This window comes from Chenopodium quinoa, unplaced genomic scaffold (assembly GCF_001683475.1).
Source record: "Chenopodium quinoa cultivar QQ74 unplaced genomic scaffold, ASM168347v1, whole genome shotgun sequence".
Lineage (NCBI taxonomy): Eukaryota > Viridiplantae > Streptophyta > Magnoliopsida > Caryophyllales > Amaranthaceae > Chenopodium > Chenopodium quinoa.
The window spans coordinates 427,185-488,280 of record NW_018742598.1 but is presented as its reverse complement, the minus strand read 5'-3'; the positions used below and the strand labels follow the sequence as shown (position 1 = coordinate 488,280).

General features: G+C 33.6%; 4 protein-coding genes and 3 long non-coding RNA genes across 11 annotated transcripts in view; 1 reads left to right on the top strand and 6 right to left on the bottom strand.

Annotated features, from left to right (window-relative positions):
* Positions 1-2,829: 2,829 nt before the first annotated feature.
* On the bottom strand, positions 2,830-8,516 carry LOC110721170. Of its 3 annotated transcripts, none has more exons than XM_021900301.1 (7): positions 7,713-8,516; positions 5,705-5,946; positions 5,375-5,587; positions 5,200-5,292; positions 4,975-5,079; positions 4,438-4,895; positions 2,830-3,057 (listed from the first exon to the last, which is right to left on the bottom strand). In XM_021900301.1, exons 1-3 carry the CDS (start codon positions 8,356-8,358, stop codon positions 5,504-5,506), a joined length of 972 nt encoding a protein of 323 aa, XP_021755993.1. In that variant the 5' UTR covers positions 8,359-8,516; the 3' UTR covers positions 2,830-3,057; positions 4,438-4,895; positions 4,975-5,079; positions 5,200-5,292; positions 5,375-5,503. The 3 variants fall into 3 exon arrangements, with proteins under 3 accessions (XP_021755993.1, XP_021755994.1, XP_021755992.1); XM_021900302.1 differs by having other exon boundaries at positions 4,438-4,861; XM_021900300.1 differs by having other exon boundaries at positions 4,438-5,079.
* A 1,136-nt stretch (positions 8,517-9,652) lies between these two features.
* LOC110721157 lies at positions 9,653-10,172 on the bottom strand. The gene is made up of 2 exons (XM_021900287.1): positions 10,147-10,172; positions 9,653-9,986 (listed from the first exon to the last, which is right to left on the bottom strand). The coding sequence occupies exons 1-2, from the start codon at positions 10,161-10,163 to the stop codon at positions 9,683-9,685; spliced, it is 321 nt and encodes a 106-aa protein (XP_021755979.1). The 5' UTR covers positions 10,164-10,172; the 3' UTR covers positions 9,653-9,682.
* A 4,262-nt stretch (positions 10,173-14,434) lies between these two features.
* Positions 14,435-16,908, bottom strand: LOC110721169. 2 transcript variants are annotated; one of them, XR_002511403.1, is made up of 2 exons: positions 16,480-16,908; positions 14,435-15,139 (listed from the first exon to the last, which is right to left on the bottom strand). It is a non-coding gene; the product is annotated as an uncharacterized LOC110721169 (long non-coding RNA). The 2 variants fall into 2 exon arrangements; XR_002511402.1 differs by having other exon boundaries at positions 16,646-16,876.
* Positions 16,909-22,857: 5,949 nt separating this feature from the next.
* On the bottom strand, positions 22,858-23,271 carry LOC110721145. Its single transcript, XM_021900277.1, has one exon. It carries the CDS (start codon positions 23,269-23,271, stop codon positions 22,858-22,860), a length of 414 nt encoding a protein of 137 aa, XP_021755969.1.
* Positions 23,272-24,550: 1,279 nt separating this feature from the next.
* On the bottom strand, positions 24,551-26,256 carry LOC110721156. Its single transcript, XR_002511396.1, has 2 exons — positions 25,351-26,256; positions 24,551-24,746 (listed from the first exon to the last, which is right to left on the bottom strand). It is a non-coding gene; the product is annotated as an uncharacterized LOC110721156 (long non-coding RNA).
* Positions 26,257-43,857: 17,601 nt separating this feature from the next.
* LOC110721155 lies at positions 43,858-45,881 on the bottom strand. The gene is made up of 3 exons (XR_002511395.1): positions 45,326-45,881; positions 45,108-45,246; positions 43,858-44,270 (listed from the first exon to the last, which is right to left on the bottom strand). It is a non-coding gene; the product is annotated as an uncharacterized LOC110721155 (long non-coding RNA).
* An 8,907-nt stretch (positions 45,882-54,788) lies between these two features.
* The window catches only part of LOC110721168 (protein RRP6-like 2), a 16,571-nt gene continuing 10,263 nt past the window's right edge, over positions 54,789-61,096 (top strand). The window contains exons 1-2 of one of the 2 annotated variants that reach the window (XM_021900299.1): positions 54,789-55,875; positions 59,632-59,787. In XM_021900299.1, coding sequence (XP_021755991.1) covers positions 55,186-55,875; positions 59,632-59,787 — 846 coding nt within the window. In that variant the 5' untranslated portion in view covers positions 54,789-55,185. The remainder of the gene's footprint in view (positions 55,876-59,631; positions 59,788-61,096) is intronic. The other variant, XM_021900298.1, reaches the window with a different exon arrangement.

The window sequence follows — 61,096 nt, the reverse complement described above, 5'->3', positions numbered from 1 at the left end:
CAAACAAGAAGATCAGCACGTTTCTTCTGAAATTAGCGAAGCCGACCACTAAAGTCGAACCCTCGGCGTCAACAGCGGCGGCCTTCGTTGCTGAGGAATGCTCCGGCGGCGTCGGTGGATTCCTTGGCTGCGCCGGCTTCCGTTGAAGGAGGTGTGATTTTGGTGGAAGGCGTGGATGGGATTTTGGTGAGAAGACGAAAATGAAAGAGGAAAGTGAAATCGGGAAATTATACCTGCTAGAAAACCGCTACTTGAAGTAGCGGTTTATTAAACAAAAACCGCTACTTGAAGTAGCGGTTTATTAAAAAGAAACCGCTACTTGAAGTAGCGGTTTATTAGTAAAAACCGCTACTTCAGGTAGCGGTTTTGCTGTAGACCGGATTTAAAATTTCTTCCCCCTGAACCGGTGACGTGGACGGTACTTTGGGAATTCTTAAAACTTTGGCTGCAATTTGGGAATTGCGGTTCTTCTTGACCTTAATTTGGGAAAGAGCTCGTTTATTAGTTTAGGTCAATTTAATTTTTTTTTCCTTCAACAAATGACAAGGATCTATTTAGTTATCATTTCTTTAAATTTAATTTTTTTTACGTTGTTTATCTCTATTTTTCATATTGAACTTCAGAACCCTCATTCTGGATATAGATTTGTAGTTCTTGCAACGTCCCTTGCTTATACATTGTTTGCAAATAAAATTTGATATTATTTTAGTAACAAACACATTTATTTTGTAACAAACCACATATTTTTAGTAACTATTTGTGTCTCATACAATGTCTGCAAAGTTTTATATTATTTTAGTACCAAACTAACAAGCCACATGTTTTAGTACCTATTGTTTAGTATAATCAAGAAGGGAAGAACCCATTATTCATGCTATTTATTTATATTAAAAAAACATACAAACATATCACATTGTACAAATTATAGTGTTTAAACTTATTAGTGTAAAAAATAAATTGTAATTAGAAATTGTATTTCTTACCAAAGTTGCAACTTATGTTTACATCTTATTTGATTATTCATAAGGAAAAATTAACAAGAATAATCCAAACTATTGACTTTCATCCCATTTTAATCTCAACTAAGTTTTAAATCAAAATAATCCTAACTATTAGAGGTCCTTCTCAAATTAGTCCCTCTTACCTGCTACCTTGATATTAGTTGAAGTTTTTTTTTTGAGAAATAATTTAATTAATTTATTTATTTATAATCACCCATTATTCACATATAGCGCCACTTCCATAGCCACAACCACCATTATCCACTATATCTCTCTTCCTTCAAACCACCATAGACCCACCACCTCCTCACTGCCACACCGCCACCACGGAACCACCTCCGTCTTCACGGCCACACCACCACCGGTCATCAACCCACCTCCTCTCCCCTCCCAATTGTGGCACCCCCACTAATATTATCTAATTAATTTGTTCGGATTTGACATTTTTTTTTAATTTTAGAAATATTCACCACAGAAGAAAAATAATCCACCTTCAATCGGCTCAATCCACTAATTAATTGGACATGTTTCGTTACTACACATTTCCTCCACCACCTGACCCCACATACATCCCATTCGCACCCCGTTCCGCGGTGATTGGTCGGTGTGGTTTTTACAGGGCCGAAAAAGGTTGATGGTCATAAGGTCATTGACTCATTGTTGTTGGTGGTGATGGTGGTTGATGGCTGGGGTGGCAGAAAAGGGTGGTTTCGGTGGGTGGGCTTGGCTGGAAAGATACTTTTGGTTGTTTTAATGGATGGAGTTTGCTGGGTAGGTGAGGATGGTGGTGGGAGTTTGGGGTTGAAAGCAAATGTTTTTTTTTTTATTTTTTTTATTTTTTATTTATAAAGAAAATAATAATGTAAATAATCTAATCAATAATATGTTGACATGTTGCTCATTTAACCTGATTAATAGGTTAACAAAAGTCTGAAACTAATTTGAGAAGGGACCCCTCATAATTTGGATTATTTTGATTTAAATCATAGTTGGGATTAAAATGAGAAGGAGGTCAATAGTTTGGATTATTTTTGTTAATTTTTTCTATTCGTAATCATGTTACTAGAAATATGGTTTATATATTTACTCAAAACTACAACACATACATGGTTACGTTAATTGAAAGTAATTGTATTTCTTACCTAAGTTCCTAATTTTATAGCATAGCTTATCTTTAAACTTTTTTTTTTTTTGAATGGAATAAGGAGGTGGTGATTTCATTAAATAATAATAGTCATTCGACACTTACTATTATCCCTTTACTACTACAAAAAGCGTGTTTTTAGACGCTTTTTAGGTCTTTTTTCGACGATAAAAAGCGTCGAAAAAAAATTTCTCGACGCTGCTAAAAAGCGTCGAGAATCCGTGAGTCGAGAATTTTGAGGGACATAGAAAAGCATCGAGAATTTCGACGCTTTTTTGTGTCTAAACTAATATACGAAGTGTCATAAAATACTAATTTCGCGCATTTTCCCAACTTTGTGTAGTTTTTAGCGACGCTTTTACATGTCCACATACTCAAATTTAGCGACGCTTTTTGTTGTCTTGCGTTTATTTGTGTCAGCCTATGGTATGGAGGGAAACTTTTGAAATGTGAAAATATGCAAAATATGTAGACATTAAAAAGCGTCTAGAAATTTTTTTAAGCTTTTTTTTTCCTTTTATTAAATTATTACCATCATACATACATTATAGTTATTTAAATTTATCATAAATTAAATTAATAACATTAAAATTAGAGTAAACAAATATTCTATATAACTAGATCAGATTACAAAAAAAAAACAAAAAAAAACAATAATTATTCAACAATAATAAGAGTACATAGTTAATTAAATTACCAAATTTATAAACGAAAACATCAACACAATTAATTTTTTTTTAAAAAGAGGTCGCATATTATAGTAGCTTGTCCCTAAATAAATACATCGCTAATATAACTAAGACTAAAAACCAAAATAGATAGATGATGGCGTTATAGACGATGTAGTCGCTTGTTTTGATGCTCAAGTGTTCCGGCCTATTCTCTTGTTGCACCTACATTGTCTTTTCCAATCTTAAAAAAAAAAATACAAAATATAAATTAGTACATTACACAATATAAGCTTATTCACACACACATACACACACAAGCTTATAATTCCATCTTTCCATTACTAGCAACCACCACATACGAAGATAAATCAGCAATCGAATGAGGAGCACAACCAAATACCAGGGTACCACCAACGGGCTATCCATGATTATCCACTACAATGCCCGCATTATCAATTAGTAGAAGCACCTTCTTATCTTTTGACAACAATTTGAGACAAGGAATAGTGGCCGTGTTAGGTAGAACAACATGAATTGTAAAAACCAGAATTACCAGATGGGTTTTTGTATCTAGTTGATCTGTAATCAAATACCAGAATTGCCAAATACCAGTGTACCACCAACTCAGCAATTAATCTGCATGGATCTGCAATTGTTATAGCCTGTGAAAATATCAAATCAACATTCCCTGTAATACAGGACATCAAACTATAAGCATTATCAGTCCCTAAAATCAATCATTAAGCCAAGCCATACTCTTCACACCATCAATACACGACATTTCCTTCAAAACACGAACAACCCATGTTTCCCATCCGACCTCTCGATCATGCTTACTACTGCCTGAATTCAGCTTAATGAACACCACTTTCTTCTCCATTGGCACCACAAAAAGGTAGGCACCATCATTATCCACTCCCATAGAACTGAATACCTTAACCCTCGCCCCATTCGATCTAACCCCGCCACCTAACTTTTTCATAAGCCTCCCACCTACACTACTACTAACTCCCTGTTCATTAATCCAATTAGAATTTCCAGATTTAGTACTACAAACCCTTCTAGCAACAACATTAACACCCTTCAGAATCCCTAACTTTTTCACAGGCTGTAACAATTGTAGATCAATTGGATACAAAAACCCATCAGATAGAACCAAAATTCTACCAATTTGATTAAAAACATGAATTGAATTAATACCATAATGGCTGATACTAACATATCAAATATAATTTGTGTGCATTCAGATGCATTTGAAGCATAATAATCCTATAAGATTATTAACAACTTAAAATAGCCATTTCATTCACCAATTGTAAATAAGCTTTAAGCATACAAGAACTCAAGAGTGAACTTGATTGCATGAAAGACCAAACACACATTGAAATCAGATTAGTCTGCTAAGCAACAACTTAAGTATAAATGTATCAAATCTGATTTTCAGATCTGAAATTCAGTTCTGAACTTCAGATCTGAAATTTAGCTCTGAATTCAGTTCTGAAATTTAGATCTGAATTCAGTTCTTAAATTCAGCTCTAATTCAGTTCTTAAATTCAGCTCTGAATTCAGGTCCACAATAATGTTTTCAACCATAGAGCAAAGCAAGCAAATGTGAGATTACCTGATGCTTTGCCTTTTCTAAGAACTCAGATGCTTTGTTTAAAAGATTCGGAGATGCATTCCCTTGACGAACTGCACCTACAATCTGAGAAAATTTTCCAACAAGCGCTTTAAGAAGAAGATTGTTGTGTCCGACCCGGTCTTTCAGCTTTTCATTTTCTTGGGATAGTGTATCATTTTTTTATGCAAAGCATTCACTTCTTCTTTAACACTATCCATCACAATATTCCTCTTTTGAACTTTTCCATACCCTTCCTTCCTTAACACACCACGTACTCCGAAAATGTCCCCCTTTTTAACCCCTAATTCGTAACCCACAGGACGATCGGGAATCTCATTACCATACATAGTTTGCTGAAATGCTTCATCTTCGAGCTCTTGTTCAGACATCTTAGGATGCATCATCCTCAGCTCTTCAACCTTAGCTTTATCATCATCATATACCAACATTTAGGAGTACTGTAAGACCACAAATAACACAAAATCACACCGCAAAATCTACACAAAATGATACCAGAAATATGTCACAAAACCATACCACAAAATCTTCAGTGACTATGTCAGAAAGAAATCTTTCGTCTTTACCCGTATGGGTTTTAATCCACAGCGCTAACAAGCTCATTTTTTGTCCATGTTCATATCCCTATAAATAATAAGGCAAAACAAGCATTAAATATGTGTACAATAGTATATAACGCATATAACCTAGCTTTGCTCTTACTAACATCCTAAGTAAATATAAAATGACATATATATTCCATACATAATCAGCTTGTTGGTTTGCAAAACTTTTAGAGCCAGATGTATGAATCTGATTTTGAGAAGCTCGTGCCTTTTTACTGCATGCTGACATAGTCTGCAATCACATTTTCAGATTTTTTAGTTAGAGATTAATTACAGCTTAATAGAGTAAACAATAAGGTAAATATTGTCCTTACTTTCCCGTAATGCGAATCCCAATATTTTACCAACTTAACCAAGTTACTACTAGTAATTCCATGTGGCACATTATTACAAATATCATCCAATTTCTTCTCCAATGGCTTGTAATAAATCAGTTTCAGAGATTATTTGAACTGCCTCCAACATTTATTGGCACGCTTCAAAGCTTGGTTGTCATATTCCGCACCAGGAGGAATCACAAAACGGTCCTTAAGTAAAAATAATTAGTTAAAAATATAAATAAGTAATCAATTAGAAGTAAGAGATCGGCTAAGTATGTGTGTTTAGGCAATGCCAGGGGATGTCTTAGGGATGAATATACTTACTCTTATGTCTTTAATTATTTTCCCTTTAAAATGCTTGTCGATTGCATGCCAATCTTTTTCCCCAACTGGACAATGTGACTCCATCTTCGCAATCATACTAATGAATTTAACCAAAATATGTCCACCCTTCCTAATTGGCTGGCATAAATCATTGAATTCGACATAGTACTGGACGCCGTTATTACTCCATACGTCAATTGGCAGAATAATACCACTTACTAATGTAGTATTACCCTTGGCATCTAAATAAAATAACAAAATTAAGTTAAAAGAAATAATCAGTTTAAGTGGATTAGCAAGCAAATTAAGTGGCAAGCAACAAGTAATATTATCAGTTATACCTCAAACCAAATAGAAAAAGACTATTGAACATTCTGGAAATTTCAGAGCTAGTAATTTGTAAGGCAACCCTTCCAAACATCTTAAAATTTCATACTGCTCTAATTCTACCAGATGGAATTTGGCTGAAATTTTTAACAGAAGTAGTACAGGATCTATGTAGCATTTACCTGATTTTTATACCGTAAATAAGCATGTGTTATTAGTGTTGTTTGTCAAGGAATAATGAGTATTTTAGAATGTAATACATAGAAAAGAATACAAGGATGATGATTCTCAATTAGCATGTATGGTAAACTGAGCTCCTGCCATTGTTTAAATATCAATTATGTAAGCCTTTTATTTGCATAATTTCTGCTTTTATTCCTTATGTTATGAATCAATGAAGCAATGTATGCATTGATGCATTTTTTGTCTCTCTCAAAATACAACTACCTCTGATCTGTTACTTGAAATTTATATTCAAACAAAACCTATGTTATTGTTATCATTTTGGTAGGACTTTTTTTTTCTTGAACTAGCATAATGTGTTCGGTTCCAACTGGTTATGCTAGATATATTGATTCAGAAAAAAACCTCCCCAATCCTCCGGACCAACAAAAGACAGCATGAAATTAGCACTAGCCGTTTAAAGGTAAACACTTATTGCAAGCATAAGTTCAACATAAGTTATGAAGACAGTCAAGCCAAAATCCAATAAGTGCATAAGTTTAACATATTTCTGACTGCTCTTACTCTCATTTACATAACACAATTGCATACATGTTACTGTGGTTTTTAAAAAAATCTACAGATTCTACACCATACCCTTGCCTTTACAACAGTCTCCACAGGACTATAACCCTTTTTATTTATAGTGCCTAGCTATTGGTGACATAAATTATCCATTTGCTTTGTGCTTTCAAGTAAGCTTAATACATTTACATTGGTATTTTGATAAACAGATGTTCAAGATAGTTGGAAAGTCATTGAAATTGTTGTATAAACAATAATTGAATTATCATATTTCATTACATCATGATTTCATTGTTCATGTTTTAGCTTTGACAACTATCCTGGATTGATATAACGCTCTCTGCTGGGCTTTTTTTTTTAATATATACCATTTGCTTTTACTTAAAAGGAAAGAAAGTAATGTGAAGTTTATTTGTTTATGATGGGGGGAGTACATGCCATTTGTTGTTTGCTAAGACTCTAAGAGTGCTGAATACATCTCTACAATTGCATTTTGTTTTCTTCTGTTGAGAATCTGGCATGAATGAAACACATTTGAGCTACATTGTATCTACCCGTTCTTTTGTATTCTAATTTACAATATTTCATTGACTAAACAGTAAGATCTCTTCCTTATTGAGGATCTGGGGCTTTTGTATATACCATGGAATATGCCTAGATGCTTTGAATTGTTTCATAAAACCTTTGTTAACCTCCCCCCAACAACAACAAGTAGCAGCAAACTTTAATAGAAAATTATACCAGAAATCAGTCAATGTGTATTTGTAATTATGTAACTGTTATGCACTTGCAAAGCTAATGTGTATTTGTATGTACTCATCTACTCTACCAAAGCTATTCACAAACACCCCCACAATAACAAGCAGCAGCAACAGGGCAGAAACACACCACAACAACAACAAGCAGCAGCAGACAACTTTAATAAAATATTTACCTATGGTTAGAACCTCCTCCTTGTCGTCAAAATCTATGTCTGCAGGCCAATTTGGAAGTGCTTTTGGTCGTAAAGACTTAGATTGTTTCGGGATCTTTTCTGATTCTTTTCCACTGTTTTGTCGTTCTTGATTATTTTGTGGAGCTGTTGCTGAAGTTTTAACAGCACCAATCTCAAGGTTCTGAATTCCTCGTCTCACAACATGCTCGAGAGGTTTATGAGAGGTAGAAAGGGAGTTCGATGATGAGTCTGGTCTAATTGATTGTGGAATGTTAGGGGGGATATTAGGTGAGACTTTTGATGAAACTTTTGCTGGATATTTTTTCTGATAACCTGATGTAGTTGCTTCTTTGACTGAACTCGATGTTGAACCAGGAGGGTTTTTCCAAATGGATCCTAAACTATTAGGTGGTTGTTGGTCAGATTTTATAGTGGTAATGGGTGGAGAAAAAGGTCCCCATTTGTCATCTTTAAGTACCTCAGTCTGTGGTGACTTAATAGCTTGTTTATTGGTGGGTTGTGAAACAACTTCAGTAGCAGATGACTCACGTGCAATATTTGTAATTGGTGACTGTGCTAACAGTGGATCATGCGACTTAGCTGTGGCAGCAAGTATTTCCCTTGCTCTCTTGCTTCGATAAGTCATCTTTTACCTGATAAAACCATAAGATAAGCTACATTAGTCTGTCAAAACTGATATAAACACAAGACAATATATGTACATCTAAACTATACATCTGTGAATACACACACATCAGTTAACCAAAGAAATTGCATGCCAAGTTAGAAAACAGCAGATTCACACAAAACTATGCATAATGTATGCTGGTTGTAAATTTAGGGCATTAGAGACAGCTGTTCTGAAAACTTGAAACGGAGTTGGTAATTCAGGTTTAAAACAATCCATAAAGCACAAAAGAAGCAATCATCTTCAGCCAAAAGTTCCAAGTAGTCACTGCAATCAAGTTTTCTAGCACTTCTAGGCTTCTAGTACACACCATAATCCATATGTTTAATATAAAGCACCAGAAAGTATAAATAAAATGCATGAAGACAGGTAATCACATCAAGAAAGATTAACAAAAGAAAAAGAAAAACAAGAAGCAAAAGAATTTTGATACCCTTGAATTTGGTAAAATATTGAAAGAAAAAGAAAAAGAAAAAGAAAAACAAGAAGCAGAAGAAAATTAGGTAAACACATCTACAAAATAACCCAACACTGTAGCCCATGAAAATTAGGTAAACATACCTAGGCTTAGTTTTCACAACATGACACCACCCTTTTTGTATCTCATCCTCAATATAAAAAACTTGTACTTTTGCTTGAGATGAGAAAACAAATGGATCATCACGCAAAAATCGACCAGTGTGCATCAACTTTGAGAAATTGATACGAACACTTCCATTCGGATTTGTTTTGATACCCCTACGGATATCGACCCAATCACAACGAAACAATACAACCTTATAAGAACCATAATAATCTAATTCCAAAATTTCTTTGAGTTTTCCATAATATTCGTAACCCTCTGCTTCCACCATGATTCCTGAATTCTGAGTTACTTGAAATCGCTCACGATCCACAATATCAAATTTGTAACCATTGATAATAACACTTTTCATCCTTTTCCCGCGGTTACTCAAGCCACCGGCTAAGGCTTTTCTTAACTTTCCATCTATCGTGCTATCATCTAAATTATGGACCTATAATTTGAGAATAATAAAGTTAGAATTAGAAAGTTGTATAATATGAAAATAAAAAGACCCTAAATGTAAAAGCATATGACCTGGATTTGCAACCAATCTGCAAATTCATCAATTATCCACTGATTTTCAATAGATTCATCAGCTTGACTTCCTCCAACATCATTCTCTTACCTCTTTAGTTTTAGGAACTCACTATCGAGATTGTAAATTTTATGTTAGTAACAAGTATATATTGGACGCTTTAACCAAACACATAATGCTACTTACTTGAGCACCGGGGTTAGTTCATCAGAATGAAGTAAAACATACCGATGAGCTTGCTTTAAACTTCTATCATCCAAACGGACATTTTCTTTCTTTCCAACAACACGACCACCAGAGTTATACAAATAGTTGTTAATGTTTGATACCCCGTCCTCATTCCTTCTAGATCTATTGGACATAGTCTCAACACTTTCTAAATATCTCGAACAAAATGCAATTGTCTCCCACAAAAGGTAACCTTCCGCTATAGATCCTTCCGGTTGCGCTTTATTGCTTACATGAGATTTCAAAAAGGCCAAGTACCTTGAATTACAGTAACGATTTTGTATGTGAATGTGAAAGAATAGGAAAAATTATTATATAAAAATTAAATAATACAAATAATAATAATAGTAATAATAATAATAATAATAATAATAATAATAATAATAGTAGTAGTAGTAGTAATAATAATAATAAGCACCTTTCAACAGGATACATCCATCTATAATGAACCGGTCTGCCTAGTCTGACCTCTTCCACTAAAAGAATTAGTAGATTAACCATGATTGTAAAAAATGTTGCTAAAAATTCTTTTTCAAACTTGCAAAGAGTCAACACGAGCTTTGATTGAATGGTATCTAATTCTCTTGTATCTATAGAAGTTGAACATATCTTTTTAAAAAAGTCAGACAACTCCTCAAGCAAGTCAATAACTCTTGTGGCATTCGACGCCCTTAAAGCAACCGGGGGGATATCTTGCATGAGAATATGATGGTCGTGACTTTTCATATTAATAAGTTTCCGTTGATTTAGATTCACACATCTTTGCAAATTAGATCCATATCCATCAGGAACTTTCATCTTTTTTAAGACTTTCAAAAATCGTTCTTTCTCCTCGTTAGACATGGTGTATGCATCCGACGGGATGTAACCTTGAGGGTTGATCCATAGATGAGGTTTTATATTCAAATTCTTTAGGGCTTCTCTGCCACTCTCATCATCCCTACTATTATCCATATCTAAAAGAGTTCCTAATAATATATCGGACACATTCTTTTCAATGTGCATAACATCTAAATTTTGTCTAAGAGGATTATGCTCCCAATACTCTAATTCAAAAAATGTACTTTTCTTTTTCCAAAGAACATCATCACCATCGGGATCGCAATCATTATCAAGTTTATTGGCATCTTTTTTCCCTCTTTTTTTAGGAACTTTTTTTGTCTTCCCATATACATACTTTACCCCTTCTTGTTGCTTCAAAACTTCGGTCCTGCTGGTACTAATCGGAGCAATACCATATTCTTCTTTCCCATCAAACAAATTAGCTTGTGAACGATATGGGTGTTCAATAGGCAACCATTTTTGATACCCAGGGTAGATAATTTTGCCACCAAATCTATCTGAATAAGTAGAATGAGTGCAAGAAGGACAAGCTTTGTAGCCTTTCGTACTCCAACCTGACAGCATAGCATAAGCCGGAAAGTCATTAATAGTAAAGTGTAGGGCTGCTCGCAGTTTGAAGTTGCTTCCACTATAAGAATCAAAAGCTCAACACCTTCCCACAATAATTTCAATTCATGGATTAGTGGTTGCAAGTACACATCAATATCCATACCGGGACCAAATTTACCAAGAATAATTATAGAAAGAATAAAGGATGATGGTTTCATGCAAAGCCATGGTGGTAAATTATAAGGAATGAGGACCACCGGCCATGTACTATAATTTGTGTTCATAAGATGATATGGATTAAAACCATCACTTGCTAGGCCTAATCTAACACTGCGAGGATCAGCGGCAAACTCTGTATATTTTTCATCAAATTTTTTCCAGGCCTCGTCATCAGCAGGGTGTCGTAGAATCTTATCATCCTTACGATTAAAGTGTCATATCATGTCCTCTGCAGTTTTAGATGACATGTAAAGCCTATTTAATCTAGGGATAAGGGAAAGTACCGCATTACTTTAGCTGCCTCGCCTTTCTTACATGCTTCTTTTCCTTTTTCATTTACATCACCCTGCTTTCCTTTCACATTTTTCCACCTTGATGTCTGGCATATATGACACTCACTTTTATTTTCAAATTCGCCACAATATAACATGCAATCATTTGGACATTGTAGGCGTCGCTCGAAGTGCGCCTACGTAAAAGCATGTGTGAATATGCTTGGCACTCATAGGAAGTGGGAATTGACATATACGATTAGGGACAAGGAAAGTAGGGAGCCGCCAACAAGTTTTTAAGGAACTTGTAAACCGTTCACGGATCATAAAAGGCAACCACGATAAAGGGACAACGATAGGCAACAACGATTGACCCGTGAAGGTTACACCCCATTCATAATCCATGAGATTACTAACTCCATATGGTTCGGAACCACGAAAGGAGGATCGGGGATGATGGTACGAAGTGATTCTTGGAGTCACATTCGCCCGTATTGGCCTCTACTCGATTCTTATAGTGAAAAGTGATTCCTGCGATCTCAAAGGCATACAAACAAAATATTCAATTTGCTCCAACTATTATTAGGCTAAATTGGTTGAATATTAATGCAACACATTATTCTAAAATATTGTGACCACTTGATTTAATAACAAGATTAAAAAGGATCCTAAACCGGTTGTCCAAATTATCTTATTACGCGTGATTTTCAATTACATATTCCATTTAAACATGCAATATGGTGATCATAATAACAATAGAATAAACATTAATATTGGAAGCAATTTAGCCATAATTCCAACAATATAAAATCATTAGAAAAATAATAGAAATAAAAGGAACATAATTCTTACTTTGATTCTGTTTGTTTGCAACTACAAAATAATAAACGAGTTAGTAACTTCAAGGAAATAATAATAAAACAACAATCAAATCAAATTAAATAAAGTAGAGTTGATTTGGGGTCAAACTCTCAAACAGTTCTACCTTTCACGCCTTGGCTTAAGGAAAGAACCACGAGTAAAGTATGGACTCCTTGGAGTACTTGAAGAAGGAATTTTGAAATAAAAAGGGTAGGCTAGTGTTTAGGCTAAAGCATAGAAGAGAGAAAAATAATCTAGAGAATTAATTGATGCCCCGTACATCAGAAATGAGGGGGTATTTATAGAGAAAATGTGCTGAGGGAGCACACGAAACCCTAAAATGATAAAAACCCTAAAAAAGTATCCCGCGACACGACAAACTGTACCGTGACACGGGAAATCCCACCGTCAGACGGTAAACATTCCCGTGATACGATGCATTTTTAGCGTGACGCGGGAAATTTTTAGTAAACGGGGAAGAAAACGCGTTAAGGGTTTACGCGGAAAAGACACGGAAATTCCTGTGTCACGGGAAATCCCACCGTCAGACGGGAATGATTCTTGTGACACGGTGGGTACCTGCCGTGGCGCGGGAATTCCCAACCCGCTTTTCCGTCTAAATACATTTTTAACCCTAATTTCGTTCAGCATTTTTAAGTGTCGATTGATAATTTCGAGCCTTTTTTCTGATTTATTATTATTTGGGCTAAAATAAGAAAATATTAAATAAAATAAATAAAAGGTTTAGGCCAAAAATAAATAATAAAACAATAAATAAAAAAAAGTTTGGGCTAAAATTAAATAATAATCTGGGCTGAAATTAAAACTATGTTTTTACCAAACATCAAGACTAATTCATGGACTGTTCAAAAATATGAATTTAATCAAATACGATTTTTTAAGCACTCTCGGGATTAAATACTGAACCCGACTAATATTGGCGGTGAAAGGTTGTTCATCGTCGGGTTTGGTTTTGGGGAGACATTTTTAGGTGTCTACAGACATGCATGGATTTTCTCATATCCTAACCCTAATCATTTATTATCTTCATGCCTTCATAATAGGACGATGGAAACTCCTTAATTATGGGAAATGCGTCAATTAGAAGTTCAAGTAATTTATTAAATGACTCTGCAGACCAATGGAACATACACTTTAGGTGAAACAAATGCAATAGAAATGAAAGTTTCGAAAAAGTAGTACACCCCTCATACAGGCCTTTTTTAGAAGCTTCCATGAGATTTTTATACTTTGCTTGTTCTTCATTTGAGAAAGTTGATTGATACTCATCATCTACCTCGCGATAAATGGTAAGCCCCTCATCCATGACATATGAATTGTCATCTTCAATACTTTGTTCATTAAATGATGGATCTTAAGTTTTGTCGATTTGTCGTGTATTAACTCTAAAAGCTGCTCTTAGTAATCCGTCCATATCATCTCGACCTACTGCATTTACTTGATCATCACTTAGATCATAGGTCTTACTCCCTTCATATTTACAATGAAATACCCAATTTTTATAGTTTTTATAAAAACCATAAAATAAAATATGGCCTCTAACTTCTTCTACAAAATTCGTTTTATTTAACTTGCACTTATTACATGGGCATTTAGTTTCCCATGTATTTGGTAAAAGAGTCTCATTAGCAAGTTTCAAGAAGTTCATGCAACCTTTAAAATAACCAGGATACCTCTTGATAAATCAATCCAACTAGTATCCATGTCTACAAAGAAGTATATAATTAATTGCTAATTAAAAACAATGACATTAAAAAAAATAATAAAAAATCATGTTACAAGGATCCTTAAACCAATATATAATAGGGACATCACTTTCACTAAGTAAATAGACATCCATCAAACTTATAATATCAAGAAGTTTATCCACTTAAAAATAATGTAAGTAATTCAAGCCTACAAACTTGTTGAGGGGTGAAAGAAGAAAATTAGAAAGAAACATGAAACAACAAATAAAAAGTTATACAAAATTAGAAGATAGTTTACATGAAACATCCAATTAGGGAAATCTAATCAAGCCTACACAATTGAAATAAGTATATGACATACACTAATCAAGCCAACAATCTTCAAAACAAGAAAGTCATATCAAAACATAGTCGAAAAATCCCAAACTAAAACCCTAGAAAACGCCATAAAAAACTTAAAAAAAAAACAACAACAACAACAACAAGGAAATCTGAAATTTCAAGGCCCTCGCATTTCGTGCTAAATTGGATCAGCTGACGGTCCTTGAGGTTAACTAGCTCCCGTACGGAGTTGATCCTGCACGACACGTGCCACCCACTGTATTTATTGGCTGCATCCAGTACCGTAGCATCATTGAGCCATACATGCTTGATCGAGTGGTTCGACAACTTGGATTCGTCCAGGACATTCCAAGGACCATTATCTGAGAAGGCCAAGAGACCGACGAACTTGAAGATGTATCAAGTAGACTTTCTGACCGAGATGACATCTGTGATGTGGACTCGGTTTGTCCCTGGTTCGTCTTTCAGTGTTGTTTTAGGTTCCCTCACCAGACTTGGTGGTCGAGCTTCTACGATCGCTCCTGGTTACATGCAGTACCTCTTTTGAGTAGCCTGAAAGTCCTACAAGCTGAGAGTCACGCACTTTTCGGTACAGCTCTGCAGGAACTATTGGTTTCTGGGCAAATGAAATTGCTGGATTAGAATGTTAGATCATACATACAGGCTCCTCATGATAATCCACCCCACATATAAAGACTCAAACTTCTTGGTCCAAAATAAGAGCTAAAATATGGGCAATGAAAGAGAACTAGGCCAGGGGAGGCAGTACCGCAGTAGTGAGCGATTTATAACAGTGTCACAAATTTCATGCATTATCATTTATCAAGCTCTAAATTATACTCTGTAAATGTATTTCAACTTAAATTGATCTTCACACCTTCTAATTATCACAACCTTCATTATCAACTCAACCTAATTCTTCAGCAATATACATATCATCTTAACCAACAAAAAAACTTATACATTCTTAACAATAAGACTTGATTCATCAGATCTTGTTTTACATTTGTTTTTCAGATTTCTCTGCATATCGCATTGTGTTTCTAAACCTGGGTACGTTATTGCTTACACTGGCTTCCACATTCAGTGAGTCTTTGATATTTTACTATAGCAGTGCTATGGCTGTTGGGATCATCTTGTGGTACTACTTGTTCTTTTCCAGGTAATTATTGATTTTCTTGTATGTAACCTATAGTTTGTAAAACTTCTTTCTGATTTCCGGTGTGTGTTTTACAGAAAGTTCTTGTGGCATATTAAAAAAATAGATATTGGTTCCAATAAATTCAATACAAGACTATAATAAAAGTAAATAAAGTTTAAAAGACATAAAATGGGATTTTAAGGAACTAGAACACCATAGCCAGCTTAAAAGGCAGACATAAAGCACATAATCTCATGTTCGGTCTAAGACTCTAAGACAAAGAAAATATTGCCACTGATGATCTCTTGTGTGAAGCAAATAAAAACAACCCCAAATAAAGATATGATGCAAATCCAAATTTCTTACAAGCTGTACTCTTCAAAATACATCGGCCGTGAGTATTGGGGTTGTTATCTAATGATTTATAAGGGAATGAGTATTGCTTCTAAGAGCAAAGCATGTGAAGACAAAATGCAATCATCAGCCACCAAATTACCATAGAAAATTCATATAAAAAACACATAAAATTCAAAAACAAGAAAATTCATATCAAAAACCCATAAAATTCATATCAAAACCCCATAAAATTCAAAGCCTATAAAATTCATATCAAAAACCAGAAAATTCAAAGCCCGTAAAATTCATATCAAAAACCCATAAAATTCCAAACTAAAACCAACGCCATAAAAATCATAACAAAAACCAAAAAACTACTTTTAAAAAAAATGAAAACCTTGGACTTGAAAACAGAATTCACGAAAAAAAAAAACAATATAAAAATAAATTAAAATATCTAATTAAGGGCAAAAAATTACCTCGCAATAAGAGATCGATTCTTGTTCTACACCAACTCAAAATTAAAGACTTGCAAAGAATAATTCCCAATTTTAACGAAATTTAGAGAATTGTGAGATATTAGGTACCAAAAATGATAGATATATACCGAGCAACAATATTGTATAGCAAATTGTAAGTTGATACCTGAAATTTATGAAAGTGACGATCCAAAAACCCCCAAATACCTTGAAGTTTAGCAAGCAAAACCCAAAAATTAACCAAAGAGGAATGATGTTTTTTTTTGTCGCTGATGTTGGAGTCCAGGTTTAGAGGAGATCGAGCAGAATAGTGGATGGGCAGTTTAATTGGGAATTTGGGGGATTTGGGAGCCTGATTCGAGTGAGGGTGAAAATACAACCCGCTAAGTTTTTCATTAATTAAAAATTTCAAAATTGTGGGCATCCATACTCACGTGCATAGCACGTGATTTTTCCGACACTTTTAAGTTTCGAGTCAATCTTCGACTAGAAAAAGCGTCGAGAAAAGACGGTACCAAAATACATATGGGGACGCCACACCAACAGCGTCGAACCAAAAGCGTCCAAAAAGTACGCTTTTTGTAGTAGTTAAGAGATCTAAATTCTCAATACAAGAATTAAACACCCCTAAACTAATGGCATCGCTTCTGAACTGCTCCTGGATAATTTAGATGTCTTTGCATCGTTTTTAACGGAGCTCCATTGATGTATAGTCGCAAAAGTGATAAAACTTGATTGGTCATCATGATTTGCAAATTTGCTAGACGAATCTTCTAAATCTGCACCCCTATACCAGACTTGCAATTCCATAAATTTGCAAGACAAATCTTCCAAATTTGTATCCTTGCACACACTAAAAACAAACAAACAAACAATACTAAACCTTATATGAAGGGACTGACTAAACCCTACATGGAGGGGCTGACTATAATCATCATACTGATGGTGATCTTTATTGACTAAAGACATTAAAATAAAGAAGAAATTGGGGCTTACCATCGATAAAAATCAACGGTAGCCCTTAAATTTTAATATGGTATCTAGGTTTGAAGAGATAGAGAACAAAGAAAATTTTAGATTTTTTTTTATGTTTAAACTTATTTGATTATTCATAGTGTTGTTACTAAAAAATGGTTTATATCTTTTTTAAAACCAATAACATATACACGGCTACAAATTAAGATACTAAATAAATGAACCAAATTGGAAAAGGGAAAAATTTATTTAATAATGTGGGAATATATGTCCTTCTGATAGACATAAAGTTGCAATTTTTATTATGCACCAATAATGTGGGTATATATTTGATCATACTATATATCTAGTATTGAGAAATGATTATTACGTACATGTGATCTTGTTCGATTATTTTTCTTTTTTTAATGTGAAAGTGGTTTGCTAATTAGGGTTTGTTCCGATTTACTAAAAATAACTAAACTAAACTAAACTGATTAGGGCTGAACATAAATGAACTTGAACTGAAAAGAGATCAAAAGAATTGTTTATGAAAGAAGGAAATTAGGAATTGAACTTATTAGAGATGAACTAAATAAAACTGAACTGGGCTGATTAGAATTGAACTGAAATTAAGCTGAACAAAATAGGCTATTACTTGACTCAATTCACTTATTCAACTTCATATCTTATCTCTACTTTTTAGAAAGTATGATAAAAACACTTATGAAGTGTGATAACATTTATATCCTCAAAATTTTAGTTCACCTATAAGCCCCTCTTCATATGATGTTAATTGCATCTCAACTTTTCCCTTGTGTGATTTAATGATTAAACTCTTATTAATAGAGTATAACCTCTAACATGTTTATTTACGTATTTGCCGTTAATTGCATCTCTCTTTTTTTTTAGAACTATTAAGAACAGTGCGGACATTTATACCCCTAAAAAATCAGTTTAGATATTTTTCCCTCATCAATGTTTTCAACAATTGGAAGCTCTCTGAACATGGCTAGCTAATTACATGTAAACGGTTACTAATTAATACACTAATAAAATGAACAAAGATGAATAATAATAATAATAATAATAATAATAATAATAATATAAGGACTATATATAAGATATGTTGTATATCAACATAAGGACTATATACAAATGAAGACTTTTTAGTTAAATCTTTTATATAGAATGAAATACAAGCCAACGATTATCTTTTATAATGAACTCATCATATTGTGATGCTAGTAAGGATTTGAATAGAAATAATACATTTATTATAATTTTATACTCGGTAACATAGAAAGTTCCTTTGACAAGTAAACACTTTTTAAGAGTTGAAGATGATCGTCCAACAAAATTTACAGTGTTTATTTCATTATTTTGCTCATGTATGACATCTTACATTAAATAATTATTTCAATTGAAAAACTTATCATTGCTAAATAATCCATATTGTTTACAACTAATTTCATGAATAAGCATCACCCGTTACTAGAAAAACAAGTTATATATTCTACATTTTTCCTCTAACATATACGAAGTATATGGTTACTAATTAATGTACTAACATATTGAACAAATTAAGAAAAATAATTATTTACTTGATTACCTTTACTTTTTCACCATTTGCATTAATGTTGTCTTTCTCACATTATCTAATTCTCAAAAGACTTGATAGGTGGGCCTTTAATTTTTTCCTCAAAACATGAATTTATTTTAAACAAATACGTACAATTATACAAGGTCAACGCTGCTCTAATACTTTATAAATTCCTTTTTTGTAACCTTTGGAACTTATAAGTAACAAAAAAAAAAAAAAAAAAATTACACAAGATCACTGTAAAGGTAACAATAAAAAAAATAAAATAAAAGGGAGAAACATCGCTTTTATATAATCACGTATGTAACACCCCTAAATTACTCTCTAATATTTAACAATAACAATCCAACTTTAGGGAGTAACATGGGAGTATTACTGCCACGTGATTACGTAAGGCTTAACAAAGTTTTGCAGCGGAAAACAGTACTTATCTTTCATTAATAATAATAGTAATAGTAATAGTCTGATACACTTTCAAAGTAGCTACACCACTAAAACTATGTTTACTAAATTAAACTAGGTGATCACTACCCATCATTCCCAATGCAGCATATAATTCACGTTGTCCGATCACCATCACCTATCTACTTATCAAAATTATAAGTAGGGCCAAGCCAAAACAAAACAAATACGTATTAGCCAAAATGCTAAGTACATACAAATGCTAGATATGTAAATCGGTTTAAATAATTAAACATGCTTTCGAAGAGATTTAACTTTAATAAATCATAATTTATCCAAACCATTAATGAATAGAAATTCATGTATAAAATCTTGTCAAAAGAACCAATTTCTTAAATAACCAACTTTTCAAAGATAATTCCGGATAGGGTAGATCAATCCATATTTTCATAAATCATTTTCACATCTAAGTGTGCACACCCCCCAAGCTAGTAACTCCTTTACATAGTGCTATCAAGGGGAAAGACTAGGTCATACAAAGTCCATAGTCTTCAACTTACTCCGCATAGTGGGAGTTAAAAATCCAAGGAGTAAATCCTGTTAAATAAACTTTCCAATATCCCATACTCGGGATAATTTAAACAATAAAACTTCCTTTTTTAAACATCTTGAGTATTACTACAAGTTTATAATCAACCATATGGAATATTTAAACATTTGAGATCAAACACTTAAAACATTTTTTACCGAAATATATTTCACAATCATTTAAACATGGTTCGAAATCACTTAACATGTAAATCATGTTGTATATAAAAGTCACTTTTTATAAGATTTAGCCACGTGTACGTACCTTGGTCCTTGCACACAAGTACGGAACTCCTAATTTCGAACCCGAAATTCCTCCTATAACAAATAGTTCTAATCAAATATTTTTCAACTCATAGACACGAGGACTATAATACCGACTTCAATAGTTGTACATGAACATTTGATTAATTTAACCCGTTTATAATTTAATAGTTATTTTTATAAATCAATCTTAGGGGTGGCAAACGGATCAGGTCGGGTCGGGTTCGTGTTCGGGTCACCTAGTTTTGAGTCAGGTGACCCCCAACCCGAACCTGATCCATTTAAGTTTTCGGGTTGAAAATCCCAACCCGAACCTGATATTTTCAGGTTCGGGTCAACCCGAAAATGACCTAATTCGACTTGTTTTTTTTTTCTGTTCGAATTTTTTTAACATATTATACACAACATTCCTTGAATTCTTCTGGATCTATCAATCATAAAACCCAGAAAAATATTCAAACAAAAAACCCAGAAAACAATACAAACAAATCGCAAATAAAAACAAAAAAAACCAGAAAAAATATGTAAAAAATCAGAATAACTAGATTGATGAAGAATAGGCGATTATCAGGAACAAAATGTATATACTTACATTATAATTTCATCAAAAAAAATTATAATCAGAAATTTGAGAAAAATAAAACTAGATCTACAATCTAACCTAAATTTAAACTAGATCTAAAGTATAAAAAACCCCAACAATAGACGGTGACAGTGATGGTGGTCGGTCGGGCTTGCTGTGACAGTGACGGTGGCTAGCTTACTCACGTGACATTGTTGACTTGCTCGCGTGAAGAGAGAGAAATAGGAGATTTTAAGGATTATTCGAATATAAAGAACAAAATTCACAAAAATCAGAGAAGAGAAGTTCAAATTCGGATTTTCTGGATGAATTGAAGCATTCTAGAGGAAGATAGAGAAGGAGAAGAGAACGAATGAGAATAGATAAGGAGAAGAGAATGGATGAAGAGGGATATAGAAGGAGGAGAATGAGTGAAGAGAGATAAGGAGAAGAAGGAAAGAGAAAATGTAGGTGACGGCTTGTGAGAGTGAAAATGAGTTAGGGTTTATGCTTAAAGATTTGGGCTTGGGTTGGTAGTAGTCTTCTTTTTTTTTTTCTTTTTTTTTTTTTTTTTTTTTAAATTTTCGGGTTGAAATTTTCAACCTTAACCTAACCCATTTAATTTCGGGTCGGGTTCGTGTCAACCCATTTAAGTTTTCGGGTCAAAAATCTCAACCCAAACCCGCTATTTTCATGTCGGGTTCGGGTCGGGTTTTCGGGTCGGGTCAGTTTTTGCCACCCCTAATCAATCTTTAATAATCTATCAAGGTAATAATGATAATAATTAATTGTAGTGGTTAGTATTTAGTAGTAGTAGTAGTAGTAGATAACTAGATATCACAAGTAGTAGTAGTAGTATTAGTATTGGTAGTAGTAGTAGTAGTAGTAGTAGAAGTAGTAGATAACTAGATATCACAAGTAGTAGTAACCAATAGTATTGCAATACTAATAGTTCAAAATCCAAATGAAAGTCTTACTCGATCTTAGTTAATTTATCAAGGAACAAACAAAGGCCAACTTGGTTTCTTGATTGATGTAGGAGTACGGAAGGCATAACAAGGGAGGAAGGAGGAGGTGGTGTGTGCAGTAGCCTGCAAGGCGGGTGGGGGTGGTGGTACGGCACGACTCGGGTGGACGAATAGGTGGGGAAAGAATTTGGAGGTTCTTTACTGATTTTGGATAAAATTAGCATAAAACTTGTACTATTTATAAGCAATTTGGATTGGAAATTCTGGTTGAAATTCATTCTTAGTGAATGATTATGATGAGGCCACATATGGTAGGAGGAGGATTGAGGTAACTGTAATGGTGTTTCACCTTATTTTTGACACTTGGAGGAAGGAATGTGGTAAAAGGCTGTTAATAATGGAGGGGAGGTTTAAATGGTGAAGTTGTGGAGGAGGAGCTTCCATGAAGGTGCTATGGTGAATGAAAGAAATGATACTTACGTATCATAAGGAGAAAGATTAGAAGGTAGATTGAAGAAGTATGCTAGGTTGACATATGCTTTTGTGTAGTACGTTTTTTGTAATACTAGTACACTAAAAATATGAATTAGACTTGAGTATATTAAAAATTAATTTGATACTTTGTCGTTTGAATCGGGTACAAGGTATAAGCGGTTGAAAATCTGATTTTGATATGACAAATTTTAACTTGACTCGTATAATTAAAACCTTTATAAAGTATAATTTATAAAATTATCTTCGTAAAAAAAATATTTTTGTATAATAATAAAATATTTCGAAAAAATCCATAGTTAATAATAAGTGAGTGGCTTAAAAAAATACGGGGTATTACAGTCTACCCCCCTTAAAAGAAGTTTCGTCCTCGAAACTTGAGTGAAAATTGGTTAAATAATCCAAGTTAGTATAAATTGACTCATGCACAACTTATAATGACTCTATGACTCAGGCACAACACATAACAACTCAAATTGACTCAAAACTAACCAAAAAGGGAAAAAGCACGAAACTCTATCGCATTCTACCCCCGTTAAAAGGAGTTACTCCCCCGTAACTCGACTACTGACCTTAGAAAACAACTCTGGATATCTTTTCCTCATATCTGCTTCGGCTTCCCAAGTATCTTCCTCGGTTTTATGGTTTGACCATAAAACCTTAACTATCTTAACATCCTTGTTCCTAGTGCTTCTCACTTTACTATTCAAAATCTTCACAGGTCTTTCCTCATAAGTCAAGTTCTCGTCCATCCCGATGGTTTCAGGCTGTAAAACACGGGAAACATCTGGTATGTATTTCCGAATTTGGCTCACATGGAACACATTGTGAACTCTTTCTAGCTCATTAGGCAAATCCAACTTGTATGCCACTTTTCCCACCTTTTGGATGATCTCGTACGGTCCAATGTACTTCGGGCTTAACTTTCCTCTTTTCTCGAACCTCATCACTCCCTTCATCGGAGATATTTTCATAAAACTTTCTCACCTACTTCGTATTCCTCATCCCTCTTCTTCAAATCTGCATAACTCTTTTGACGATCTTGTGCGGATTTAATTTTCTCTTGAATCATCTTTACTTGTTTCACCGTCTCTTCGATCATCTCTGGCCCGAGTGTAACTGTCTCACTTATGTCATTCCAACATATCGGGCTTCTACACTTTCGCCCATATAAAGCCTCGAATGGCGCCATCCCAATGCTTTCATGATAACTATTGTTGTAGGAAAACTCTATTAAGTCCAAATGATCTTGCCACGAACCTTGGTACTCCATAACATATGATCTCAGCATATCCTCCAAAGTTTGTATTATTCTCTCTGTTTGACCATCGGTTGTTGGGTGCAATGCAGTGCTCATCAACAACTTAGTCCCCATAGCCTTTTGTAAACTCTTCCAGAAGTTGGATAAGAACCTTGAGTGTCTATCCGAGATGATGTCCTTCGGTACACCATGGTATTTCACCACAAATTTCACATACGCTCTTCCTAATTGATCCATCGACCATGTACTCCTCATGGGTATAAACGTTGCACACTTTGTTAGTCGATCCACTATGACCCAAATCGTATCATTTCCTGCTCGAGTCTTTGGAAAAGCTCCTACAAAATCCATAGAGATCGAATCCCACTTCCTACTAGGCACCTCCAAGGATTGAACTGTTCCTTGGGGTCTCTTGTGCTCGATCTTGACCTTTTGACAAGCAAACATCTAGCCACAAATTCCGCCACTTCCCTTTTCATATTCGGCCACCAGAATGTCTTTTTCATGTCCTTATACAACTTATCCCCTCCGGGATGCATTGAATAAGGAGAGCTATGAGCTTCCTCCATGAACCTTTGCTTCAAATCACCTCGATTATGTGGAACATACCATCTCCCTTTAACCTCATGCTTCCATCATCGTCTATTGCAAAGTCCAATCACTACGTGAAAAAACGAATTTGGCACCGGTTCAAACCCGGCCTAAGGCACCGGTGCCAATCTGGGGGGTGCCAAAAACCCAATTTTTAGCACCGGTGCCATAGGGTCAAATAGGCACCGGTTAACCAGTGCCATAACTTCTCTTTTTTTTTGGGAATTAAAGTCAATTGGCACCGGTTAACCGGTGCCAATTCATGTATTTTTTTTTTAATTTTTTTTAGTTTGCTTTATCCACATACACACATAATATTTTATCCACTTAAATGAAATGAATATTGATCAAAATTGATCATTAAATAAGAAATATAATCAGAAACATATAACAAGCTTGAATACGAAATATATTGATGATTAAATTGTTATTTTACAATACAAAAAAATTAAATAAATTACAACATCAAAATCCAGAAAAAAAAAAAATTATAACATTGAAGAAAAAAAAATTACACATCGAAGAAAAAAAAAATTACAACATTGAAATCAAAATTCCAAAAGCAACACCTTGATTCTTCACCTGCATCAATTAAAACACAGACATTAATAAACTCACTATAAACTAAAATTACGAAAATTAAGATTCAAACCCAGAAAAAATTGAAATTCAGACCCAGAAAAAAAAAATTAAGATTCAAACCTAGAAAAAAAATTAAGATTCAAACCCAGCAAAAAAATTGAAATCGCAAAAAAATTAAATCGAAAAATACCCAGAAATAAAAAAAATACCCAGAAATGGAAATAAATTGAAATCGAAAAAAATTTGAAATCGAAAAAACCCAGATAAAAAATAAAATTAAAAAACCTAGATATCGAAAAACAAAAAAACAAAATATATTAAAATCGAATAAACAAAAACAAAAATCGAAAAAAAATTCAAAATCAAACATAAGAAAAAAAATATTACAAAAATCGAAAAATAAAATATCAAAATCGAAAACAAAATATATTAAAATCGAATAAACAAAAATCGAAAAAAAAAAAATCAAAATTGAAAACGGAAAAAAAAATAACACAGAAATCGAAAAACAAAAAATCAAAATCGAAAACAAAATGTATTACAATCAAAATCGAAAACAAAATGTATTAAAATCAAAATCGAAAAAAATAAATCAAAATCAAACCGGTTCGTGGTGTTGCATGTGCTCGTGGTGTTCTCCGTGGTGATGTTCGTGGTGGTCTCCGTGGTGGTCTTCGTGGTTGGCTTGAAGGAGAAGGAGAAGTAGACGTGGTAGCGAAAGGGAAGGAGGAGGAGATGAGAAAGACTGGTGATGAGCGAAAGAGGAGGAGAGAGAAAGAGAAGGAGATCAGAGAAGAGGAGGGAGAAGCGGCGAAATGAGTGTTAGGGTTTGGGGGGGTTTATATATGAGAGGGTTTTTTTTTATTATAATAATGTTAAACCGTTTTTTTTTTATTAAGGAGTGGTTCAATTGGCACCGGTTCAAACCGGTGCCCTTTTAGTTTTTGGCACCGGTTTGGTCTGAACCGGTGCCTTTTATATTTGTGTAAAATGGCGCCCAAATTTGGGCTGGTTCAGGGCACCGGTTTGGCCTGAACCGGTGCCTTTATGGGGGTGCCTTATTGTATTTTTCTACTAGTGAATATTTTCCTTCCTCGATCTTTTCTTTAATCTTGTTGAACTTCTCGTCCCCAAGTTGACTTTCTCGAATCTCATCATAAATCGACGGTTTACTCAACAGGGCAGCCAAAATTTTCTTTTCCTCTCCTTGTTCCAATACCTCCAAATTCATCTTTTGGAACTCCACACATAATTGATATGGTAGGATCATCGCATTAATTGCATGACTTGACTTCCTACTCAATGCATCAGCTACAACATTGGTTTTCCCTTCATGATACTGAATCTCCAAGTCGTAATCCTTAATCAACTCCAACCATCGCCGTTGTCTCATGTTCAACTCCTTTTGAGTGAATATGTACTTCAAACTCTTGTGATCGGTGAAAATCCTACATGTCACACCGTACAAATAGTGTCTCCAAATCTTCAATGCAAATACAATTGTGGCCAACTCCAATTCATGGGTCGGATAATTCACCTCATAAGGCTTCAACTGTCTCGAGGCATAAGCAATCACCTTTTGACTTTGCATCAACACACAACCTAACCCAAACTTTGACGCATCACTATACACCTCATATTGCTCATCACTTCCATCAGGCAGGGCTAACACAGGTGCCGTAGTCAACTTTTCTTTTAATGTCTGAAAAGCCTTCTCACACTCCGGAGTCCACTCGTACTTACATTCTTTACTCATTAAGCTCATCATAGGCCTTGCAATTTTGAGAAATCCTTAACAAATCTCCTATAGTAACCTGCTAACCCAAGAAAACTCCGAACATCTGACACACTCCTTGGGGTCGGCCATTCACTTACAGCCTTTACCTTTGCTGGGTCCACCGATACTCCTTCCTTAGAAATCACATGATCTAGGAAAGCTACCTCCTCCAGCCAAAACTCACACTTTGTGAGTTTGGCATATAATTGATGTTCCCTTAAGGTTGACAATACCGCCCTCGAATGATCCTCATGCTCATCTCGATCCTTCGAATACACCAAAATATCATCGATAAACACTATAACAAACTTAAATAAGTATGGCCTAAAAATTCGGTGCATTAAATCCATAAAAACAGCAGGTGCATTTGTTAACCCAAATGGCATTACAGTGAATTCATAATGACCATAACGAGTCCTAAAAGCACTTTTTGCAATGTCGACTCTACTATCCTCAACTGGTGATACCCTGATCTCAAATCGATCTTCGAAAATATTCCCGCCCCTTTCAACTGGTCGAACAAATCATCAATCCTAGGCAACAGGTACTTGTTCTTGACCGTCACGTTGTTCAACTCTCGGTAATCTATACATAGCCTTAAGCTTCCATCCTTCTTATTTACGAGCAACACCAGTGCACCCTATGGTGATGAACTCGGTCGAATGTATCCTTTCTCCAAGAAGTCGTCTAACTGAGTCTTCAACTCTTTCATCTCAGTCGAGGCCATCCTATATGGATCCTTTGAAATAGGTCCTGTCCCGGGCACTAAGTCTATAGTAAACTCAACATCCCTCACAGGTGGCATCCCTGGAATTTCTTCGGGGAAAACGTCAAGAAATTCATTTACTACTGGAATATTTTTCCCATCATCTCTACCTCCTTCTTCTATCCTTTGGACACTCTACAAATACAATGGATGTCCCTTTGCTACACACTTCTTAAGTTGCAAAGCGGATACGATCTTTAACCCTGATTTCTTCCCTTCCCTTCGATAAGTTACTCTACCCTTGCCCGGGCCACATAACGTGACCTTTTAAGCCTTGCAATCAATTTGGGCCTTATACTTGCCTAACCAGTCCATCCCTAAAATAACATCGAGGTCTTGTAAGTCAAGCTCGATAAAGTCTGATGGAAACTCTACATTTGAAATGACAAGAGGTACACCCTGACGCATCTTAGTGAAACTCACCACTTCCCCTAATGAGATAGCAATATCTAAGGAAACAGACACCGGACTCTCTAACTTGAGTCTATCTACTAAACTTCTAGAAATAAAAGAGTGAGACGCCCCTGAATCAAACAAGACTTTAATAGACATAGAACAAATAAAGAAATTTCCAATTACCACATCAGAAGCAGTTGCAGCCTCACAGATGTTCAACACGAACACACGACCCTTGGGAGCGGCTCCACTATTTTTGGGTGTCGGCTTAGGAATGAATCCACTGGGCTAAGCTGGCTTGGGTTGGTTCTTCTCATCTTTTGGTTTACCCGACTTCTCATCAGAGGCCTTCTTGTAACACTCATACTCACGGTGACCTAGCTTTTGACAGTAGCGGAAAGTCACTAGGTTTCCATCATAATCCCTTCTTGGATGGTTTTTCGCACATCTTTTGCAAAAATAGGTTCTCTTGGGTTTGTCTCCATTCCCTCGGTTCCCATTTCCTCTTTCAAAACTACCCCTGTTGTCCCTTTTCCCATTGAAATTCCCACTCGGGTTCCCTTCAACCTTGGGTTTCTTCTCACTCCCATTGAAAATCCCACTAGGCTTCCTCTTTTCCCCAGAAAAGTTTCCCTCTAGCTCTCTCCCCTTGATCCCATAAAGGTGCACTGCTCTCCCATAAACCTCATCTAAAGTTTCAAAGGTCACTCCTCCTAGTTTTCCTTGAAGGGTCAAAGTCAAATCTTGCTCAAACCTCTATGCCTTAAGTGCTTCAGTTTGTACTACCTCCGGTGCAAATCTCATCAACTCAATAAACTTGCTATAATACTCATTAATCGTCATGTTCCCCATCCTAAGGTTCGTAAACTCCATGCACTTCTGTTTCCTCAAATAGGAAGGGTAAAACTTCTCTCTTAAAGCTTCCTTAAATTCAGCCTACTCAAAATTAGGAATACTCAACAAGTCATTCCTACTTTGACTCCACCACAAATCGGCTTCCTCTCTAAGGTAATAAACAACATTATTGACTTTTAATTCCTTTAGACAATTAATAGCATAAAAAAGTTTATTAAATTCTCTCACCCAATTTTCTAAGCTTGTTGGGTCGACTTTGCCAAGGTAAGTGGGTGGTATGGCCGCAACTACTCTTTTAAAAACTTCCCCAAAAGCATCAAGGTCATTATGGGCTTTTCCCTGGTTTGAGACAATACCAGCTATGTTTTCGGTTATTTTGGTTAGCCTTTTGATGACAGAGCTGACTTTGGAACTACTCCCTTTCTTAATTCGTTGCCTTAGAGACATGAATTTGAATAATGTGGTAATTAGACACATGAATTTACAAACAAATTGTTCATCTATCCAACAAAGACTCAATCAGCAATGTGATAACTTTACTGTTCACAAAATATCTTGAGTACGTACTTAACGTTCATCAAATTAACTAGGAAGTTTAAATTGCCATTTTAGAGGTAACTCTATGTAATCATCTCAAAATAAATCATCACAAGATTTATCATAATTTGCATAAAATTATAACATACAAATCAACAAACACTTCACCATATAAGTCATCACATAAGAGTGCAATTCAACTTCCAATCCATTTCCAATTTTGGAATAAATGTCGAATAATAATTCGTGAACCTTCACTAATATACCGTGGAATATGAAAATTCCCAAAAGACTACCAATCTTAATGCAATTCAAAATTTAATTCGAATCTTTATATTCTAAGACATAGTTTGGTCGTTTGCTTAGTCCATATGCACATAATTCACGTAAAGTTCGAAATCACTTTTTGAATACGTTTCAAATTCTTCAATTTCGAAAATATTATATATAGTTATAAGTAGAATAATTGATTCATAATGTGGATTAATTGGACCATTGAGATCCCAGGTAGGAGAGGTCAGGGTCAACGTTGCCCTGAGCCCAAGTCCTACTTAGCCAGAGCTCACTGCCAATCCAATAATCCCCACGATTAATCTTTCTTCATATTAAAATAGAAGGTAGTTTTTACTTAAATATATACTTAATATATATAATTTCAGAAAAACAAATGCGAAACTCTATCCTATATGCCCTTCTTAGGTCTACCCATCAGTTTTATATACCAATTTTTATCTTTTTAAGACCCGAAAACTGATACCACTTTGTAACACCCCCAAATTACTCTCGAATATTTAACAATAATAATCCAACTTTAGGGAGTAACATGGGAGTATTACCGTCACGCGATTACGTAAGGCTTAACAGAGTTTTGCAGCGGAAAACAGTACTTATCTTTCATTAATAATAATAGTAATAATAATAGTTTGATACACTTTCAAAGTAGCTACACCACTAAAACTATGTTTACTAAATTAAACTAGGTGATCACCGCCCATCATTCCCAATGCAGCATATAGTTCACGTTGTTCGATCGCCATCACCTATCTACTTATAAAAATGATAAGTAGGGCCAAGCCAAAACAAAACAAATACGTATTAGCCAAAATGCTAAGTACATACAAATGCTAGACATGTAAATCGAATTAATTAATTAAACATGCTTTCAAAGAGATTTAACTTTAATAAATCATAATTTATCCAAACCATTCATGAATAGAAATTCATCTATAAAAGCTTGTCAAAAGAACCAATTTCTTAAATAACCAACTTTCCAAAGATAATTCCGGATAGGGTGGATCAATCCATATTTTCATAAATCATTTTCCCACGTAAGTGTGCACACCCCCCAAGCTAGTAACTCCTTTACATAGTGCTATCAAGGGGAAAGACTAGGTCATACAAAGTCCATAGTCTTCAACTTACTCCGCATAGTGGGAGTTAAAAATGCAAGGAGTAAATCCTGTTAAATAAACTTTCCAATATCCCATACTCGGGATAATTTAAACAATAAAACTTCCTTTTTAAAACATGTTGAGTATTAGTAGAAGTTTATAATCAACCATATGGAATATTTAAACATTTGAAATCAAACACTTAAAACATTTTTCATCGAAATATATTTCACAATCATTTAAACATGGTTCGAAATCACTTAGCATGTAAATCACGTTGTATATAAAAGTCACTTTTTAAAAGAATTAGCCATGTGTACGTACCTTGATCCTTGCACACAAGTACGGAACTCCTAATTTCGAACCCGAAATTCCTCCTATAACAAACCAATAGTTCTAATCAAATATTTTTCAACTCATAGACACGAGGACTAAAATACCAACTTCAATAGTTGTACATGAACAATTGATTAATTTAACCCGTTTATAATTTAATAGTTACTTTTATAAATCAATCTTTAATAATCTATCAAGGTAATAATGATAATAATTAATTGTAGTGGTTAGTAGTAGTAGTAGATAATTAGATATCACAAGTAGTAGTAGTAGTAGTAGTAGTAGTAGTAGTAGTAGTAGTAGTAGTAGTAGTAGTAGTAGTAGTAGTAGTAGTAGTGATAGTAGATTACTAGATATCACAAGTAGTAGTAACCAATAGTATTGTAATACTAATAGTTCAAAATCCAAATGAAAGTCTTACTCTTTGTTAATTTATCAAGGAACAAACAAAGGCCAACTTGGTTTCTTGATTGATGTAGGAGTACAGAAGGAATAGAAAGGAGGAAGGAGGAGGTGGTGCGTGCAGCAGCCCGCAAAGCGGGTGGGGGTGGCAGTGCGGCACGACTCGGGTGGAGGAATAGGTGGGGAAATAATTTGGAGTTTCTTTACTTATTTTGGATGAAATTAAGCATAAAACTTCTACTATTTATAAGCAATTTGGATTGGAATTCATTCTTAGTGAATAATTATGATGAGGCCACATATGGTAGGAGGAGGATTGAGGTAATTGTAATGGTGTTTCACCTTATTTTTGACACTTGGAGGAAGGAATGTTGTAAAAGGTGTGTAATAATGGAGGAGGAGCTTCCATGAAGGTGCTATGGTGAATGAAAGAAATGATACTTACGTATCATAAGGAGAAAGATGAGAAGGTAGCATTGAAGAAGGATGCTAGGTTGACATATGCTTTTGTGTAGTACTTTTTTGTAATACTAGTACACTAAAAATATGAATTAGACTTGAGTATATTAAAAATTAATCTGATACTTTGTCGTTTGAATCGGGTACAAGGTATAAGCGGTTGAAAATCTGATTTGGATACGACAAATTTTAACTTGACCCGTATAATTAAAACCTTTATAAAGTATAATTTATAAAATTATCTTCGTAAAAAAAAAAATTGCATAATAATAAAATATTTCGAAAAAATCCATAGTTAATAATAAGTGAGTGGCTTAAAGAACTACGGGGTATTACAACGTAAATCGGATTCAATATGTGCTTACCAAATATACTTTCTTATGTTACTAAAAATCATAGTATGAATTGTTGTGTCGTTTTCAGATTTGTGCGTACTAAGTATAGTTTCCTAAGTTACTAAAAAAAATTCTACTAACATTGTTTGAATATTTTGGGGGTTTTTCCACCATTGTCGACGACCTAACACCATTTTCAACCACTGCTGTTGTCGGCCTTCAAATCTCCTAATTATTTATTAATCAATATGCCCTTGGTTACTTGTGTGCCTTTAACAATTATAGTATTCCAACAAAAAATCCAAATCCATTTGAAATCGATAGGAAGAGAAGACCCATTTCACTACTTCAATTCGATTGAAAATGGGTATATTTTGCGAACATATATACCCGTTTACGACTTGAAGACGATTAATGAAGGAAGAATAAGTCAATTAAACCGCAAAATATTTAACACAATATATTCTGCAAATAATATATACACGTTTACATAATTAACTAGAATATATCCTATTTGAACACCCCCAAATCGAAATTTCATAAACTTAATTAACTCTAAATTTCTCAATATTCTCAAGTAAACAATGATTATTTTGTTTAATTAAATCGAATAATCCTTGCGGTGGATGTAAATTTAAGCTTCTGCAACTGTAATGCAGCAACTTTAAGGTTTTTTGTTCATCTTCCATCGGGACTCCATCGCCGTCCATTTCGGCCTTTCCCTTCTACCCTGTTCATCGAGTGTTGCATAATTTTATTGTGTCAAAATTTGAATGAAATATCAAAACAAGTGGATTTAAGGCCCCTTTAAAAGAACAAATGAAATTATGCCATGTCTTAATGTATGTGGGAGCCACATACATTCAATGTATGTGTAGCTTTTTCCCATTTTACACCCAAAGCAACAAAATAAATTGGGTTACACAGATCATTTAAAAAAAAGGTTAAATGGGTCATTTCATGTTGACCCAAAAATTAAGCAAATCAAGTCGGGTCATACTTTTCAACCCGAAAAACTAAATGGATCAGGTTAGGGTTGGGGTTTGCTAACCCAAAACCAAAATGACCCGAACACGAAAATGACTTGACTTGATCTGTTTGTCAGCCCTAATTGGAACCATGGAGTATAATATGTGGTATCCAGGGCAATGTAGGTTTTGTTGCGAAGTGGTGGTGATGGTGGAAGTAAGGTGGTTAAATTTATAGATGGTGAACTTTAGAGATTCAATTTAGGAGATGGAGAAAGAGTAGAAGATTGAGGGAACAAGCTAACTTGATGACTTTACCATAGTCAAGTAAAACAAAGAGAAACGAAATTTAATAATAATTTCATCATTATTGTCTTGTTTAAGAAACTTTACAAGGTTCTTTCTTATTTTTTTATTTATACTGATTGAATAAAAATTGGTTATGAAAGAAAAAGGTCCAAGGTAAAGGGTTAATAATGAGAATTAACCAAAAAAAAAAAAAAAAAAAAAAAAAAAAAAAAAAAAAAAAAGAGGAAGGAAGCACTAAAGCCATGTTCTTTTCATCATATACTAATAATATTCAATAAAGTATTTTGTTAGCTAAGACAAGTAAACATCAATTCTATTTAGTAAAAATAAAGTTTTAAACTTTTAATTTGTATAAACTTGGTAGATTTAATGAACAAATGCAATAGAAAATAAGTAAAAATTAACCTTTTAATTAGTATAAACTATTCATTATTAATTCTCATCACCTTATTCCAACAATTTTCTAATAATTTAAGTTTAGTAAAAAATAATTCAATTCGACGAAAGTAAGTGCAGTTCAGTATAAATAAGTTTGAATCCTGAAAAAAAATTTCAAGGGACTTAATAGAAAATTAGTAATATGGATCTAGCTAACGAACAACCGGAGACATCTAATAACCATTTTAAAATTTCCTTAAGATGGTACTCCCTCCTTCCTCAAAACTTCGACCCTTTTGGCCTAATTTTATTCCCAAAATTGTAATACCTGAATATTTTATGATTTTATATATTATATTTTATAAAAAAAATAGTTTATATTAAATAACTTTCCTAATCTCACTTTTTTTATATAGAGTTCGAAAAGTTTTAAACTCAATTTAATATCAAGTAGGACTCTTGTTGCTTTGAGACTATAATAATAATAATAATAATAATAATAATAATAATAATAATAATAATAATAATAATAATAATAATAATAATAATAATAATAAAAGAGACGTCCTTTACCTTTGGTTGTGCGTGAAACGCACCAAACCAACATTAGATATGATAAAGATATGATGATGGTGATGATGATTTACATCATTACATGGCGAGATCAATAAAAAAGCTGCGCAATTTTTGCTTTGAATATTGTTATTCCAATGTACTTTGTTGAAGGTAATCACACTATCAACCATTAAATCGTTTGTTTATAATTTGATTGTATTATTTATTTTATGTAATCACACGATCTTAATTAATTTTTGAATTTGTTTGATTATATATCGTTAGTATATATTAATTGTACTCCGTATTGTTATGTGTAAATTTTATAATTTGTGAATTATATATGATCATGATTTTTATATATACATGATTAGTGTGTGGTATAATATGATTCCAATTGCTGTGATATTTTTGTGGTATTATTGATTGTGTTATCTTTCTAGGGTTTTTAATGTTGTTTCTATAGGGAGTATTGTTTTATTGAGGTTTTAGGGTTATTAGTGCAGAGTATTATTTTTGGGTTGAGATTTGATTATATTTGGGTTATTAGTATTATTTCTCTAAGAGTTTAGATATTTATGAATCAAATTATTATGTTATTTAATTTGGGAACATGTGCCATTATGGAGATATAATCTATTAGCTTGTTAATGATTATTTGATCAATGTATGAGATCAAAAGGTTGAGAATTATATTTTTTTCTTGGTTTGAGGCTCGGGTTATATACCTTAGTCCTTGGCATGTTGGTAATGAGATAATGATCATGAGTTAAGAATGAGGTACAATCTTTATTATTTATTTTTTTATAGTCCCCTACAATGGGAATTGGTCCGTATGTGGTCTGGTTCATGGTGTATTCTGGTTATTGAGAGTATTCAAGTTTTTATACTTGTTGGTTTGCTATTCGAATTACTCATGTCCAAGGCTAGGTATAAAACAAAGAGTGTGGCACACTTATGGGATAAATGAGCTAAAAATTGAGTAAAAGTTCGTATTATTATTCAAGGTTGAGTCGGACAAAGGTTATTTTTAGAGTACAATGTGTTATGTAGCTTTGAACTACATTATTTAATTGAGCTAGTAATGTTGATTATCATATTATACTCTGTATTCTGATATGTGGTGATTACTCAGCTTTTTGTCGACGTGTGTGTGTTGTTTTATTGTGCTATTTGTGTTTGCGGCCATGTGCTTTTCCTATGGTGGCCCTGCGACGATCTATTTTGGAATTTGTCCTTAATGGTGAGCAGTCAAGATTATACAGGTTGATCCAGTGATGATCGTATCTAAAGGAGCTCATGTGTTTCGATTAGTTTGTTATAACAAGTTTAATTTATAAAGTTGTACAAATAGCTCACTTAGATTTATTGGGTTGTAATTATTGGGATTTTTGTAAGCCTTAACACTTGACAGGTTGTTGAGTGTGGCAGTGATACCTCCGATGTAGGTGTATTCTTCCGCAATTTTATTTAAAATTCATTTATTTTCCTTTAATTCTTGTTTATTATTAATTAGTAAATCGGGGGTGTTACAAAAATGATCGACCCATTTGTTTTTCCCAACAAATATTAATATCATAAAATCACCAATATATCCTCAAATATTTTTTCTTGTAGCTCATTTTCCCTATTTTACCCTCATTATTTTTTTCAGATGTTTGTGCCAAGTACTCCCTAAATTTCGACACTTACTAGTTTTGGACTCCCGCGCTCCAATTGGCAAAACGTGATGGAAGTCATGCATGTTCACAATAATTTTGGAGTTTCGATTTTTTTTTGTTGGACATATAAAAATTGTGAGTGTATATATTTGATTTGTTCATCAACAATTTGAACGAATGTTTAAAATAATATTAGGCATGAAATCTATTATATTTGGACATAGTAAGTGGACTTTATTCAAAACTCCTAAAAAATCATATACAATTATCTCTAAAAATTTACTAACCTCTAAATAATTTACTAATCTCTAAAAATCATAATTATTACCTCACCCCTAAATCAATTGTTCACCCCTAAATAGTTTGATTACCCTTAAAGAATTTGCTCATCCCTAAATAAATTGTTCACCCCTGCAAAATTGGCTCACCTCTTATAAACATATACAATTATCTTACTCCTAAATAATTTGTTTACCCTTAAAACCATATGCAAATTAACTCACCCCTAATAAATTTTTCACCCCTTATTAGTTTGCTCATTACTAAATAATTTGCCCAATCCTAAAATCCATATAGTAATAACCCCACCTTTAAATAAATTGCTCACCCCACCCCTACAAAATTGGCCCACCTCGAAAAATAATAATCAAATTACCTCATCAAACAATAATTTGCTCACCCTTACTTTTAGGGGTGAGCAAATTCTCTAGATGTGGATAAACTAAAATAATTTTGCTTTCCCCTAAAGAATTTGCTTACAAATAATTAAATTGCTCACTCCTAAAAATAGATAAAGTATACAATCTACACGTGACCTATGTGAGTGAATTCCTAAATAGTTTGTTCTCCCATAAATAATTTGATCACCCCTAATAATTAGTTAATTACATACAATTATGTACCTCACCCTTTAATAAATTGATCACCCTTAAATAATTAAATTTGCTCGCCCATAAAAAACACATACAATTACCTCACTACTGAAAATTAAGTCGTCAATAAATTGTTAAACCCCTCAATAGTCTGCTCACCCCTAAATAATTTGTTCACACTTAAAAATAATATATAATTACTTTAATCCCGAATAAATTTGTCACCCTTATATAAATTTCTCACCTTTAAATAATTTGTGTACCATTAAAAATTGTATACAATTATCTCGCCCTTAAATAAATGCTCACCCCTAAATAGTGCGCTTTCGAGGTAGTGCACTTAATAGTCTACTCATTACTTGACTCTTAATTCCCTCTATGTTCTCTTATATTTGAAATATCATAATTCAAGCTCAATTAGTTGAGTAGTGCACTTAAATATACATAGATAGTTAATGTAATCAAACATTACATCACTAGCATAACAGATTCACTTGCATAACTATCCCCAAATACAACCAAATGCTCAAAATTACAACACAATTAGAAACAAAACTCATTGTGTCAACATCAATAGCAGCATTCTGTATTTAAAATTTTAGGATCTTCTGTTTTCTTTAGCTTTTGCATTTCTGTTTACCCTACTCTTTCAAGAAAGTTTGATATTAACAACATTTCCAACCTACAACATTCGATCAGCTACACCACGAAAAAACAAAAGGAAATGTAAGAAAACCAACAATCGAAGATACAAATCGGCTAAAAACTCCGTATGATGGGAAGTAAAGCTAGCTATGGTTAAAGGCTTAAAGTAAAGTAAGTGAAAAGCCTTAAAAGTAACAAAGAGAACTCCCTATTAACGGGTGAACCAGATGGTCGCGACAATAAAATCTGGGAATATCCTATTCATTCCAGCCTAACCTTACCCTCAAAGCAAAATAGCAACAACAAAATGTAAGTGTAAAGAGGGTGTTCCCATCTTAGGGGATCCTTCTCCTAAGATGCCCATGGTCCTTTAAAATCCTAGGACATGACACTTTTTAGGGTGTATAAGGATTTGAATTCCTAACTATTTGGGGGACCTTGAATTAGAAAAGATCCTATCATCACGCTTTTTTGTAAGAAACAAGTAGGAGTCGCCAATGAGTTTTAGGAAAACTCATAAACCTCGTTCATGCCTTTCTCCCAAGTAGAGTTCAAGGGATAATTAGCACGAATCGTAAGTTTACCCATGCCCAGATTGGTCTACGTGTACCATAAATGAGTTCAGGAGCGAGGGTACTAAAATAACGTTCCTTTTAGGGAGGAATCGCTATTCTAGCCCTAGTTACGGCGTCTACTAGCTCTTCCTTTTTCACAATTTCATCACCAAAAAATATACGCAACGTGGTACCTAAAACTAAGTTAGTTGATTTTATTTAAACGCATTAATCACGTAGGAATTACATTGTAAAAGTCGTTATTCTTATTTAATCAATATTCGTGAAAAGAACAAGAAATAAACAATTTTCGCATTGACTTAGGTGATAAAACAATCAATTAATTATTCAAATTCTAGTCTTGATTAACACAAGAATACTATGTGAATTAAATTAATTAAAATTTGTTTAAAGTGATCAAACAACACTATTTATTCAATTTAGAGATATTTAAACAATAAAAGAAAAGTGATTTTATCTAAGTGCTCTGGAAACTAACCGTTCTTATTTAATTTTATGCTAAATCTTCATTTAATGCATTCATGGACTTTCTTTATTCTTTGTACCTCCAAGGACTTCTATGGATTCAATTAGGGTTGAAAATTATTTGGGAAGAGAGAAGAAAAGTAGTATGGTAGTAAGAGAACTTGAGAGATTAGGGTTTTGAGAATGCTAGGGTTTGAATTCTGATTTTTCAGTCCTCTTTTGGGTTGAACGAAGACCCCTATTTATAGGCGTAGGGATCTAGGTTTAGGGTTTTAGAGCCGTGCTATCAGGTGGCGCGCACAACTCTCTGAGTCGCGCTGGGTGCCGCGGGCAACTCACTGATGCGCTGGGTGCGGTTCGCCTTATACAAAAACGGTTTTAAAACTTCCTTAACTTTTGATTGCGAAGTAAAATTTAGGCGTGTCAGATATCATTGGAAAGATCTGAATGTCTACTTTCCAATGTCATTAGAGTTAGGTTAAAATCTGTTATGGATCAAAAGATATGGCCGTTGGAGTGCAAGGGTGTCGGTTTTAGGGCCCGGCATAGTGTTTTGATCATAACTTCTTTGTTTTAGCTCAGAATTAGGCTTATAATATACCGTTGGAAATCTCTTTGAAAGAGATATCCATCCGTATAGGCCATTCATGGAAATATGTGATTTATCTGTTTGTCTCGGTTTTCAACAATGTAAGATCCATTGGATCGAATCATTGCATTTGCCGCATTTGGGTTCGTTATTAATCAAGTTTAAACATGTATGAGCACGTTTTAGGCCTAATAAGTAATCGGACAAGGCTCTAAGATAACTTGGTCTCAAATATGAGTTTTTAACTTACTTCATAATGCATTTCGTAGTCCATAAACACTTCAACTTTGATCTAGCATGAAGAACGGGTTTTTGTAACATCATCGCGCTTCCTTTCGGGACAAGAGGCCAAAAATGGGTGTCTACAGTAAGATATTGCTTCTAGCTAAGATCAGCGACCTCACTTGCCTTCAAAGTCCTTGTTGCCATGAGAGCCATAATTTTGTGTTCATCTCCTCTTGCAACACCCTCCAAGCCTTTTCTTGTGGCCAAATTATCGCAATAATATCCTATTTTTTGCACTTTGAGTAAATCAGTTTCGCAGGTATTAAGTTAACCCAATCATAAAAAAAAATCATGAAATCTCAATATAACATTTAATCTTCCAACGACAAACAATAATCTTGAGAAAATAACCCGAATCCATAACACCTTTAACCTCTTTTATCTCCAAAATGGAGTAAAACTATCAACTAAAATTGAGTTAAGTTAGCTAAGATCATCGAAACTTTTAATAAAGAAAACAAAAGCCATTATTTAATAATTATAATAGAATTTTATTCAATTCACACAACAATGATATTGATTAGCTTCATCAGGCATCATCTAAAGAATAAAATCTAACCTGATTTTTCTGTTTGATTAAAACCAAAAACATTGATATATACTACATAAGGGACCAGGCCTTTGTAGAGTGCTCTAAAACCGCCCTCAAGCAATGTAATGGGACCTTTGCCCTCTTAGAACCAATGACTGTATATGAAGCATATGCCTACCCCACCATTTCCATCCTTCTGCAAATAAGGTTGAGAAGGTAAGTAATGGTATAGCCAATACTCCACACAATAGCCTCACATCCAAGGCTTGTCACACTTAATGAACTCGCTTAAACTACTTCAAATCGCTTTGCTTTTACCAATCAATCCTTTAATGACACTTGTACACTGAAAATTGAAAGTCTTTACATGAGCAAAAACATAGATATAGTTGGTAACACTGCACCAATCCAAACAAACACAACATTAAGCAAGGACAAAACCTGTAGTAGGTTACTATAGGTTATGTTTAAAGCCAAACTCTGAGTATGTCATGGTAGAACCAAACACTTTCACAGTCATAAAGATTATTGCAGTGGTTGTAGCCAAAGTTTAAAAAAAAAGGTTGACGTTCCATTATGATTGTAACTTGGTAAGTAATTCTCTTATTAAAAATTTCAACCTAATTATAAAGTATACAACTCTCTAGTTTCCAACAACAGAAATTTTTTGTTCTTAAATTTACATAATCCATAATCTAAGCCTGACCAAAATAGTAGGTGTTAAGATGCATACCCCTCTACCACCACCCCCAATGAAAATTATTTTCCCACTCAAGCAGCTTCTAAATCATATCCACTTCTGCAGCGGAAGAAATTCCTAATAAACATGTTCATAATTATGACTTATGAGGTTGGTATGTGGATGATTTGTAGGCTTGCAGCAGAGTCTAGCTCACATAAATGTTTAAGGGATGACAACACTCTGTATACTACTTTTTTTTTTATTCTACAAGCACTTTATAATGCTTTGATGAAATATTAAGGGATATTGTAATTGAACAATCATAAATCAATTAATTAGATTGAACTAATAAAGTTTTCGTGAAGAGAGTGATAAAGAGAATATTGGTTTTTAAAAAATACTTAAATGCAATTGTAAAGGGCACACAAAATATTCCACCTTGAGCACGCTCATAAAAGCATTTATGAGGTTTTCTTTACCAAAATGAGTGCAAATCACCTCCAAGGCAGTACTCCATCACCAAGCAAGAACGAAACTTTAAATTGATTGAGTTGATAGGCAAATTAAAGAAAGCTTGAATTCAAGTAATAATGATAATGGAATAGAGAGAAGATAAACAAGAAAAAAAAAAATGAGGATTTACCAATGAATAGCTTCAAACCATCATTTATGAGTTTTCTCCTCCTTATACACTTTCTCGATTCTGATTATTACTACACAATCCTTCATGTAACACCCTTATAATTCTCTCTTTAAACCTGTGTGGACCCTGAACAATATTCAAGAGAATTACTGGCGTGCTACTGCCACATGTTCTAACGTTAAGGCTTTATTAGAAAATAGCAGCGGAAAAACTAACTCAGCTATAAATAAGTTTCAAAACCAATAACCAAAACCAAATTAAATCATACAACTTGGAACCATTAAGGCCCTTATTCAAAACCCCACAAAAGTTGTAAATAAATAAAACCAGAGTTTAAATAAATTCAAACTTATGAAAAGAAATAAACTGCGAATAATAACCAACTCTCCACTCAAAATCCCACAACCCTGATGCGAATGTTGCATGTGTAAGAACCTGTGGTTAATCTGCTCCTCAATATTACAAGTGTAAAAATTGGATCGTCACAGGGTCATTGAAAGGCGAAGGCCATGACCAAAGAAAGACACATAAAGCACGCAATCAGCAAAACTGAGTACATACAAGCTGCAAAACATAATAAGAAATCCCTAGCATGCTACTAATAATTAATCATCACACATTATTAATTTATAGACTCAACACACGACTCAACTATCAATTTTATTAAGACTTCGCTAGTTGATATTAACGAACTCATTATTTATTTCATTGGATTACGCAATAGACAAGGTTGTCCAACCCATGCTCCATTTGGAACATCAATAAAAGAAAAACCCCATGCCTCTTTTCGGAAACATCAATAAACATCCAACGACCACGGGTGCGACTCCGTGACCGTAGTTAGTATGAGATCTCATCTAAATCCTATTTTCGAAAAGTATTTGAAATAAGACACTCGTAGATCAGACGCCCTCGAGAAAAGTGCACGGCTAATACCCCGTGTACCCCAACCCTGATTGTCATTACTCCAGATGTGCACCAATCCAGAGTTTTATTGCTCATCCATCTTGCACTTTACATGATTACAAGTTTAGACTTGGTGATGACTTATATGCAAACAATACAATCAATCCAATATCAATTCAATCAAGTAAAACAAGTTTCCAATTTCAATTCTTGATTTATTAGTGACAAGCAACACTTATTATTTGTTCCTTTAACTACCTCGGTGTATAAACACCTTGAGTGCATAAAGCACCCCAAAACCTTAACCTCATCTTATAAGACTTGAATTTCCCTTTACTCATTCTATTTCAATAATCACGAATGAGTAATAAATAAATCATTTCCCCAATCACATACCTTTGCCTCTAAGCGCACCTTGCATAATTAGAGCATAAACAATATTTTCAATATAGAATAGTGCACATCATACGGAAATCACAATGTATAACCAAACAATTTAGCCCAATCATCCCTATACATGATACTAATTAAGTTCTGGATACATCCCTAAACATGCATATAAAGGCAAGGTTTCGTAACTCGTATGTACCTTGAATAAACGAATTGGTATGCCACTTTACTATCTAGAAATCACCTTCAATAAACTCCTCTCCTAAACCAAATAATAACATCTCAATCAATACCCAATCAATCAAATTTACAGCAATACTAACTTATTTTAAAACCTTCAAAATCCAATTAAACAACACCTTAAAACCTTCCCTTTAGTTAAAATTAAAGGCTTATATATAGTTCTTTAAATTTTCTTCATAAAAACCTTAAAATACACTCTTATACATGAAATTACAGCAAGTTTAAAGTTTAATAAAAATATGAAAATTATTTAAAAACCCCTAATAATCTCCCTTTTTTAATGGGTGATTAAACCCTCTTTATAAAACATCAAAAGTAGTACTTAGAAACTATTTTCAGCATTTTAGATTAAATAAAAACCCTTCAAAACTTTATCAACACATCACTTTAATACTCAATCAAAAGTCTCATAGGAAATATTCACTTCCTAAAAAACAACCAACAATTAATATTACTAACCCAAGTAATTTCCAACAATATAATATGATGAAAAACCTCTTTAAACTTCAATAAAACAAATATTTATGCTTAATTAACTTTAAACATAATTAATTTTATTAATCAAACTCAAGGATAAAATTTTAAGCATAAAAAAACTTCGTTAAAAATCAAAAACTGCCTGAAAATCATATTTAGAGGCTGAATTTGGCCACGAGAGGGTGGTGATCAGTACCAAAGGTAGTGTGTCTCTCTTAAAATGTTGTTTTTACATGGAAAACACTACTTTTTTTTTATCAAAATCGGATGAGTTCATAACCTGATCGAGATTAAAAAGGGATTAATATGAGCGTACGGAAATCTAAAAATTAAAATACGAATTTACATGTTCAAAATGATCTGGAATTAAGTTAAACTAATCAGTAGTTATAATCACCAAAATTTCAAAACATCATTACTATAAAATCCCTAAATCAATTATTCATAAAAACCCTAAAATCATGATTTTCAATAATTAAAAACCCTAGGTTATAAAATTTACAAAATCTGAAAATTATGACATTTATAAAATCTGAATTTATAAAGTTTAATCATCAAAATACAACTTGATACTAATTAAATTAATTTCAAACAATAAAATCAAAACCCATAAATCAATATTTATAATTATACAAATTAATAAAACAAAGGAGAAAATAAGACTAACCTTTTTGTGTGGGAAATTTTTGGGGATTCATGGGGTATTTATAGGAGAATTGTAGGGTAAATAGGAAGATTGGACCTTATAAAAATAATGGGTCAATTAAGTAAACAAATGGGTTAGGCTTGTTTGATTGGACATAAATTGTAGAATAAAGGTGCATAAAATAATTTGTTCAAATAATTTTCGACCCAGAGTAATCATTTGAAACTTTTGACATTAAATTACGGAAAATAACAAATAAATATTATAAATAAAATAATATTTCATTTATAAAATATTTTAAAAAAAATACGGGGGATTACACTTCATCCCAGTCCCCACTCTCTTTCTTCCCCCTTTTCGAAGCCACCACCATTGCTACTATCACCGCCTATCTACTCGGCAGCTGCGTATAGTGTATAGAGACAGAGAACCAAATTGCTCCTGACAAGCTACAAGCAAAAACAAAACTCATCAGAAACCCTAAATCAATTAAATTTGAGAAACTAAAGAACAAAGTTGAATTAATAACAAAGAACATGTATAACTAACAATCTAACACAAATAATAAAAAAGAAATAATTAAAAAAAAAGGAAAAATTAAATATCAACTTTAATAAACATGATAGTACCAAAATGTTTAAATTAACATTGTTCTGACAGTTATCCCCTCCCCCCCTGATGGTTCCCCTCGAGAAGCACTAAAAGGGAGTTTAAATTGAGTGTCATTGAAGCTCTCATCTCGTAATCTCATCATTTTTGCAAAATAAACAAAAATTCATCAAAAACCTGTAAAATCTACAAATCCCATAACCAGAATTTGCTAAATCATTTAAGAAATCCAATGATTCGGCAAATAAAAACAACAAAAGGAGTATTAAATCTAACCCTAAAAGGGTACCAAAGAACACTTCACAAACAATAACATCACCAATAAATCAAAACCCCAATTGGGTAAAAATCGCTTAGTCTAATTCTACAACACAACCCTTTTTGATTCATGACCCCATTGACCCTAAAACATATCCACTAAATTAATAATACATAAAGTTGTAATCACTAACTAATCAGCTCCTGAGGCTATGTTTTAGTTAGAAAAGAGATGGCAAAGTTTCTCATCAACCTTAGGAGTACAACATACCGACCCACTTTCAAAAGGATCCTTTCCCAACAAAAAGAAACTAAAAGAAAAAAGATAGTCCTGACAATCTAAGTTCTACCAAATTTTAAAAACTTTAAAGGAGAGAGGTATTTACTACTAATGTTGTAACGAACAGTATAAGACTCACTGCTTCGACTATAGGGTGATAAGCTTCTTCAATCAAACAAACGAACAATATAACAGTTAAATAATCGAACATGTGCAACCATTTGCTCAGAATCAGAATTTGCAAAGTTGCCTGAATTCTCCCAATTCTTCACCAAACCCTGTAGATAATTAAATCACAATAAATACAATTTTAGCAATAAATAACTCAAAATTCAGCCCCAAAATTACACAATCAACCTCAAAATCGAAGCGTTCTTCATTTTGAAGGAATTGTTGAAAGTGAAAAAGATAGCCTGGTCGTGGTTGGTGGTCGCCAACGATTCACCATCAGACTCTTGAGAAACTCTCGGGAAAATGGGTTGAAAATATAGAGAGAAGTAAAACTAGCAACGAAATAGAGGTAAATTAGAAAAATGAATAGTGCAAGGTAGCTAAAATACTAATAAAATTGCATTTTTAGAAACATTAAGGTGTAACAAAAAAAAAGTTTCAAATTAGCACTAAATAAAATAAAATCAACTTATTTATAAAAGTTCAAATACTGAAATCAATTATAGCTGTAACTGATATATTCACCATAAAAAGTTAATTTTCAATAACGGATTATCATAAGAGCGGATATCAGAATCTAAAACAGATTGTTATTTCCTCTCAAACTCAACATGAAACACTCTTTAGTCTCTAATTGCTAAACAGAAAGCAATAGTCTCTTATAAACAAAAGAAAGATTGTGCTATAGAAATAAATACAACAAAAGATTCAATCGTAACAAAAGATATCAATTCCTCAAACAAAAAATATAGCATGATCTTATCCACAAATTGAGCTCTGAATTATGTAATGAAAATAGTAGTACCGAACAATACTTAGGATCGGAGCACCTTCAATGTTCAGGCAGCCATGAGAATGGTTGCTCTTCAATATAGTTTTTCCCACATGCAGAAAAATGACAAAAGAGTAAAGAACATGTAGGGAATATTTCAAGCATCCCACACTTGAGCCCCACTATGATCATACACTTAAGCATGGTGGCGTCCAAAAGAAAGGACAAAGAGTCGCCAACAAGTTTTAGGAACTTGTAAACCGTTCATAGGATGAAGGTTATACCCCTTCACGATCCATGAGATTGCTAACTCCATAGTGGTCTGGAACCATGACTAGATATTCGGGGATGAAGGTACAGATCCAACCTAAAAGAGATTAAACCTGCCCTAAAAATAGGCCTCTAATTTATTCTTCTCATATTCATGTGCGCTTTTTGACTAACATGCAATCAATAGATTAACCCTAAACCTGTTTAATCTATGTTGGTTGATATTTAATGCACAAACAAATCTATTATTGGCGATCACTTGAATTGTAATCATATTAGCCTAAACAAGATTATTAATTATCTTATTAAGCGTGATTACAAGTACAATTTCCCTTTAAACATGAATAAAAGGCGTGATCAAGCAATAACAATAATAATAATATCAAGCAAAAATAATAACAATCATCATGATAATAATATTCTCAATAAAGCATAATAATATTAGCAAGATCCTAAGCATGATACTAACAAGATTAATAACAAACCCTAGCATGTCACTAAACATTAAAGATCAAATCTTTAGCCCTAACAAGATACCAACATGATATTAGGAAAGAATAGGAAGCATCATAGAAACATACATGATATTAGAAATCTTAGTTATTGGTCTAAACATGATACTAGTTATCATAAAGACATCCTAACATGATACTAGGAATTAAAATAATCAATGCATGATTTCTATATCAAAATACTAACAATTAAACCAATTACTTACTTGGATGCCTCATATCTCTTTCTAATAACAAAATACACACGTTAGTAACTTTAAGGAAAATCATAAACAATTAAATTAAAAAATTGAAATAGGGATTTGGGACCAAACCCTTATAAATTATAAACCTTTCACGTCTAGAGCGAATGCAACTTTGAACTTGGCTAGGTGTGTCTAGAATTAATGTATGTGGAATTTTGTAAAAGAGAAAGTTTAGAAAAAAAAGAGAGAGAGAGAAAGCTTCTAACTTTTAGAGAGAGATGATTGTTGTGAATGAATGAAAACGGAGAGATACGACCCCTATTTATAGAAAAAATAGTCCGGAAACAAATCAAGTCTCATTTGGAATAAAATACCTCCTGTCGCCAACGACATGAGTTAGCGCGAGACGACAAGCTTAGCTTAGCGCCAGGCGACAGCTGTTAGCGCCAGGCGACAGACTTGTCGTCCTGCGCTAAGTCAGAAATCAAACGTGCTTTGTACGCGGAATCCTCTTCTTAATATGATTAATAAGCTAGTTCCGCGTTGATCATATTAAAATCTAGTTTGTGACAAAACACTTATTTTATTCAAAATAAAACTCTTTAAAATATAATTGTCAATCCTAATCTCATTAGAATTTAAAAGAACTTTCTAGATTATTCTAGAAGATTAAAATCAATCCTAATAACTTTAGTAATAATAATTAATAGGTCGTCCTCTAGATCATTGGGCCACATGTAAAATCCATTTCGGGCCCAATTTAGTATTTTGGCCATCACTTCATCATTATTCATCGGAATTAGGCTTATAATATATCGTTAGAAAACTCTTTTCAATCCCAACCCAACTACACTATTATTGGACCCTTATCATGGACCAAACTAACTTGGACTGACTATTTTCATAAATAGAGTGTAAGAAGAAATATTTCAAAACAGAAAGAAAGATATTCTAATAAAAACAACCACATCACTAGACTTTTCACACTTTCACTTCGTTCGATAATCAAATGACGTGAAAGGTATTCATACTAGGTTTGGTTTTGGGGAGACACATTTGGGTGTCTACAGAACATAATCGAGTAAAAGAAGGTAAGAATCATTATAAGCGTAGTTTCATTCGAATAATTTAAAACCAAAGCCAAATCTAGCTTTCATCAAACAAAACAAAATAATTAAAATAAATGTATTATAAACTCAGAAGCAATAGTTGGAAAAAAAATATATTGAACAATTGTTAAGACTTAAGAAGCAAACATTCTCATGCCTTGTATTACTTTGGGATTAGCTATATATATATATAATAATAGACTATATACTCTTACTGATTACACGCCTATTCAAGCCCAATGCTAGCATAAAAATACATTACAATAATAATCTCATTAATAATCCCAATGTATGACGACATCTGTAATACCCCGTATTTTTATACATATTTAATTTAAAATATGTATTTTATAAAGGTATTTAAATAATTTTAATATTTTAATTATGGTATTTTAATTATTTATCTTATGTAAGTTTGGAAATATTTTTATTAAAGAAAAGTTTGTTTAATTATTTATTTTATACAAGTTGGGGTTTTTTATAGGAAAGTATGATTTTAACAAGTTTAATTAGGGAAGGGATTAGGAAAAACTAAAAGAGGAAAGTTTAGGGTAAAAGGGGTGGTAGAGAAGGGGTATAAATATCCCCCTTATGAGGCAAATCAACTTTACCTAGAGTGGAGAAAACACAAGGTAAACTTCTCTCCCTTTTCTCCTTATTTTCTTCTTTCTTTTTTTCCTTCTTCCCCTTTTTGTTTCGGACCACCAACATCGCCGGCAACCACCACCAGCTGGTGGCCGCCGACCACTAGCCACCCAGCCGGCAGCGGTGGTGGCCACCAGCGCTGGCAGCAGCCGGCAGTGGCGCCCCCTGCTGTCGGCAGCCACCTCTTTCAAAAAAAAAAAACTTAAAAATATAATCTTTAATGTTCTAATTTAATCTATGCCTAAATCTAATTGTAAATCATGAGTTTTGGGATTTAATTTTGATGTTTGGTTATAAGTATTATGTTGATTAATTTTCAGATTATGTTTTTAATTTAAAAAGCCCCAATTCTTGAAACCCTAAGTTCTTGATTTATGAATAATTGAAAGAATATGATGTATTATGGTTTAGATCGTTGATTAAAGTGTTTTAAAACTATTTTACAGCAAGTTTTAAATTAAAATAAAGTGCTGGAATTTTATGTAGAGCACTTAATATTATGTTTCTTGAAGAAATTTCAATTACCCATTAATTGGGACTTAAGTATGGTGTTTTAAATATAATTTCAGCTTATTTTAATTAAATTATGAGAGATTTTATAATAGAATATATTGCTGGAAATTTGTTTAGAGTGGATTTTAATACTCTACTATGATTTTAATGTGTAGGAGACTTTGAAGTAAGCAATTTCAATTAGTCATGGCGATTTTAAGATCGTACTCAAGGTACGTTCGCGTACTTAGTATATTTTGGTGATGTAGTATCATGCTAGGCTTGATTTAAATCAATTACAAGTAGTATCATGCTAAGGTCTATGATTGAAATTGTGAATTATTGGTGTTGGTGATTGAATTGTGAAGCATGATTTATTTGTGATGGTTTATGGATTGGAAAATTATATTTTGGCATGATTATATGGACTACACTTTTATTTATGGCATGTTGGAGTGCATATTTAATTAAACTACATATTTAATTTGGCTTGGAATATTGGAAAAGAATTTTATTATGGTTCATATAATTTTTATTAATGCTTTAAGCATGAGGAATGAGCTATATATAAGTGTCTATGTACACGAGGAATAAATTGTATGTTGGTGCCTTTGTGCACTTAACGTGTTTTTAACACCGAGGGATAGGATTTTGGCGCTTTATGCGTTTAAGGTGTCTTTGACACTAAGGTAGAATGAAAAAGGGTTCAACATTAAATATCATGTGGTCACTAAATATTCAAGAATTAAATTGGTATGTTTGTTGATTGAATTATTATGCTTTGAGAGTCATCACCAAGTCCAATAGTATGTAAATAACGTAAAGTGAAAAGAGATTACGCACCAAAACTCTTGGAACGTATATACCTTGAGTATGAACATATGGGGAGAGTTATGGGGTTTTATATTTAACCATAACTTCTAATGGAGTACAGGACGATGTACATTCCTTTTTATTTATTATTATGCGCAGGAATTTCGCCAGCTATGTGTGGTTTTGTCGCTGGCACGGTTAGCTCCCGTGCTAGTTAACCTCAATCTATTTTGGGGAGGTAGAGTTGGAAACCCGTTCGATGCGTAATCAACGCTAAATAAATTATTTAGTGTCTAGTTAAAAGTCTTGTTGAATGTTGTGTGTGCTTGTTCACAGGTGCATTGAGGTAAGTGTGTGTTGATAGGTGAAAGCATGATAGTGTGTTTAATTACGCTTACGTACTCAGGTTTTCTGATTGTGTGTGTGTGTTGTGTGTTTTGGCCATGTCTTTATCTTGGCCCTATGAGACCCATTTTTAATGGAGAGTAGTGGAAACAAGTAGAGATAAGCTTTTCAGGTATTGAAGCATATTCATGACGGGGCATGAGTGAAGACCGAATCATGCTAGTTTCCATTAGATTACGATGTGTTTTATGCATTGACTATTCATAGTGTTATTTTATATGTGGACTAACGCAAAGTTTATGTTTTGGATTGGTTTTGAATTAGGGCCTTTAATGGTTCCAAATTGTAAGTTGATTTTATTCGACTTCGTTTGCTAGTTTTAAACTTTACTTTCGTTTGGTTGACTTCTAAGTTGACTTGTTTTGAACGGTTTTGATTTTAAGTCTTCCGCTGTGTATCTTTGATAGTTGCCTTAGCCGTTTTCACGGTGGCGGTAATGTCTTAAATATTCCTAAATCGTATTTTTAAAGAGTAAGATAGGTATATAAAGGAAAGGAATTTCTAGGGTGTTACAACATCAATCTTAGAGATCGTCGAAAGCTATTTCTTGGAAAATTTGTTATTTTCTTCCAAGGATTTTGGAGGTCTTAGTTTAAAGATTTATAGGTTGCCTTTACCAAGTGGAGTAAGGCCACGCTTGGCTACAAATTTTCAGATTTTCAGTTGTCATCCAATATTCCAGACACCCACATCAAGCTACTCTTATCACTCATTCATAAACAAATTTAAATATATTAAGAACCAACAAAGAAAGGAAATAAATTTAATTAGACGGGCTTTCACATATGACAATACCAAATAGTTAAAAGTAGATCACAAAATGTGAAATCAATTTCCTAATAGGCATCTTCACACCAATTAATAAGCATTTGTTAAAAAACTAAAGCATAAGTTTCAATTTTACCATTCTCTACCATTTTATAAATGACAATTCACCGTAAACAAAGCGTTGATAAACGTGCTATTCTTCAATTTCAATATGAAATACATATATAACTTCAATCACCTAGGAAACGACAAATAAATTTGGAAATTACTTTGCTACATCAACACAAAAATCCACAAAGAGACAACTTAATTTGAACAAATTGTTTGACAATTTTCATCAATCAACCTCCAAAAACAACTAGAGTAAAATAAAATTACCTTAGCCTTGGAGTAAGAGACGAAACCTAAGAGGAAAGAGAAAGCGTCGACATTGAGCACAACCTTAACACCAGCATCAACACCAAAAATGAAGCTTGCTATAACAGCTGACGCCTGGACAATGATAGATGAATCGACCCTAAAATGTCCATTTATTGACAAAAAAATTAAAAGTGAACCCTAGGATGTGAAATCTATAATTGATGATTGAGTTTAACAACTTAGATCTGAAAGTTTACCATGCATCTCTGATGAATAATCTGCCTCTGCCTCTTCGTAACTTCAGCAATCGTAGCGCCGAAATCGGAAACGCTGAGAAGAATTGAAGCCCATAACCATTATCGAAAGGATGGTTGGTGGTTTTAAGCTCACCGCCATCGTTGTTGAAGGTGTCGAAACCCTTGCTTTGGATTTCCTCAAATGGGGAAAAACGTGTGAACGTGAAAAGAGAGGAGAGAAGAGGGGGAAAACTGGAAAAGTGAATAATGGTAAAAAAAACACATGGATAAGAGGAGGGCAAAGCAAATGGTAAGTAAGAGAGAAAGGGGCAAAACTGTAACTAAATATTTTGAGGGTTAATATAGTCACCACACTATTAAAGGGATCAAAATTTACAAGTTCTCACTTTTAATAGTTAATATATATTTTCTCTCTACTGCCACTAAATTTTTATGTCCCTCTTTCTCTCTCTTCATTTTTTCTCTGATTTGTTTTTTTTTTTTTTTTTAATTTTCTTGAAGAACTCTAGTTTATCTTCTTCTCTCTCCTCAATCCATCCACTTCCATTGATGATTTGGTGAAAAAAAATTCTAGATCGGTGCTCTTAGAGTTTTTGTGAATCAAAGCCCCAAAAAATTTACTCAAAAAGAACCAATTCGCAGCACTTGAGTTGCGTATCTTACCCTTTACCCATGATTTTTTTTGGTTTGTTTTCTTTAATTAGCTTAGTTTGTTAATTATGTATTGAGTGATAGCGTAAAATTGATTGATGGTGGCTTTCGTTTTGCTATGATAATTTTGTGATGAGGGTGACATATTTTTTTCATTCTCCTTAAAATTACTTAAGTTTGCCCTGTCAAAAAAAAAAAAAAAAAAACCCCTTGAGTTTGCAATTTGTGTATTTTCATTTTATTGGATGTTGTAAAACAATACTCAAATCTTAGTGGTTAAAAAAATTTCACATGGATTACTCCACTATTAGTGGGATTTTATTAGGCATTGAACAAAGATAAAAAAAAAAAAGGTTTTCTCTTAGAATAAAGAAGACTTTGTTTAAGAAAAAAGAAGACTTTCTCTCTCTAGATATTAATTGCAAATAATTGTAACTTGAGCTTCCCCATACACTTGTACTTTCAACATAAGTTTCTTAATACCCAAGAAATCAACCCAAAAGGGTCGAAGTTTTGGGGACCTACTTTGGGAATGCATACCAAATCACATGTCGGTCGTATAATTAATGTTCATTTCAATTTAATATTTAAGATTATCTTATCCAATGCGCCTTGGGAAGTTCATTAGCTTTTGAATAGTAAGAATAATGCACAGAAAAAATAAATAAATAAATACTACATTCGTTATGTAAAAAGTGCAACAATTTGAATTTGCATTATTCAAATATTTACTTTGACAATACTCCCTAGTCCAGGGGCGAAGCCAAGATTTTCAAGTCCCGGGGGGCCGGACTTATTAGACAAAAGATTGATGGAAAAAAATTAAAGTGTACTAATATTTTATTGTCACAAAAAAACATTAGTTAAATCGTACTCGATGATTTTTCATAGTAGCAAAATCATCAATCAAAGATCACTAAAATCTACGACAATTTCTTTTTCTAGGTATACAACCAAAACATCTCTAAGAAAATCATCTTCCTTTTTACTCCTTAGTTGAATTTTGACGATATTCATTGCAAGAAAGACCCTCTTGTTTTTTGAATATTAACTTTTTTAAAAAAAAAATTGTCTTATTGAATAAGAAGTTTTAATTAGGAGATGGGATTCGAACCTAGCCCACTTGGAAAAATAAAACATTACCCAACCAACATGACAAGGTATATTTATTGTTATAATTGAGTGTTGAATATTATATATACTAATTTTAAGGGGGGGGGGCATAAACTCTAATATATGGGCAACAAATCTGGGCTGGGGAGGCCGGGCCTCCACCAGCCCCCCCTTCCCTTCGCCCTTGCCCTAGTCCCTCCATCTCCATTTGATTGTCACTTTTGATAGAAAATCATGAGATTAAGGAGAAATTAAGGAGGTACATGGAAACTAAAACCCAATTATTTACCAAAAAAAAAAAAGATTGAAAGTAATCCATGTGATTTATCAAACAACCAATGAAAATCAGGGACCACATTAATAATCCATGTGATTTATTTTTAACCAATAATATTACAAGAAATAATTACATAATCCAATAAAATTACATTACACATATTGATGACGAGGCCTTCCAAAGGGAGGTTAGTTATGTATGAGTAAATGCATAACGAGGGGCATGGGGGTCATTTCACGTAAATGCATTTCTGAATTTAGAGTAGTACCACTAGGTGATCAACTGTATCACTAGATGATTAAATGATATCATTGAACATTTTAGTGGTACTATTTATGTATGCAGTGGTATTATATATTCATTCAGTGGTACTCCCTACGTGTAGAAATAGTATCACTACGGTAGAAATAGTATCACTACATAGTCAATGGTACTATCTAATCTTTCAACGGTACATTTAAAAAATGGCCTCACTTACCCATCTCTCTCCTCCTTTCTCTCATCCCCATGTGCTTTTTAATAATTTAGTGTTTGTTATGCATTTGCAAATGCATAACTAACCTCCCTCACTACTTCTTCATTGATGACTAAGCTAAAAATGTTTGAAAGAGAGTGAAAGTCATAGTTACAAATTTCAAATCAAAGGGGACCAATAATTAAAGAGGGCAAAAAATATGAAAGTAAAATAAGCCCTCGTAAGGACAAAAATTTATGAGGTTAAAATTGTAATTTAATGTGTAATCTAAACATGTGACAATCATTTAGGGGCACCCAAAATGATAAAAGTGACAATCAATTGGGGATGGAGAGAGTACCTTTTATCAATTTATAATAAACATATGTTGCCATGTGAGATATTTTTGAATTAGCGTTTAGGTATATTTTCGTTATATTAATCTTTTACATACCTTAATAATACTCCATAATTATAAATATAAATATCAATGATTTTAAAAGTTGTGTATTGCCATATGTGTCAATTAAAATATGCCGATTATTATAAAATGGATTAAAAATATGTAAATGTGTTACCTCGAAGTATTTTTGAATTTGAAAAAATAATTTCATTTTCAACAAATGTCATATTTTCATAAAAACACTTGTCAACCAAATAAACACTCCAAGCCAATAAAAAACTTGTTTATTACAAAAAAACCATCTATTAAAAACAGAAAAATGTGGAATTCGTTTCAAAAAAAAAAAAAAAGAAAAACGTGGAATTATTAATTTTTTTTTCTTCCAATTTTTCTCTGTCGGACACTAACGAACTCAGTCGCACCTTTCTCACTCTTCTGCTCCACCCTTCTTGTGTCGTCGGCGACTCTTAAACCCTAACCCTAAACCCTAATTTCATGCCGATTCAATCTATTTGATTCATCTTAATCGCCCCCAAATTTAACCCTAATTTACAAATTCGATGAATATGGAGGTTGATCCTCTGCAGTCTGAGACCGATGCATTGAAGCAGAAATCAGAAGCATTAGTAGCTTTATCAAACAGCGCAATTACTTCGTCGATTTCGAAGATTTCTGGGTCGTCTAGGGTTTTGCCTTCAGAGAAGGACTTCCATTTTTACTATAATTTCGATGAGTTTAAAGGTCCAATTGATGAAATTGGGGCCAAGTCTCAGTCAATGTTAGAACAAATTAATTCGGCAAAGCAGTTGTGGGGTGGTAAAGAGATGGAATTTCCTCAAGATGTTGATGATGAAGCCTATGATTGGCTTGTTAATGTTAATGATGAAGTTATTGAGAAGTTTGATGTTTCTGTGGATGAGTTTTCGAGGTTACGGAAGGTTGAAGAAGAAGCTGCTAGGGCTAGACATTTGGTTGATGAAGATGGGTTTCAGTTGGTTTGTGGGAAGAAGAAAAAGGGTCTTGGTATTGGTGGGATGAGAGAGAAGGAGGAAATTGTGCCGTCTCCATCGGTTCGGGTTGTGGAGAGGGATAAGAAGACTGAAGGGCCGAAGCAGAAGGTGCCGTTTCATATTTCGACAATTAGGAGACCGCAGGAGGAGTACAATATATTGGTTAACAACACGAATACTCCGTTCCAGCACGTCTGGCTTGAGAAGAGTGAGGATGACTCGAAGTTCATTCACCCATTGGTTAGTTTTAACCCCCGTTTCCTTCTTTTAATGAATTTGGCTACTATCTCAATTATTTGATTTTTCATGCATTTACATATGATGCCCAAGTTCCCGTTAATGTGGCCTAATTCTTTTTCAAATGAAGGAAAATAAGCCAAATGAAAGGAATGACATTGTTTGTTACTCATCTCCCTACTTGATTCCATTGTAGCTTTTGGCAGGCTATTACTTGGAACCTGTTTTGCCAGATGTTGGTTAATGAATTCTTTTTTTTTTTTTTTTTTTTTTTTTTTTTTTTGACGGGTGGTTAATGAATTCTTTAATATGAAATGTTTATCTTGAGATGATGTGTTAGGTTGTACTTTAATGGTAGTGAATTATATTATATGTATTACTCTGTCATACAATTAAAATATTTTTGGCCAAACAAAAGAGAAAAATGTAATAAATTTAAAGATTAGGTAGTTAAATCAATGTTTATTTATGGAAAATTGGTCAAGAACTACCAATTAAAGCGCGTGTTTTGAAAACAACTACCTATTAATTTTTTTTTAAAAGAACTGGCACAAAATTGTAAAAAGTTCAAGTAGCACTACTATACTAACAATTCTAACTAGAATATTCGGCATATAGGTTCCATTTTTTACCTTTACGTCATAAAATAACTATCTAAATTGACTAAATTACCCTTTATAATGGTTAAAAGTGGTAAAAAAGTGAAACCCAAATGTCGGAGATTCTAATAAAAAATTGTTAGAGTGGTAGTGGTACTTAAACTTTTTAAAACTTTGTGGTAGTTCTTTTTAATTTTTTTTATCATAGTTAGTTGTTTTCAAAACACGTGCTTTAATTGGTAGTTATTGTCAAAATTTCTTTTATTTATCTATTTTTTTTTAAAAAAAGTGAGATTAAAGAAAGAAATAAGAAACCCTTCTATCAAGGGTGAATTCTAATGAAATATGTTAACTTGACTCTATCTAATTAGGTAAGTTTTCCTAGATCAAAACAGTTATCTGGTGCAATTCTGAAGTTGAAGTATCACAAGTCATTATATATGGACCTTGTTGCTTATACATGTTCAGCTGCTACTTTTTCAAGCACTTATACTATCAATATCTACTTTGACAGCTAACAACTATTAGTTGCAAGCTGCCCATTGCTTAAACAGCTACATACTACTTTAAAGATAAAAGCTAATGGCTACCAGGTACCGTTAGTTTACAACTTGTTAGGAATGAAAAGGAATGCAACTTGATGTATTTCGTAAATGTTTAGTTTTGGTTTACCTTGAATGTGATGTGGGAGAAATTAGGTGGATCCTTTTAGTTTTTGTTTAAGATGTGAATAATTCCATCAATGGAACGTTGAGAACTTATTTTCTTTTGGTATTGATGTGATGATGAGTAATAAGTAAAAAATGCATTGCTTAAGAGTGTCATTTTGAGTCTTTGTTATACCAATTTCTTATGGAAGGTTGATAAGAATAGTGCCTTATTAGAAATGCATAGTTGAACTTTGTAGATTAGGATTATTCGTAAGTTTGGTATTGAATTGCAGTATCTATGTTGTGCACCGGTCTAGAACTTGACCGAACCAAAGACCGATAGTATTAAATATAAAACTGGAGACCGGACCGGTCAATATCCGTCTTGACCGGAGCCTGGTCCAAACCCCAAAATGGACCGGTTCCATGAGATAGTAAGTACTTTTCAAAGTTTTCAGTTTTAAGTCAACCGCCTTCCTCTGCTTTCACTTAACATTTCTGCCATTTTCTCCACTTTTTCAAGGTTTTTTTCTCTCCTCCAATGCTAACCTTCAACCATTGCTTAAATTCCCCTACAGCTACTTCATCTTCTTCTTCATGCTACTTTTTTTAATTCTTTCATTCAAATGCACGCAACCTCATCTCGAACTCGATTTTTCTCAAATTTACCTTCAATTTCCCACCTTCGCTCACCTTGCAGCTGGTTTCAGATACCTTCAACGCAGGTTTAGGTTGCCACCTAGCTTGATGAAGAAGGAAGAATGAGAGATTCAAGGCAGTGTTAAATCTTGGTTTAGGTATGCGCATATAAATAATTATGAGGTGAGTAGAGGGTTTTGTTGGTATTTAATTTGGGTTTTTGATGGCTCTTTTCCAAGGAAGATTTAGGGTTGTTGAAGGAATTTGTTATGATTTATTTTTCTGATTGCCTTATTTGATGATGATGGTCAACTTTATGTAGAAGAAAGTGGTAAAGAAATGGAGAGAAAATTTTTTAAAAAAGTATGGAGATTTGGAGATTGTTGAAGGAATTCTTGGGGAAGTTTATAGTTCATTTCATTTTAATTACAAATATTGAGTTCGGTCTGGTTTGGGTTTTTTGTTGGGTTTAGGCCAGACCGGAAACCGAATTGATAATTAATTGAATAATTTGAAACCCAAAGAACGGACTGGTTATCTTCGGTCTGGTTCGATTCTGTCAAGTCCGGTTCAATAAACTAGTCCAGACCGAAATTTGCACAGCCCTAATTACATCATTCACCTAATCATTGGGATGTACTCAATACTTTTTACAAAATGGACTGCTGTACTTGCATATATGGGTTAAGAAGTGAATTATTATTAGATGGGTATCAGTGAAATAAGTTTATTACCTTGGGAGGGTGTTTATTGAGGTCATGTATAATTCAAAGAATGAATGTTCAGAGTGTAGGTAAACAGACAGTAAATACACTAGAAATATAAAAGGTTCAGTTGACAATAAAACCTTATGCGGTGTTCTAATAATTATTCTGTCCAGTGTTTGAAAAAGCGCGCCTAAGGCGCAAGGCTTTAGAGGTCATGCCGCCTTTTATGGTCTAGGTGAGGCGACTTCAATGAGGCGCAGCTAAGGCGCACAGAGGCGCAGCCTGAGGCGCAACAAGAGCTTTTTTCAGAATTTTTTTTTATTTCTTATTATATGCGCCTCACTTCAATGAGGCGCACCAAGGCGCTCTGAGGCACGCCTTAGGCGCAAGGTACTCCAAAACACCTTGGTGCGCCTTGAGCCTTTTTATACATTGATTCTGTCAAGTGTCAATGAAGCTTGTGTGTACCCGGGTGTATGGGATTTGTTCTAAATTTTCTACCTCATTCAATTTTTGCTATAAGGTATCTTTGTGTTTCTGGATGTTTTGTTTATGGAAGTTGATTTTTTTTATAAAAAAAAATTATTATCATTATTTATTTATTTATTTTTCATTTATTTAAGTAGTATATTTTGTTTGCAAAAAGTGAAAAATTTAAATTTGGTGATTTTAGTGATTAGGGATCTAAACTCTGCCAGTCCTTAGCCTAGATAAAGGAGGAGGGTTACGGTAGGCCAGTGACAGCCAGTGTAAAACTTTGCATCACTTGACATGAGCCACAATGATTGAGAGTAGTATTAGGATAGGTTACCTTTTGGGAAGTCCTCATTCAGTTCTTGTAACTGACCCCTCTAATGGGATTAAGGCGTTAAGCAGAAGAAGAATAATTAGGGATCTAGGCTGTAAGGATTTGAACATTTTACTTAAGCTCTGTGAGCATGCATGAGTCTGTAGATTGAGAACTTGGTATGTGTTTATAGTTTTCTTGTTATGGGAGAGTGGGGACATTTAAATGTATGGGGACATGGTATATATTAAGTTTAGCCATCCTTTTTGTATACACCTGACATTGCTTTGTTTGCCCTTTATTTAGATTTCTATTTTACCTGTAAAAAAACTGATTGAAATATGTTAATCAATCTTTTTTTATTTCTGTTTTTGCAGGAAAAGCTATCGGTTAACGATTTTGTGGATTGTAATATTGAGAGTCTTGAGCCAGTGATGCCGCCGCCTCTGGAATCTACTCCCTTTAAAATGGTTGAAGAAGTCAAGGATTTAAAGGAGTTAGCTGCTAAACTACGGAGTGCAAATGAAATTGCGGTAAGTATATGTTTTCACAAAGTACCCTTGGATGCTTTAGTATCTGTTTCCTCCTAGCAGACTCCCTTAGAATTTCTAAACTGTGTTGCTGTTTAGAGAGCTGGTTTCTTAAAAAAAGTGCCATACTAGTATGATAATTGGTAAAGAAGATGAATCCTTGAAGATGGTTAGGCAATAACAAATTTTTTTTTTTTTTTTTTCTTATGGCTAAATTCCTCTTCCTAGGAAATTAAAGAAAATGGTTCTGCCATGAAGGCATGAAAATGAGAAGTTCTTTTCTACTCATTTGTTTTCTTTTCTTGAACAGTTGTAAGCAGAATCGCCCTCTTTGTGTCCGTCTCCCAAGAAAATGATACTGTCCTTAACCTTTCTCCTTGGTTGACAAAAAAAGCACTTGTATTGCTTGTCATATTACTGCCTAAAATCTGAATTTAGCCACACCGACATCTTAGATGTCACCCAAGGAAACTGGTTTAAAAATTTATATTTTCTAACAAATAAAATGGCCATTCTTTTTATAATGGTAAAGCACCTGTTATCTTTTTGCCTAATCTATTGTTCTCTCTGCTGCATTTATCCATAATGTGTTTAGCATGTAAGAACTGGCCACAATTTGTATTTCTCCATAAAGGAGGTAAAAGTCCAAAATAAAGTAATCTAGGGGGTAATGTTTGAATGTTTGAAACACTGAGGATGGTTTGAAATTGCAGTTTTGATCATGATTGCAATAACAGTCGCAATTTCGCAATTACAGTACTGATGCGTTGGTCATGGACCATATTGCTTTCGTCACAATAGAAATTTGGTATTAAGTGTTTTAAATTTTAAAGTGTTTCTAAATACTCTGACAGTCTGACCAAAGGTTACAAAGTAGGAGGACCAATAATACTTGGTGCTCCCTCTGTCCCATATTATAATTCCAGTTTTCCTATTTTGGAATACCAAAATATTGTTCCTGTTTCTATTTTTAGATAGTATGTATAGACTATTATACCCTCACTTTTTTTAACTTTATTCATTGGGACGGAGGGAGTTGTATTTATTGTATATATATATATATGTATGTATTTTTGACACAACACTTGTAAATACTACATACATGGCAATCAAATACTACTGTAATATTCTTTGAAATGGCACTTTTGTCGAGCCTATTTACTTTTCAATATTTATGAGCACTTAAAAATCCTTGTAAACCATATCTCCATCGTGAGACCAACACATCAATTTTGTTATTGTGACAATCATTGGCGAAAGCTACATTTTTGGACTTAAGGTTATAAATGAGAACAATTGATGATTTTGGGAG

Bases quoted from the DNA above. Each gene is read 5' to 3' on its own strand.
- LOC110721170 (XM_021900300.1), bottom strand. From the start codon at position 8,358: ATGACTTATCGAAGCAAGAGAGCAAGGGAAATACTTGCTGCCACAGCT. The intron at 5,947-7,712 runs GTAAATATTTTA...TATTTTATTTAG, and splicing joins GGAGGAGGTTCTAACCATAG to ATGCCAAGGGTAATACTACA. The intron at 5,588-5,704 runs GTAAGTATATTC...TTTTTACTTAAG, and splicing joins AAATAATTAAAGACATAAGA to GACCGTTTTGTGATTCCTCC.
- LOC110721145 (XM_021900277.1), bottom strand. From the start codon at position 23,271: ATGAAGGGAGTGATGAGGTTCGAGAAAAGAGGAAAGTTAAGCCCGAAG.